The sequence below is a fragment of the Lagopus muta genome, chromosome 3, assembly GCF_023343835.1.
Source record: "Lagopus muta isolate bLagMut1 chromosome 3, bLagMut1 primary, whole genome shotgun sequence".
Classification (NCBI taxonomy): domain Eukaryota; kingdom Metazoa; phylum Chordata; class Aves; order Galliformes; family Phasianidae; genus Lagopus; species Lagopus muta.
The window spans coordinates 29,021,354-29,093,442 of record NC_064435.1 but is presented as its reverse complement, the minus strand read 5'-3'; the positions used below and the strand labels follow the sequence as shown (position 1 = coordinate 29,093,442).

Here is a 72,089-nt window from a genome sequence, read left to right as displayed (position 1 = left end):
CTCACAATGACAGGGATGGTGTGAGTTTGGATGTGTTTTCATTTATTTTCCAAGTTCTGCATTCATTTATTTTGATTCTCTCTTCAAGAAAATGCTTATTTCTACTTTGAAATAGTGAAAATGAAGAAGGAGGTTGGATACAGCAGATGTTACAATCTTCATTTTTGCCACCAAAGGATATCTCTTCTGAACTTGCAAATGCACCAAACCCTGCGGCTTTACTTTTTGATGATAAAAGTGAGAGAAGTTCCAGAAAGATCACATTATTTGCTAGGACAGTGGTGAGGTGCTGGAACAGGCTGCTCAGAGAAGTTGTGGATGCCCCGTCCTTGGAGGCATTTAAGGCCAGGTTGGATGGGGCCCTAGGCAGCCTGGTCTAGTATTAAATGGGGAGGTTGGCAGCCCTGCCTGTGGTGAGGGGGGGATGGGGGGGAGGGGGGGAGCATCACGATCCTTGACGTCCCTTCCAACCCAAGCCATTCTATGATTTTATGATATATCTGTTAATCCATCAGAGTATAAGCAAAGCCCATGAAACAGCTCATGCCAATCTCAAATACAGGTATATTTAATTATGACTGACAAAAGGAATATGAATCAAAAATAAATACAATCAATTGCTTATTAAATTGACTTTATTGGAACATTTATTTAGAATCTCTTCATTTTGCTAGTTCCTGCAATATCATAATTTTTCTTCAAGTTTCTAGCTGATTTATGCTGCTCAGCAGCTATTACAAGTCAAAACCTAACACCTATTTTCAACTCGTATATGGCAGTGATATTTATAGTTCCACCCAGTTTTCCTTACCTGCCTATTTAAATTCACATAATTAATAAAAATAAATGTTTATGTCCATTCTATCAACTAAACTTAAGTGGTCTGTATTACAGCATGACCTGGAAAATGGCCAATCTTCTTTCATTTTTTAAAGTACTCATCCTTATTTCAAGCCATCACTTCATTTTCCTTTGTTGGTAGCATGCAGAAACAAAAGACTGAAACAATTACAGTTTTGCAGTGTATACACTGTAATAGTCAGAGCAAGTCAGCCTAAGGAGGCCTAGCCCCTTAACAAAAATCAACCACGCAGCTTCAGAAAATATCTTCCTTTTGTATTATCCTAAACCTGTACCTGTAATAAAAATCTTTGATGTGGCTTCCTAGTTTGAGACTCTGCCCTAAAGTCCTGTTTCTTTATATTGTAATCATGGAAAGAAAACTGGCATATAAAGAAGAAAATCTGGAAAAGTGAATTAATCATTGTATAAGCAGAAATGATCAATCATACATTTTACTACAAAAGTTTAGTGAATATCTCATAGGGAGTAAAGCTTTGTAGGTTTAAAAGAGTACTCTAGCCTCCTGGGACACTGTCTTTTTCTCAACTACTGAAAAATCAAAGGACTTGAAAACCAGGCTCTGGAACTGGATAAGAGATGGTCTCCCTTTGGGCTCACAACAAAGAGCAGATGCGTGGGGATTTTCAGAAGACAGTTTGAAGGGGAAGACTATTCCCCTCCAACTCTCCACTGCTACAACTGGACAAGAACTGGGCAATCTGGTTAGAGAAGCAAAAAAAGTGGGAATTAATGATGTTGAGGCAGAGGTCCGTCTGAGGTGCTTCATCAAGGCTATAGCAGCTGGTGACTATTTCATTACCCAGACAAGCATGCTGCTTGATATTAAGTGCAATTTGTTCAATATTGAATAACGTGCACACATCTCTAAAAGACTGGAAACCTTACCTTTTTTAAGGACTATAAGGATCTTTTGACAGATACAATTATAATCATCATTGGAAAAAGTTACCTAAAAATACATCTCCAGAATTGCTCTGGCCTGCCTACAAAAGCTGTAGCTGGGATAGCACAGTACATTCAGCCAGTTAGCAAATAAAGATTTTATTTTTTACATTTACTGCATGCTAAATGCTATCTGTTACAAACTATAGCATCTTGAGACTGACAGATAATACTTACTAATTATATATAAATATATTAATTATAGGGATTGGCATGGGAATAATAATTTAAGGTAGAGCCATGCATTATTCATTTTTATTTTGTTAAATTATATCCTCCCATGGATCATGACAGTCTTGGTAAAATGTTACTTGGTTATGCATTACATAAAAGGCATACCTTCAGGAGAGTACATTTAGATCTTTCAGTAATTACAGACTGAGTGGTATGTATGGCTATAGTTTTTGCTAAAATTATGCAGCAGTTTCTCTACTGCTCACAAGGATTGTGTGTAGTAGAACCCCACACGGGCAATGTAAATCCTGCAAATAATTCTAGCATCTAGGAACAAAGCTGTTGATTTTGTGTTTTGTTGCTTATTGCAAATAAACGTGAAAACGCAGAAGCCCACATAGTGGATGCTGCAAAAGCAACAAAGTATACCATCATATCATTTGGAGTTATTTGCATGAATCATCTGATTCCAGCAAGGCTTTCTAAGAGCAGTGATGTCTAAAATACTACCCCTTAGCAAAACAGAGCTTTGTTTATTGTTTTCTCCTTACTAAATAAACAATTAAAAACAGATAGAAAAAATAAAAACACATTTTCCTCTATGGCTATTGGTACTTCAAAGAATAAATACTACCAAAATAATTTCTGATTGTTCTACTTTGGTCATGCTTAGAGAAAAAGAAAACCAACAAATCCACGATCAGATGGATTACTTTCCAAAATAAGCAATGAATCTCTAGCCAGAATTCTGAAATAATAAAAAGTTTACTACACTCAAACGGTCTGAACTTTGACATAGAATTATCATCTCTGGCTTACAGTGAACTTAATGTGAACTTTTCAGGATATCCCTCTGTTTGCAAGTTAACAGAAACTAAAAATGAATGTTCACTTCCAACTATTACTAGTTCAGTTGGAAGGGGCCTACAAGATCATCCAGTTCCACTGCCAAATCTCTTCAGAGCTACCCAAAAGTTAAATCATGTTAATGAGGGCATTATCTAAATGCCTACTGAACACTGACAGCCATGGGGCATCGGCCACCTCAATAGAAAGGCTGTTCCAGTGTTTGACTACCCTCACAGTAAAGAAATTTTTCCTCATGCTCAGTCTGAACCTCCTCTGCTGCAGCTTTGTGCCACTCCTCTATCCTGCCACTGGTGACCAGGAGCAGGGCACAGCATGTCCCTAAATTTACACTACCAACCATGTAAAAATACTTCTCAAATACCTTTTTTTCTCTTTCAGAATTTCAAGATAGTGGAAGCTATGTCAGTTTGTTGCTCTTGGATACCTCAAAATGTTGCATGTGTATCTTCATGTCTATTGCTGAAAAAAAAAAAGTCTTGATTTTATTTGAGTATTGAAACTCACTAATGCTGGGAACAATTTTAAACAGCAATTTGATGCATGTTGACTTGTACATACTGAAGTAAGAAAAAATAGATTTTTTTCCCCCCCATAACAAACTTTTAAATAAAATACATTCTTCACTTTTCCTTGTAGCTCTTTGCTTTATATCCACCTCCCTGGAGTCTCTGAAACCTCCACAAGATCTCTGCGGCTCTGACAGCAATTTCTAACCATGCAGAAATTGATTTTTAGTGTTTTGTGAATTAAGTCAGTCAATGCCTCTTTGCTCCTGCTGCCCTGTAACTCTGCAAAGTTACAGATCAGGAATCTGACTTTAAAATCTTTTTTTCCTCTTTAATAGTAATGTCCACTATCTCACTAGATTATAAGTAATAAGGAAGGACATAAGGAAGAACTTCTTCTACATAAGGAAGAACTTCTTCTCTCAGAGAGAAGTCAGGCACTGGAATGGCCTGCCCAGGGAGGTGGTGGAGTCGCCGTCCCTGGCAGTGTTCAAGAGGCGTCTGGATGACGTGCTGCGCGATATGGTTTAGTGCTAGTGGTGGCAATGGTGATGAGGAGACGGTTGGACTGGATGATCTTATAAGTCGTTTCCAACCTTGTGATTCTTGTGATTGTGATTCTTGTAATAGGGATGAGGAAAAAAAAAAAATACTCTACCACAAAAGACAAGTACATTGCTGCTTTCAGTCAATATAAACCAACCAGAATGACTCCAGTTTTTCCATCAGGTACCATCAGGATCACCTTCCAACTTTGCCACAGTTTTTTGCAACTGCATCAGCTCTTAACAACTGCTTTGGTACTGCTTTTAATGTGACATCAGTACAAAAAGACTATGCACGTTGTACTTTCCTATCTTCAAGAAAATTATACAGATATAATTCCATATGCTTCCATATACCTGGTAGGGATCTCCAGGCTTTCACTTTTCAACAAAGTTGCCGATTATATAGAGAACTTCAAATGTCACTATGGGTTCAGGATCATGTTGAGCATTTATGGATTTGTAAGTTTCATTTTGTTGCTGACATCATCTAGTGAGCATAATAATTTTTTCCAGATTTTTATTCTCTATTTGAATACCAAAGGAGGCAGAGAATTATATCTAGCCATTAGATTTTGAATGATAAAGAGGGAAACCTTCCTAAAAGTGTAAGTTAAGGAATGGGTGGATTCTATCAGCTATAGTCTATACAAAAATCATTTTCACAAGATGTCAACAACACTGTTCCTCGTGCAAAAATTATAATCAAATAGTAACTATTTGTTTTGAGATTCTAGCTAAAGGTTTATTACTTCCTGTTACAGACATACGAGTATATGGACTATGAAGAGGGGGTTGGGCTCGGTCTCTAGAGGTCCCTTCCAATCCTTGCAATTCTGTGACTGTGTGAACATATTAGTGAAGTTAGTGGATAATTTTTTCTTTTTTTTGTTACTGAATAAAAACAATTAGTAATAGGTACATTAATGTTTAACACATTTATAGACTAACCAACAAGAATATTTTGGCATCAGTCCATATTAGTGAATTTTGGCTTTACTGTCTAAGACTTGTACAACATTTATATTTGAAAATATCACACACATATTGACAATGAAGTGATAAAGTACATAAACAGCTCAAGGATTAATGGTGCAAGGCATGTAAACCAGTGCATTATATGTTAAACTAGTTAGTAACTAGTTTACAAATGGATTGATGAATCACATCAGAATACCAATATTTTAAGAGCTTAGTCAAAGAAAGTGATTATAAAAAGGCATATCAAAATATGCCTAACACATCATAAAGACATTTCATGATAGAACAGCTAAAATTTCACTTTGTTAGAAAGCTTCATTTAGTTCAAAAATAAAGTATCTAGTACTTCACATATTTTTGCTTTACTGTGCTAGCAAATACTACTTCCTACAATAACTCAGTAAATTTTCAACAGGGGCAACAGTTACTAAGCAGCAGGTAGCCTATCTCTATGCTGTATTTATTTAACCTACTTAGGAGTGTGTCCTGTTAATTAGACCTAAAAGAAGTAGACATATTTTGGAACTTTCTTCCTCTTCAGAGCTCCTTCATCACTATTTCTCCTAACACTTTGGATATTATAATAAATCTATGTATTTCATTTATAACCTACATTATTTCTTTCTGAGGCAAATGAGCTTTCTAAGTAACATGGACACATTAATCAAATATTACTTATTTTTAAGCCAGTTTTCCAATTGTTTTTTGCTGCTTTGGTCCAATTCCTCACAAAATATCTTCTGAGCTGTAAGATTCTCTTTTGTCTATTGTATACAACTTATGCCAACTCTTGCATTTGATGCAGTTCTTTTTATTTATGCTATCAATTTACAGACATCATTATTGCTCATATTATTTGATGTGATTTGTGCAACAAGACTTTCATGGACTCCAAATCTGAGCTTTGCTTCTTCTTTTTGCTTTGGATTCTCTTCTGTATATTTTTTTAAATGCAGAAAAGTATTCATGCTAGCCAAGAGTGTAACTTTCTTCAGTAAGTTTTCATGTGGGCTGACAAACTTCCTTTGCTTGGCAAATTTTAATTACTTCAACAAAAGTTAGTTCTGTGTATTTGGAATCTGGGACAAGTCACAACCTGATCTTTTATAAATCCCCCAGCATTTTTGCATCATTAGGTCAGTCCTACCCTATTTTTTTCTATCTAGCTTTTTTACATACTTCAAAAGACTTCAGCTTTATGCTTATTGTTTCAGTTTTTCAACTTACTTTCAAAAAGCTCATATAAACTTTTTTGCCATATTCGTATGTGACATTCCTACAGGAATCAACAACTCAGAGTATATTCAAGGTGTAGAAATGTTCCAGATATCACTGTCATACCTCCAAAGTTTTCTCTACTGTTGGCTGCTTATTATACTCTCTCTTACACTGTCAGTAAGATATATTACCAGTGCAAACTTCAATTCTTCTTACTGTACGAGATGTCCCAGAACAAATTCTGTGGACAAAATACAGATAGACAGTGCATGTTGCTACTAGAAAGCAGGGTCTGTCCTTCCTGATTATTTTGATCCTTTTCACTCTGCTTATACACAAAATCAAGCGATGCAACACAGACACTGATGCAAGTGAAACCTTCAGAATGGTAAGACACTGGACCTACAGCATTCAAGGCAGAGACAATGCCTACACTGTAAAAAATATTCATGCAAAGTGTTCAGACAACATGTATATTGTAAATCAAACAAGGGAGGAAAAAAACAGAGCTTCCCAGTCCATTTTAAGAGAAAAAAACATGCCATTGTTTTTCCATGGCATTGTTACAGATAAAGAATGCTGAATAAGTGATAAACTTAGCTTCTGCGTGATTAAGCGCACAACTGTATTTTCAAATTTTTACAGTTAACTAGCTGATTTTCAGTAGCCTTTCTAACTAAACACTTGCCTTATTTTTTCCATGATGCTCTTTCACATGATGTAGATTTGAACAGATACATACAGCAGCTACATTGCCTAGAACAAGAGGTTTTCAACCTCCAAGAGTAAGGTCTTGCACCTGAGTTGTGGCAACCCACACAGTAAATACAAGCTGGAGGACGTACGGATAGAGCAGAGCCCTGCCAAAAGGACTTGGGGTAATAGTGATTGGCAAGCAGGACATGAACCAGCAGCACGCCCTTGCAGCCCAGAAAGTCAGCCATATCCTGGACTGCCTCAAAAGAAGCATGGTCAGCAGGGCAAAGGAAGTGATCTTGCCCCTATACCACCTAAGCGTGGTGAGGTTCCATCTGGAATGGAGTCCTCAGTACAGGACAGACATGGACCTGTTGGGGCATGTCCAGAGGAAGGCCACAAAAATAATCCAATGCCCTCTCCTACAAGGACAGGCTGAGAGAGCTGCAACTGTTCAACCTGGAGAAGAGAAGGCTCCAGGGAGACCTGAGAGCAGACTTTCAGTATCTATAGGGGGCCTGTAAGAAAAAAAGGGAATAGGGCAAGGGGAAATGGTTTTGAACTGAATGAGGGGAGATTTAGATTGCATATAAGAAAGAAGTTTTTCTACAGTAAGGGTAGAGAGGCACTAGAACAGATTGCCCAGAGAGCTGGTGGATGACCCATCCCTGTAGACATTCACGGTTAGGCTGGACCAGGCTCCAAGCAACCTCACCCAACTGCAGATGTCCCTGTTCATTGCAGGGGAGTTGGACTAGTTGACCTTTAAAGGTATTTTAGAAAACTCAAATGATTCTATGATTCTAATCTTATTACTTCAAATCATCATTTAAAATTACAGGAGTCACTGAAAGTACGCTTACATGGTATGACACAATGCAAAACAGCTTTAAAATACCAGTGTTCTGAATCCCCTTATTGTTTGCCACTGGTATCATCAAATGGGGTAATGGGGTCAGGACTAAAGCCAAGTAAAAACACTCTTCCCAAAACGTTATTTCTCTGAATGGTAAATAAAGAGAAAAATGGAAGCAAACAAACCTGGCTACATGGCATTAATAATATGGTCAGGAAGTTATCCCTACACAGAGGTTCCAAGTTATTCACAGATACATGCACACAAATATTGCATAACATGAATTCTATTTTTTTTTTTTTTTAACTTGCTGTATTGTCTGTCACAGAAAAGAAAGAATACTGTAAAGACCCTTGGTAACTTGCAGGTTTGATTTTGGATAAACATCTCTTCTTCAAGGGGAAGAATTGTCACATTTAATTAGTTAAAAGCATTCTGGTTCCAAGGCCCTTTTTTTGCATGCAGGATCAATAGAAAAATCCTTCCACTGTAACCCTCTTATATAAATGTTTCCTTCCCTGAGGCTGCGTTCAATTTAGAACTGGAATAGCGAAGAGTCAATAAAAACTTGACAGGGACAGGCAGACATGAATAATCTTTCAGCCTGTTATTATCTTACTTTTGTGGGTCTTCAAGAAAACCTCAGCGAAATCTTGAAATCAAACTCAATCATTATATCTACCTAGCATTGGAAAGTTGAAGCACATTTCCAGCAGATTTCAAACTTTTAGTGGCTGAGCCCCTTTAAAAAAAAAAAAAAAAAAAAAAAAAAAAAAAAACCACAGAAACAATGTGAGTACAGTTACCTTTAAAAAAAACAAAGATTGATGGGGACTTGTCTCCACTGCCTTTGACAGCTACATAGGAACTGCTGAATCACAACCTGAATCTCTGATGGACCACCTGAGGCAAGCAATGAGTCAGCCACAAGAGCACAGATGAAAGCAATTCACCTGTGCAACCAGAAGGGGTGGAGGATGGCTCCACCTCTCCTAGATCCCATTTAAGTGCTGACTGCCCCTGAGAAAAGATCTCTTCCTGAAGATCACTCCTTTTGGAGAATATTGTATGCCTACAACATTGGTAAGCCTTTTCCATTTATTATCTCCCACCTGCAATGATCTTACTTAGCCTAACTTTCCTGTGTATTTCTTAATTATAACATCTGCATATTCATTGATTATATAACAGCCTAAATACCTAAGTTAATGTTGAAGTGATGCATTTGTTCAAAAAGATCTTCAAATAGCAAAAGAAACTTCAATAGAAAGGACAACCGCTTGGAAGAGTAAAAACATAAAGAGAGGAGTTTTATTCTGATTTGCTGTTCTCTGAGACAACACAATCATACCATGTCTTAGTACAGGTTCATTATACGGCACAAAACAATCCTCAAACAAATAATCCTTAATATATACTGACTAAAATTAAAGCATTATATATTTAATGGAATAATAAAGTGAATAAAATAAAACAGTGTGCCACATACTCAAGTTTGGCTCCATTCACCTTCAAGTTGATGTAAATCTCTTCTGCTATTTTATCATATACTAAAAAAAGTGATCACAGGAAACAATAAAATTGCTTTTCAGGAGAAGAAACAGTTTATAATTCTGCTCTCCTGTAGAGAATTCTACAGGAATTTTAGACATGTGGTCCAATATATTACAAGCTTATTCTGTAAAATCCACCTCCCAAAGCTATGCTCTCTCTCTCAGAATGCTCTTTGAACACCTTTATGTGTCATAAGGAAAAATATATATACAGTAATTCTTTTTGATAACTGCTTTCCATCTGGAAATTAAAATCTGCTCCACAATATTGTCTTTCATCACTGCAAAAAACAGCAGCTGTTGAAAAGCTCAAATTTAAACTGTAACACAAATAGAATTTAGGCTAAAGAACAAAAGTCATCTTCTGATAAGCATTGGAGTGGAGGGGGGAAAAAAAAAACACCATACACTTAATGGAAAATAGAGTGCTCAAGGCACTCAAAATTGTCAGTACAATTTCCAGCTTTGTCACAGACTTCTCATTTGATGTTACTTATTTGCCTTCAATGTACTCCTAGTCTCCATTTGGAAAGCAGAAATTCAAGATTTCCTTTCTTTCTTTCTCTTTTCTCCTGTGCACTGATAATTCAGACTGAGATATGAGGTAAGTATATAGGTACACCACCAATATACCCAATATATATACACTTACCACATTGTACAGCTGCACAACAGGACTGTTAGGACATGCTTTTTAATGATGCCAGAGCCATAAGCATTAGTTAGCTGTTGTCTAGCCTACAGGACAGTTATTGTAATAACTTCAGCAAACAAACACAAATTCTAAAATGAACAGGGCCTCAGCAAAGGCCAAGCCTCTCTATTCTCAGTGAGGGTTGTTCCTCACTTTTCCAGAGCCTAACTTTAAGTATACAAGAAATTCTAAGGATAGTCAAAGAGAAGTTGGTTCCAGAGAGCTATTCCATGCCGGGCTTAAGCAAAATTTAGAGACTGAGATTTATAGTAAGGCAAAACTGAGGTGACTCAAATCTGAGTTTTATTGCCGTGTATATGTGCACTGAGGACACTATAGGGTCCACTCCTCTTCAGAGAGCAGCAATAAAAAAAAAAAAAAATCTCACTACCAAAGATTAGCAGGTTAACTTTGTTTTCTCATCATGAATATGTGTATTTTTTATTGTATACTATTGTATGAAATACAGAGATTTGGTTCCACAGATTTATTAAACACATTGCCTATTCCAAGTTTTTATATAGCATATCAAGGTCTGCCCAACAGAGTTTTCAGTGAATATTGCAATAATCATCACAACTCTCTTGGTATAACAGATTGTCTCTCTTTTAGAATTAAAAGCACAATCAACTAACTACCCTAATGGAGATTGCTATAGCTGTGAAATCAATCTGTGTTTAAAAAATAATAATAAAAAAAAATAGTTACAGGTAACTTCCATTAAATGCTTACAACATGCAGGAATGTTGCTGTTTCTGAAATGATTGTCTTCAATTTCACATTTTTGATAAATTTGACATTACAGAACAAAATATCATAAAAAGCCCATGCCACAAAGATATGTCCATCTTTGGGCACACTTTTCAATTTAGAATGTTTTATAAATAATTAAATGGAAAACTGTAACCCAAAGTGTCTTGGGGATATTCAAAATAACCTAAGCATAAAAGCTGAAAGTCTAATCCCGACCTAATGACAACTTTCAGCTGAAAAGCCATGCTATACATTGGCTGTATATCTGCCAAATCCCCCAAAACTCAAAAATACAGAGCAAGGTTAAAAAAAAAAGACATTATTGCTGTAAGTTTTAATAAACCACAGAATTTTTACAAAAAAAAAAAGTCTATGCTTCTGCTCTGTCCTCTCACCACTCTACCGGAATCCCAGAACCAGTGCTTCCTACTCCTTATTCCTTTCTGACTTTTAACCTACTAACACTGCAATCTCATACTATCTTCTTTTTGTGAAGAAGTGCTCATGGTCTCATTCAATTTCCTTTATGATGATCTTCAAAGTATCTTTCCTAACTTCTGTCTTCAGATTCTAGAATCTGGTCCTTACTCTGTGGTTGGTCTTCTAAGTATTATTATAAATATGTCTCTATATTCTCTCTTCACAACACATACAAAATATGTTTTTGTTCTCCTATTTACCCATGAAATCTCATTCTTATGAATTATCACAACATCCTTTTTGGCTTTGGCAAATGCCCTGCTTGTACAAAGTCAGAATGCTGTTACAATTAACTTTTTAATCTCATCGGCACCAATTGTAGAATTAATTTCTGTGCACTCATATAACACCTTATTTGCATCCAAATCTTCATACAGTTTTGGAATGATCTTCATCAAAAACTGTATATCAGTTGTCATTATGAGGTCTGCTCTCACTCCTGCTATTGCAGTTTTTTTTTTTTTTTTATTTTTTTTTTTTTACAATTTCAGTACAGACAGATTTAAGTTTTCACCTGCGCAGCTTTTAGGCCAGAGAGAAAACACATTGCATCCCATGCTGACATCTCATTGCTAGTTAATATTCCCTTCCTTTTTATGATGCTTTTAAAAAATGGGTACTAAAGCTGCTCCTGTTTCGTGATTCTTGCCTGCTAAAGACCAGGACTGATTTATCCAACTGTTATGCTATCCAGCATCTTAATCCTTTGACCACAAATTACACAAGGAAAGCCTTGTTCTGTGTCCAATTTAGTATTTTTTGTGCCTAGCTTGGAAATGGGCCTATCCTAATTACACTGTGGACTAGGATCAAAGCTTTTTTCATGCTATGGTAATTCAAATCCCATATTTTGTTGATATTTCTAATAAAATTCCAGTCTCAAAAGGGAAGTAGTCTGGATTATGTGTACTGTTTATATTCTATTCAAAGACCGGTGGAAAAAATTCCTTATGAAGCCGAAGTGAAAGAAACTGTAGCTTACAGAATCAGCTTCAGAAATCTGAGTTTGCAAAACTAGAAGTCAGATGCATTTGGCCTACAAATTAAGTTACAAGTCCAGCTACTTACCCACTTACTCTTACTGCCTTGAGATAGACAGCATACACTGCCCATAGGCTGGCTGCAAAAAAAAAAAAAGCTGGCTGCTGCATGCCCTGCTGCTCCACTGTCAAGTTGATACTCCATCTGGAAGGTAATGCCTGTGTGGATTTTCAAGACTCATATATAACTTTATTTGTTTAGTGTTCCTACCTACACAACTACAGTGAAACTCCATCATAAAATCGTAACATCATAAATATTGATGCTCAAGGTATTGTATGGTTTTACTCTATATTCTAGCAACAAGACAAAGGGAAATGGTTTTAAATTGGAAGAGAGTAGATTTAGACAAAATATTAGGAAGAAAGTCTTTATTGTGAGGATAATGAAACACTGGAACTGTTTGCCTGGTGAGCTTGTAAATGCCCTCTCCATGGAAGCATTCAAGGCTGGGCTGGATCAGGCTTTGAGCAACCTGGTCTGGAGGGAGGTGTGCCTGACTATAGTATGGGTTTGGAACTAGATGATCTTAAAGGTTCCTTCCAACTCAAAGCATTCTGTGATTCTCTCATTTGTAACACCTGAGTTCATTCAAACAGTAACTAAATACCTTGCAAATTCATCTCTAGTAATCTTCCCTTTTTGACTGCAAAGAGTGTTTGCAGAAGGATTTTGTGGAAGCTGTATATTCCATTTAGCTCTTTCTGGAATTTGAACTGCTTTTCCGTTTTTCTTCTCATCCTGCACAACAAATAACTTATTAATTTCTTCTTGACTCAATCGTCTCCAAAAAGCTACTGTGTTCTTGTGTCGATTGACACTTTTTGCTACAGGAACAAACAAACACAGGAACACAAATAGACTCAAAGAAATCCTCAATCACAACATAAGATTTTGAAGTGGCATTCCTATAGGCATCATGAGTTTCTGAATAGACAGGCACAAGAAACAGTTACAGAATTTTCCAGTACACATCCAGAAATGAAGCCATACAATTGGAACAAAATAATCACAAGCTATTTACTTTTTATAAAACTCTTTAGGAGGAAAAGATTCACTGGCATTGATACGCAATCACTAAAGCACTTGACTGAGGAGTAATTATTTTTTAAGCAAGAAGTTGCAACACTCCAACTGTGTTAATTAAAATCATTGACTAGCCTTACTTACTGGTATAACAATTGCTGTTTTTCCTGTTGAAGAAGGAAAAACTGAAATACAAACATCTGTACAGCAACTAAGAGGTTCCTTGAGAAATGGCAAATGTCCTAGATGATACAGAAGAAATTCCTAAGGATGAGTATCAGCCACCTCAAACGTCAACAGTCCAATTATTATCTTGACTGCAATACAGCCAGGAAGAACTACGCTTCTGTAGGAAAAGGCAGGACTAAGCAGATAGACCAAAGTTTCAGCAGCTGGCACCAAAAGAAACAATCAAGAATTGCAAGTGTGTTGAAAGCCAGGAAAACTGTGTATTTTTAACTACCACCCACTCACCAGCAACTGAAAAGCTACCAAAAGTTACATTACTTAGAAAATTAAGATTAGCTACCATACAAAATTGAATTTTTTTTTCCTTTGAATTCTGAATTTTGTTGCCAAACAAGCTGAACAGAAAGGAATACAGAAAGCAAAACAGGAGGCAAAGCTAACATGTAGAGTCAACACGTGCTTTTGTCAGTTTTAGAAATAGCTGTAGCCAAAGTTTCAGAGGTGCTGGCATGTGATAATGCCTAATATCCAGATCATAGAATGTGCTAGACTTAGAGTAAGGAATGGTTGTGCTTTTTGATCAAACTGATGGTGTCCTCTCATTTCTTGGCTGATTTCAATAGTTTTGTCAGTGAATATTTGTCAGATAATTTGAGTACACAGAACACTCCGGCACACTTCCACTGTTTGGCAGCTCTCGTGGTCTTTGTTCCTCTCCTCCCTGTGAGGCACTTTAGATGCTGAAGTAATTTTTAATAAATAAAGGTCTTGTGTATGTTGTAGGATTCTCTCAGCAGCTCTGCAAACTGGAGAGACGAGTATGTTCTTTTGGACCAACCAAGTTCTGCTAAGGATCAAACACAGCAATAAACTTCTGCACTCACTAACTCCAGTGTTAAATAGGTTGTTCAGATCACAAACAGTTGTAAAGGAAGGAAGGTGAGAAAAAAGTAAGGATTAAGTGGAAAAGTAAGGATATAATTTTAAATTTGTAGCAGGGCAGTGAAAGAAATAAAGGCTATACATGGCATCCTGAAAATCCCTGCAGGCTGAACTGCTGGGAGGATCAGTGTGTAGGACAGAAAGGAATCAAACTGGAAATGAAGTTGTGGCCACTGCATACATATTTACAGAGAAGAGCCTATCTGGTATAAGTTACTCGCTACTTTGGATTAGATTCCCTTCACTACAATTTCACTTATTTTAATCATTTGACATACAAATTTCAGCATTGTACCAGCTTCAAAGTGTAATGTCACGTCAGTAAGAAAAGGCTTTTTTTTTTCCCCAAAAAAATTGTCATGGTAGATCCTACCAGAATAAAAAGAAATCCAATGACCATTCATTAGTCCACATACTTTGGATGAGGAACTTAGCACATCTGATTTGATTCAAACCTATTCAAATCCTTTACAGTATGAAAACTACATGTGCTCTAGGAGAAGCAGAGAGTTTTTACAAAAAACACTCCTGAGATGCCACTCGTACAAAGCACGCACCAAAATAAAGTCAGTAGAACTTCCCATTAGGTACCCATCCAGGCAACAGTTCTGGAAACCTGAAGATTTCACCAATTTTGTTCTCTGACTGTTAAATTTATCTGGATCCAGACTGTATGGAAAAGGAGGATGCAGAGGAGACATGAGCTGTAAAAAGCTTCTCTTAAAAAGAGGAGTACACTGGCTCAAGCTTTTCAGAAAGAGATGAAGAGGTATGGTGATGAGCCAAAGTGATACTTAGTAGTTGGGAAGACATGAAGAAGCAGCAAAACTTAACTACAGAGCCTCTAATATCTTTGCTCCGCCATAAATTATTTGCAAGTTGAAAATTCCATGATCTGCAGAGGGGCTATTTTGAACTAAGAACAAGTTACATTATGAAAGAGATGAAGGGGAAGGAAGGCAAAATGGAATTCAAGAGGAAAAAAAGAAACAGAAGTAGTAAGATGAAAAGAAAGAATAATCTGAACAAAGAGTAAAATGGAATATAACTTACCAGAGGGTCTGGCAATAGGTGGGAGAATCTGAAAAATGACACTGCAAAAAGAAAGCAATGATTACTAGGCTACAAGTTTGAGATGAAGATTGCTGGTGACTAACATCTGTGGGGACTGGAATGAGAAACCTGAAGGCAGCACTTTTGGTTAGAAGGTTGAGGAGGATGAAAAGATTGAATTAGAAGAAGGCATGAAAAATATATGTTGAGATCTACAATTTTTGCTCTTCCTCTGTTGACAAACAGTTGTGGAATAACCACTACATCTCACATACCCATTCACATAAGCAAGTGTGCTGAAAACCTACGCTGGTATCCAAATTGTCACATGACAGTCTATTTTTCTTTAAGAAGAAAGGATTCCACACACTACATCTAAATATGTGGAAAAGTTAAGCTTAAACAGACAAGCACTGGGAAAACACAACAGTAAATCCAGAATTGAGAAAGTCAGTACTTTAATTTCTCCTCGTATAGCATGTACATTATAACAGCATTATATCATTACAAGCAGTTTTTTCCATTTGGAAATTTTTTCCCACTTTAATGTTACAGTGTTAGTAATGTATGTTTAAGCACAGGAAATGCTACTACAAGACTATTTTTCCTATGAAGTTTAGAAAATGTATAATCAAACAATGAAATTGATGGTGGAAAATGAGAAAAATCAAAGCTGCATTGCTGTCAAAGTGTTAAGAAAATCAGACTCCTTTGTACCCAGAAAAAGCTTGAAGCCCTAAGAGAAGAAAATAGGAGAACACTTCTGTTCCTACTGACCTCAAGAGATTAAGGACCAGGCTGCACCCCTATGCAGGCACAACTTCCATTACTTTCAGCTGAAACAACATGAAACTTAAGGAAGAACTGCATCTTGTGCATAGGCAAGCCATTACATTAGAAGCACATGCAGTATATAGAATCATCAGTGCATTTTGCAAGTACCTAACAATGTTGTACAAACGGAAACACCTATGGTCTCTGCCTTGAAAACCTGACTATCCTGAATACTGAGAAACAGTGATGGAGGCAGTCTGCAATCAAAGTTTGGCTATTCTGTTTAGAGCCAGACTGTTTTACTTTAAATTGCCTTTTGCTGAAGGTTAGAAATTAATCTCTGCTGCAGCATGACTTGTTTTCTTTTTAATTTGTAAGATTGTAAGAGTTAAAGTAATTCAAGCAGAATTTACATAAACAGTTATTCTCTCAAATAGTTTGAAAAATATTGTAGATATATATCACTATTTGGTAACACACTTTATTGGTGATTACTTCCTCTACATTGATAATGTTTCTTTTAATTCATTTCTACTTACTTGCCAAGACCACTGCTGAAAATACTAATAAAACACAAGAATACTCTTTTTGAAATGTTACCATCAACTTTTCTCTAAAATTTCATCTTGCCTTAACTGACAACTTTTTGCCACCCCAAGAGTAAGGCACCACAACTGATTTATAAAACTGTCTTCTGACTTTATAGCCTACTTTTTTAATACATTTAGACATTTACTCCTCTGACTTGAACACACTCTTCTGATTTTATTTTCATAGTGAAAACAGTAACATACACTTTTATGCACTCATTCCCTTCACTCCACCCACCCTTTGTTTCAGCTGCAATTATCAAGAAAGCAAAATGCTCCATTTGAGGGGCAAAGCCTAGGTTTTTCACCCCATCCTCAGTGAAAAAGAACTCAACTTCTTTATTTCAGGATTTCTTTCTTTGTTGTTTTTTTTTTTAAACAACCAATTAACATTTTGCTATTTATTTCAGAAATTATTTTAACAATCTAATTCAATTTGAATGCTGGCAAATCTCACATTTTCCTTGCTATTGCTAACCTTTAAGCCACAAATTTCTCTTCACTTGTTGGTTGAAAACCTACTACTAACATCTTGTTTAAAGTCATCCCCTTTGCAGTTGTTTGGAATTATTCCTTATCATTGTTCTCCCCAAATAATAATAAATAAATAAATCCAATCTCTGCCCACATTGAGCTCCTAAACTAATTTCTTCTTCACTTTCCTGCAGACTATCCTTCTACAGTTGAAATGCTTAGTTTCTGACCATTTATGGATTTGTGTTTTCATTTATTTTGAGTCCATATCAGCAAATCTAATGTTATAATAACATTAGTACATCTAATATTATACTCTCTTAGCAGAAGCTCTCTGAATATTGCTAATAGATGGACACCAACATACTTTTTCAGTAACTCAAATTCTGTAGGTGTTTGCTCTATATGCTTCTGCTTTTCTTGTAACGGTGTAGAAAAGTATTAACGTCCTTGGGCCAAGAGCACTGAAACTTGACTCTGTGATGCAGTGATACCAGAGAAATAGTGATCCTGGAACATCAATCATTTAGGGAATTAGCTGCTGAATCCAGCAGCCCAACAAAAGCAACGCTGCCATGTCTCCACGTTCTGAGGTTCAGCCAGTAGCAAGTATGAGCACGTACTCCAAACTGGCAAAACCAAACGCTTTGTATGTATACACAACTAACTATAAATACACACGTGGCCAGTCTCATAGATAACAGAGACACAAACACTCATGCAAAGATAGATGGCACAAACAGTGTAATCCTGTCCTGCTCTCTGGTTCCAAACACCCAACAACAAACCTCGTACAACCCCAAATACTCTTCCTATGATGCATCCCATAACACACCTTACCCCCTCCCGGCAATAAACCCACCAGCCTGTGAGGTGACCCAGAGAGCTTCTGGCTCGCCTGTGGGACTGGGCATTCCCCCTGGGACAGCCCTGCCTGCCCACGTGCCCCTGGGCTCCTCTGCACCTGATGAGCTTAATCACACAACCCAACAAACTGTAAACAGAGATTAAGCATCGGTGTTGATATGCAGCCAGCTCAGCACGCTTAGATCTGCCACAGCAATCAATGTAATAGTAAGGCAGGGAGTAAACAGGAGCAGCTCTAAATTAGTGCAACTGTGCAACTGCACAGGCACAGGGAATCAAATTAAAGATAATGGCACGCTTTGAAGCCTTTCCATAACCGTGATAAAAATAGACACAAGGAATTTCCAAAGGGGAACTCAGGCTCTTAGTTCTTCTGTTTCACCTGAGAGACAGAGCTGAACGTCCTTACCTTAGCAGGGCTCTTCTCTCCCTCCCTGCTTTCCTCTGCCATTACAGAGGACCTTCCCAGCAGCCCTAGGCTGCTGAATAACTCTTTCAGGAGCTCTGCTCCCTCTTCAGACTTCAGACCACTACGAAACCTGCGGCGTTCCCAACTCGTCCCAACCTCCCGCTCCACAGAACTAAGTGCCCTGGGGCCACTTGTGCTCACAGCGTCGCGTTCCTGGGAGCTGTTCCATCGCAACGTCTCCACGTTGGCTCTGCTTAGGGAACACGAAGAGCTGTGGGACCGGGGTGACTCGGCCACATGCCCGACCCGGGCTGCCCGCTATTATTTGTGCAGCAACACAGCTGCACTCATCCTGTACGGGGGAGAGGGCTGTGACAGGAATCCGGCTTTCCTCACCAACGGGTCGGTCACCCAGCACGCGCACAGCGCTCTATAAATAACAAAAATAGCCTCGCTGCCCACTGGCGGCTCTTAAAAATATCAGGACGCCCCTGCTAGGAAACCGCGCGTCGTGGTGACCTTGACGCACCGCCCTTCTTCCTCCCGCAGCCAGAGAGCGGGAGCCCCCAACATATCAGCCCTCCGTTCCACACAGCCTCATTTGGGGGCACAGCCGCGCGGCGCCTGCGCGCCCCGAGGCGGCGGGAGGAGCGGGGGGAGCCGGGCGCCCACACACAGGCACGAATTACAACGGGATTTCCTTCCGAACGGACGCACGAGCGCATAGCAACGTTCTCCCCGCGGGAGGCCGCCCGTCGGCTCCGGGACCTCGCGTTTCGCTGGTACGGAGCGGGAGCGCCCCGCAGCGCGTCGAGGGACTCCCGCGAGGGGCGGGCGGGAGCGGTGCGGAGCGGCCCATCGCGCGCCGGGCCCAGGTGGGACCCCCGAGCGCATCCCGTCGTTGGCTTGGGGGACGTGCCGCCCTCCCGCGTGCCGCCGGGCATCGCGGAGCTCGCAGCACTGCGGCAGCACCGGCCCTCGGGTGGGAGGGAGCGGAAGGGACCCGCGGGGCGCGGGCGGTGTAACTGGGGGGGCGGCCTCCCCCTCCGCGGCGGGAGCGGAGTGCGGCGGCCCGGGGAGGGGGCGGGGAAGATGACTTCATGCCGCCGGAGCGCCGTGAATTTAGGAGCGGCAGCTGCCGGCGCGATGTGGGGGTGAAGCGTTCGTGGGAGCTGCCGCCGGTTGAGGGAGACGCAGAGTCGGGCACGGTGCCGACGGGCCCGCGGCTCCGGGAGGGGAAGAAGGGCGGGAGGGAGGAAGATGCGCTGAGCCGGCCGCTGGGAAGGTGAGAGGGGACTGCCGGCGCGGGGGCGAGCGCTGCACGGTGGAGCGGCCGCGGTTCGGCACCCGGGCTGCTCCGAGCGCTCGCCTGTGGGGAAAGCCGCCGCTCCTACGGCAGCAGGGCCGTCCGACGGAGCGCTACAGCGCTGCGTTTTATCTTTTGCCGCCGGGACGCGGCTCGGTGCCAGCTCCCTGCCCGCCGCTCGCTCTGCCCTTCGCGCTGCGCGAAAGGCCGTGGGGCTGCGACAGGTGCAGGGCCGCGCTGCGGGCTCGGCGGCGCTCCGCAAGTGGAGGGGAGACGTGTTTGGGAGCAGGAAGGCTCCAGGGTCCATCGTGTCATTGGGCTGCCTGGTTTTGGAGGTCGCTTTACAGGATACTGAAAGGGGCTGGGAGCTGGAGACCCAGACCTTATAGCGAGAAGGTTTATATAGGGTCTTCGGAGGCCTCTGTGCTCTCTGTTTTTCAGTTTCCATCAGCTAGTGTGTGGTTTGAAACAGAAATACCAGTAAATGGTATTGTTTAGTAAATAGAAGAAACAACGGGTTGCTTTGCCATGGTGAGGCCTTACCTCGAGTACTGTGTTGCTGTGGACACCTCAGTACAGAAAGGACATTGAGGTGCTGGAGCAGGTCCAAAGAAGGGCATCACGGCTTGTGAAGAGCTTGGAGAATGCGCCCTACAAGGAGTGACTGAGGGAACTGGGGCCGTTTAGTCTGGGAAAAAGGAGGCTCTTATTGCTCTCTTCCAGTATCTGAAAGGTGCTTACAGCAAAAGTGGGGTTTGTCTCTTTTCACTGGTGACAGGTGAAAGGACGAGGGGAAACGGCCTGAAGTTGCATCAGGGTAAGTTTAGCTTGGATATCAGGAGGCACTTCTTTACAGAAAGGGCTGTTAAGCACTGGAGTAGGCTGGAGGTTGAATCACCATCCCTGGATGTGTTTAAAAACTGTTTGGATGTGGTGCTCGGGGGTATGATGGAGGGTTGTTAAAGCTGGGGTAGTATGGTCAGGTTGCAGTTGGACTCAATGATTTTTAAGGTCTTTTCCAACCTAAGTGATTCTATGATTCTAAGTGAAAAAATGAGAACACTTTAAACCATATAGCTCAGTCAATTGACTTGCACCCTCCTTGTGGAGTGTACACAGCAGTATGTTAAATGAGCACTCCTTCAGAGCAGAGCAGGAATGGAACAGCACTTGCTTGGCCTGAATCTGTTCAGCATTTTTGTTGTGTTATTTTTCTTTTCTTTCTTCTGCTCTGTAAAAGGTTGCTCCGAAGATGGCATGTCAGTATAGGAGGCTGGGGATGGCATGCGTAGGTAGATCATTAGAGTGAGCTCTGTCTGCATGGAGCAGTGGTTTAATAATGGCTGGCTCTGCATGCTTCAGTTTGGAACTGAAAATAGTGATTGTGCTTGTAGTGAGGGAAGGGTAAGGTGTTTTTTTTTTTTTATTTTTCCTTACTGAAAAGTGGAAATGAGATACTAGAACCTGAATGTTATTTTATTGGGTATCTATTTACTTACACGCTTGTTGTAAAGGATACCATTATCCTGTGTGCTTATTGAGCAAGCTCGTGTAATTGCAGTTGTGGTTCCTTGGTTGTGGCTGAAGGCCCTGGGCATGGTGCTGATGATAAAAATAATACGTAAGGAGGTAACTGGCAGTTGCTTGATCTGTTGCCATTATTTCTGGGAAGATGTTTAAATACATCTGTTTGTCTCAGTACTGTTGCTGGGTAGGCAGAAGGCTGATGATTACAGAGACAGGAAATGCATATAAAAGACAATTGAGGCTTCACAAGGAAGAAACAAAGAGTGACTGGTGAATTGCAGTGTCAGAAAATTAGTTCAACAGATGGATTTTTTGTCTGTAGACCAGTCATTAAGAATGGCCCATGCAAGTTATTCTAGCCATTAACTATGGCCCCATATAAACCCTATTTAAGCACTCTGTGGTGTATCCAGTGTATACCTTTCAAACCAGGGAAAGTAATGTCCAGTTCCATCAAATGTGTATCTGTTACCTACCAAACACTTACATTTTTTCTTATAAAACAGTTGGGAGCCTGAATTATCACGCATCTGTTGCTGTTTTTGTTTTGGTTTGTTTGGGTTTTTTTGTTTGTTTGTTTTCTGGCCAGGGAAAGAGTATGACTGTGTGCCTCAGCAATTGCACTATAGCAGTCATTGGTTGATTTCTCCTGTAATTGCCTCTGGTTGGAGAAAGAAATGTATCAGAAAAAAATTGTATGAGTTCAGATACGTGTCATGTTAGTCCACCCATTCCATACTGAGCCCATTCCTTTCTTGAAGAAAACGTCAAGTAATGGTTTCCCATTCTGTTGCTGTAAATGTAGAGTAGTATGAGTTCTTGCTAATGTTGACAAAACATTAGCAGAGTAAGTATAGCTATTTGTGCTTCCTGGCAAATGTAAATAATGATTCAAAAGAATGTTGATGCTTTCTAAAATAATGTGGAGGCAGGGAGGAAGGAATGGTTGATCAAGAGTCGTTACCATAGAACATCTGGTTGGTTTAACACTGAAAACTTGAATTGCTTCTGTTTTTATCTTATGTGTACACCGAAGACAGATGGTGTAATCATGCCAAATGGAAGGGTGCATGTGTCCATAGACAGGGGAAAAAGTTTGTGTATAATGATCAGTGTCAATTTAGTTAATTTAGTTGAACGCTGTCGCTGATGTAAATTCATTTCTCTTTCTGAGCTCCTCTTCCACCTTCTGTTACAATAACTTCCATCCCTCTGCCAAGCAAAGAAAACAATCTGTGTTGCAGTTAATCTGGGGCAGGAACCCTGCTGCCTGGCAGAACAGTCCAGTTGGCCAGCTGGTTGGTGCTGGGCAGACTGAGTAGCAGCTGAGAATTAGTTGCCTTTTTCTCTGAGGGTCTGCTAGTTTAAATTTCTTCATCTAGATTAGTTCTGTGAATTTGTAGGAGTTCAATTATCTTTCAGATTTCTAAGCCACAGCCAGGCCTCTGAACCAGCGTGTTCATTTAACCGAATTTATGAGCAGGGGTCAGGCGGATAGATTTGCATGAAGCTTGTTTCCTTAGGAGAACAATGTGGAAAACCCAGTAACCCTGAATGCAATTGAAAGAACAACAGTTTGATTTTCTTGTGATCCTTTGCGAGGCTGAAATGAAACAGTTCAGCTAATAAATTTGTCTTAATGGGAGAATGTCTGAAGGTGATGTTTCTAAACGCTGTTTGAACCAACCCAAATAACAGCCTTCCTTCCGGAGTAATGTTGTTATTAGGCTTGGAGTTGGTGCATTTTCCCCAAACTAAGAATTCCTTATGGACTAGGATAAAAAGAGACTGCAATAGAATGTGAGAAGGCAGGTATCTTATTTACACTGACATGCATACACTTGACATAAGCAAACAGAATTTTAGCAGTAGTCTCCATAACAAAAAAAAGTTTAAATGCTTTCAAGTCATATGATGCCCTTTATCTAACTGGCACTTCTAGGTGAGGAAAAACTTTCACTTTAGAACTAAATGCCAGCCATCAACTTATATTTCATCACTTACTACCCAGGTGAACCTTCTGTTGGACACTTGAATTGTGGTCAGAACAGAATCTCTAGTCAGTCAAGTGCAGAACTAACAACTGTTAGAAGTAAGTTTTATTCATCCCTAATCTGAAGGCTGCTCCAAAAGTAATGCCTTTTGTTTTACTGTGTTGGCCATGTCATCAGCAGCGGCTCAGTAGAGGCTGAACCTTTCCTCCCGTTACTCTTTGTTGCTGCACGACAGATGGCAGCAGAGGGGCGGTCTGACACAGTGGCATCTGTCATGAAAATGAGTGTGAAACAAAGGGCTGTAATTAAAGTCCTCCATGTACAAAAAATTGCAACCACTGACATTCGTTAACACTTGCTGAATGTTTATGGAGACCAAACAGCGGGTGTGAGTGCAGTGAGGTGGTGGGTGGTGCGTTTCAGCAGTGGTGACAGCAGCGTGAAAGGCAAACCATGTTCCGGATGGCCATGCAGATCTTTGCATAGCTAATGGTGATGGCTGTGATGAAAAGCAGTGTTTTGTAGCTGAGAATTTTTTCTATCCAAATAGCATTATTGTGCTCTTTGTAGCTGTTGTGGTTTCCATGGAAATAAATAGGCGATATTACTTTCATGGCAACCTATGCATATCAGCAGTGGAAAAAAGACAGGCTTTAAATACTTTTGTGTATACACCTAATGTAATAATACATGGGCACTTCACAGCCCGGATACTAAGGACATAGATTTAGTATCTGAAGCATAGAGATACAAGAACAGAGTTCGTGTATGCTTTTGGGGAAGGCAATTTGGTTGAAGTTTCTCTCTCGAAGAGAGACAACACAAGCATGAATTTGTTCATATTAATTTCATGATGCATTGAGAGACTAGTGTCAAGAAAGTCTTCTGGTTTATACTGTTACAGAATTACTCTATTTTCTAAGCATTATTAGAATGAATGTTAAAATTGGCTATTTTAACTGTTCTTTGGCTTCTCAGGTTTCATGGGCAATTTCAGAAATACTTCAGTGGTAGCTAGTTGGTCTTTGAACGTTTGTGCATTGTTTTCTGCATTAGTTCCCCAGTGATTCATCAGAAGTGACAGATAAATAGGTCTAACCCCAACATAACCATCTCAGTTTTTCTTACTTTGACTACTTCTGTGTCACATCTTTGTTCCAGAAACTATCCCAAAAGACTCAAAAATACATTGAAGTTATCCTGGCACCTGTTAGTTAGCCTGTAAAATGTGCTACAGCTTTAATGAGATCATATACATCTTAATATATCTATATAATTATGTATCTATATTTGCTAACTATTCTCTCGTTTGCCTTCTACCTCCTACAGAATTTCCATTTACACATATGGTGAGCACATAACTGCGGTGAAACGATCTCACCACCTGTTGTTTTAAAATAGCACAGATGCTTATTAATGGTCCTTCCACGATACTGTTTATAGTACATGTTAAACCTCACTTAAAATACTGTGGATCATATTGGTAAAGGATATTATTACTTCGGTAGCAGCCTTAAATTGGTTTCTGTTTGGCATCTTCATTCAATCTGTTGATTGTTTGTAGGTAGGAAAGAGGCCATCTTTGTAGGAGAGTCAAAGCTGGGATCTGCAGTGAGAAACGGATCATTGAGTTGTGTGCAAAGTGCTGTGTGAAAATGGCTGTTGCTATGTGGATACCTGATCAACCCAAAGAACTTCAAAACATATGATTACACAGCTTCTCAGTGCTCTGTCTTGACCTCAGTTGCTTTGAACTTCTTTGTGCCAAGACTCAAGAGCAGAGCTATTGCACTTTATGGCAAGGGAAAGAGAATAACCTGAGAAGTTATGCCTTGATCAAGAGCATCTCCTGATGTACTTATCTATTATTCATTTATTTTTTTCATGGAAAAGCCAATTCCAAGCTGACTAAACTAAATTTATCCAGGTACATGTTCCATCAATTCTGTGTTTTCTCTGTCCAATCTAAAGAGTGACCTGGATTCTCAACTTTGCTTTCAAAGACTTCTGCCAAGTATGTAATTCTCCTATAACTTTAGACTTGTGAGATTTTTTTGTTGTTTTTCTGTTTGTTTGTTGTTTTGGTGTTTATTTGTTGTTTGCTTTGATACAACCTGATCAAACTAGAAATTAGAAATGCATTCAATGCATTTTTACTTCAAAATCATCAATCCATGAGAAGGCAAACAAAAATTCTTGATGTTAGAGTGGCAGTTCATTGTCGTTCACACTTCACTGGGATGTAAACTTAAAAAGGTGATCAGAGTAAACAGACTGCAGCTTTTTGAAGTTCTTGCTTAAGGCACGGTACATTCGTGGTGTTTGTATGTTTCTTGTGAATTCCAAGAAAGCACTGCTACGCACTGGAAAAAATACATAGCAGAAAAAGGAATGAAGGATGTGCTTTATAGCTCATAGGATCTCCTGCTCTGAGCAAATAAAGTTATTGTTTGCCCTACGATGTTGCCTATCAGATGTCTGCTCAGGCTGTCTAGGATGAACATAATGTTTCTGAAAGAGATTTTTGTAGCATATCAGTACAAAGCTAACCTGTAATAGCAGAATCTGCTATTGGAATAAGGCTGCTGGCAAGCTTTCAGTAAAGGATAGTTGGAGAGTCATATATTACTTCTCCATTATGTATTAAGTAATCATCTTTTGATGGAGTTTTCATGCACTTGATAGCATTGATGAAGAGTTTTGTGAGCTCTAGTAATATTTGCACAATTTAATTTCAGGGGACATAATGTCCTCGGTGAATGTGTTCAGTTACTCAGATTTACATTCTCAGCCTCCATGCTGTACTTTGGCATCTATGTGGAGTAAGTCTCCATTTTGCCTTAAATTTGTTGCCTGATTGTTTAATTAGGGACCTTTTTAATTGTTCTGATGTGAGAAATGTTAAACAGTTGTCCTTTTCCCTGACTTACCAGGTGATTTCATTAGGTCTATTGCATTGCCTTTTTTTTTTTTTTTTTTTTTTTTTTTTTTTTAGGAGCTGTTTCTTCTTGGTCTGTTTACTCTTTCTGCATCTGTAGGCTGTTCCATATCTGATTCCCCATCACTTTTTAAAAAAATATATTTTCCTTCCTACAAATGTATGTCTGTAAGAGCTTGGGAACTCTGCCTGGTGGTATGGTAATTTCTATTTCTCTTCCATTCCTTTCCTAGACTTCTACTATACTGTTTTTTTTTCCCCCCACAGATGTTAATTCTATGTTTTGTTTGGGCTGGTCTCTGGCACCACTGTGAAGTTCTTTGTAGGATGACTGCCATGAGACTGTGCCGGGTCTCGTGAATGGGTGTCATTAGCAGGAGGTTAGCAGAAATTGATAGCTGGTTATCAGAATGTTCATCTTGCAAATGTGAGAAAATATAAAATGTGTGTGCCTTGAAATGTAAGGAAAAAAAAAACACCAACACATAGTGTGTAGCCTTACAAAGCAAGAGAGATTATACATACCTTCTTTGTTTCATATTTCTTACACTTTGCAATAGTGGGATAATGGCAGGTTATGGAGCTGGGCTAATGTGTGTGAGCAAAGACATGATGATCCAGTGATGAATGAATGAAAAGGCTCCACTAATGTGTATAAGCATGTGGGGAAAAAAGAATCACTCTAAAAGCCAGGCATAATGTGAAATGCTTCATGAATAAAAAAATAAAACAGCCCAAAAATAGGCTTCCATGTTTTAATTAACTGTTATTTATAAAGTCTCATGGTGTTAAAACGTGATAAAAGATGTGAATGGAGCATGCGTGAGCACAGAAGCTGTGTGACTTGAGGAAGAGACTTGGCTTATCAATATTGATTACAGCATGCCTTAAAAGCCTGAGGACATCAGAGCTTTTTGTCAGTGAGATAAGCACATTTCATCATATATTTGCTTATATACAGCCTGCTAATATTTACATTCATTTCTTAGACCAACATCAAAACCTTTTCCAAGCAGAATATTGATACTGAGTAGAGAGTGCCCTGAATTATCTGAACAGCTGGAGGACTTCTTGAATAATTCTTTTGTGTGTAGATTTCTTGGTGAGAAGTGCAAGTGTTGATATGCTGAATGGCAACTACAATATTATAAGGCAGTGAAGATTTTATGTAATGCCAGTGTCATTCACTCTGAGTGACAGCATGCAAAAAGAACACTGCCAACCCTGCATATCCTTTTGGAGTTAAATTGTTGCAGCTATAGCAAGTGTGATGCTATAAGGTCACAAGGCAAGGCAATGGCAGCATTCTGTTGAGTTTCACAGAAGCACGAACACTGATAAATGGTGAAAAAAGATGCAGTCTCCACGGAAAGTACCACACCAACCCTCAACACATACACACAGCAAGGGTATTTATAGAACACAAACATGATAACCACACATCCAGAGGAGCACAGATACTGTGTGTAAGGAATTAAAAGCATGTGACATCACTTCCTCACTAATACTTCTATATTCATTATATATAGATATAGCAATAAGCTTTTAATACACAGGCAGCTAATAATGGGGAATGATTTCATTAGTGCATAAGGAAGGAGCTGCATGAAGATACTTGTGTTACGAACTAATTGTCATTCTAGAAGTGGATCAGTTTTACATTCTTCACATTTCATGATTATCATACAAACCAAAGAGCAAGAATAATTTATTTTACTTTCCCTCTCTCAGATTTTGGAGAATTGTGTTACTTGTGCTGGACTTCTGATCATGAAAGACTTCAAAACACTTAACAGCCCTTCCATTTTCGTTGACACATACGGAATGAAAAGTGTGGTTTAAAGGCTGTTTTTTTCCCCACAGATGTATCGTGAGTAGAACTACAAAGCAGGGAGTTATTTACTCTGAGCTCTAGAAAAAGGGACTGATGTCTGATAGCTGCTGCAGCACGTTGGGCCATACTGTTTCCTTCTAAGCAGAAAATTCTCTTTCCCATCGCTTCTGTGCTTCATGGAAGCAATTTCTGAAGGATGTTTATTCATTACAAGCTGCAGCTATGCTTCTTAAGTACTTGTTTTAGTGGGACAACTCACTACACCAGTGTACTTTGTGTATGTTTGTTAGATTCTCCAAGTCCACTCTTCATTGTACTGTCTGTTATCCCACTATCCTTTCTTTTCCTTTGTCTGGCTAAATCGGACACTGATACTCCTTTTCCAAATCTCCCAAACATATTCTTTACTGATTTATTTATCAATAAGGAAGATTTTTGAGTTTGTAGTTGGGATTGCCCTGGTAGCACATTATTTTGCAAACACTTTTGACTACTATCACAAACTTCTTTTTTTTTTTTTTTTTTTTTTTTTTTTTAAACTAGCAGGTTGTGTACTTGTAAATTTAAAATTTGCATAGGCAAACTACAAGGCAGTGGTTTGATGCCTAGTATGAAGAACTTGTTTTAAATACTGCTCTGAGATCAATATCCAAATGACCACTTGTCTTTCTGTGGTAGGTTGCATTGATTTCCCACTAGAGTGAGAAGAGTGCCACAAATCTGCTAGCCAGGTTGTGCGATCTGAGCCACCCTCTGAGCACCGTGCAGTACTTGAGTACCTCGTTGTGTCTAGGCATCCTTAGGGACAGATATGAGGTTTGGTTGTTCAGTTTTTGTTTGTATGGAGCAGGGGTCAAGCTTGTAATCTTCATTTTAATTTAGGCAGTGTCTGTGAACACTGAACACCAGAACAGTTTCATATTATACTGTTGAACTTTCAGTACATCTTTAGCTTTTGTCAACTCTTTCTCTGAAAAAGAGCCATAGTCAAACATAGACCACTTTCTGTGACTTTTCTGTTTTCTCAAGATCTCCACATATAGCTTAAATACATGCTGGCTTTTGTAGCTGCTTGCTTGGTTTCATGTGGGAGAAGCTGCACGCCACTATACCTAACAGTAACTAGTTACTCATAAAGGATCCTTCATCCTCTGAAAATCTTCACATCTCTGAACACAAGATAAACAAGACTGGCATAAGCTCTGAAATACCCAGCTGAGTGCACTTGAGTCATCTGCAGCACACCTACTTGGACTGTGTGCAAGTAGATGTCGGTTTTTTTTTTTTTTTTTTTTTTTTTTTTTTTTTTTTTTTCCCCTGTGGAAACTGGAATGGTATAGGAGTGCCTAGCTCTCATTCTAAGATTTAATCATAACGAATCTGCAAATACTTGTGGAGTGTGCAACTGTAACATAACTAGAATCTTGCTTATTGTTCTGTAGAGTACTCTGCTACATTTTTCTATGAACAAACTTTCTTTAGGAGTTTCTTGTCATCTCAGAATGACAGAAGTCATACTACCACTACTACTGTACTGAGTAGTACTGCTGCCTTTTAATTTTTCTTTGCTGGAGCATCTGCAGCAGGATCTCTAGTATTCTGATAAAAAAAAAAAAATACCTGTTTTGGCAATATTCCTATTTCCATAATTGCTTTGAAGAGGTTGTGCTTTCTCTTCTATCCTGAGATGAAGATTGCATACTTACACATGTGAGACTTATCTCAAACATCCAAACATTCTGCCAGGTGCTGTGAGGGAGGGAGCTAAAATGGCTTTGCCAACTTGTCATTCATAGTCTTGGCTACTTAAAGTGCCTTTGTGATGCTTTGTATTATCAGCTGAAATAATTTTGACTTTGTCCCCAAGCTGCTTACGCCTTCCCTGCCTGATTTTTGTTCTTTCTATGAACTGGTGAAATACATTTACTTCTGTGGCATCCAATGGAATGGACATTTGTGGCACATTTGCTAGTTGTTTCTTTTTGCTTTGTCTATACAAGCTACCAAACAGAGTAGAATTCACTTTTCCCACATTGTTGAGTACAGCTTACTCAAAAAAAAAAAAAAAAAAAAAAAAAAAACCAACTCAATGACACCAAAATTTAAAAGGAACTGCCCGTCATTCCGTCTTTCATGCTCCTCTGCTCTTCCTTCAAGTGGAGGAACAGTGAAAAAATTACAAGAGTCAAATAAAAGCTTATGTCTTTATTCAAAATGGATAAATATAATAACTTAAAATTACCAAAGTATGTCAGTCTGATGTTACTCCCATGCACAGTAGTATAAAAAGCGATACTCCTTTTACTTAAAGCTTTCAAGGGTAGTAATATAATTAATGCCAATTGCTGCTGATTAACAGAGGAAAAATGAACCCCACAAAAGGGATTGTAACATGCTGGCTGTACGTATTTTTAGAGATTGCAAGTTTGTTTGGCTTCAGGAAGTAAACTTAGTGGTGTATTTCAGAGATGTGAAGTTAATACCACTTTATGTCTACCAACCCAAACACCTCAAGTAAGTTATCTGCCAGGTTTGCTGCTTAGTTCTGAATGCCAGGCAACATGGCGGTCGACAGTTGCAGCAGAGCATGTGGTATGTGACATTCACAGCATATTTTACCCACTGGAACGTTTTTGTACCTGTCACGGAGGTGTGATGAATGTCTTCCAACAAGTATGTGGTGGTGTTTCGGTCAGCACTGACCCAGACTGAGCAGCTGCTTTTGACTTCACTGTAAAAGGATTTCTAAAAATGGATTACTTACAAGAGTTTTTATCTGCTTGTTAAATACCAAAGCAATCTATGTGTTGAATACATACTCAGTAATAAAAGGCATTCCCTTTTTTACTCAGTCCCTGCAATGTTCTGCAGTATTGGTGAGTTTTCCCTTAACTTTTTCTCCTCCATGACCTCCTCCCACCCCACGCCCCCAGCGAGGGAACCTTTTTCTCCATTCAAAGAAATGTGAATTACTTCTTCAAAAGTAGTTTTTGATTACAGTTTACATACAGCCAATTTATTAACAGTACTCTGAATGTCATTTTAGTAGGGTTCACGAAGTATGTTTGCTTGTTAGATGTGTTCAAAGACAGCACAAACAGAGCGACACATTCTCCTCAGCTATCGTAAAGGCTTCTATGACATTGTGGAGATTTTTGTTCTGGGTGTTGTTTTTTTTTCTATGTAATACAGACCACATTTTTTCCAAGTGTTTGTCTATGTGGCAAAGTTAAGAAAAGATCTGAGCAGTCTTCTGGCAGTAATTTTACAGGAGCCCTTGGTTTTATAAAAAGCTAAGAAAGGGCTTTTACGTTAGTGTCCTGACAAAGCTTCTGAAAAACGCATTTTAAAGTTATTTCTTTTTTCCTGTGATGTCTGTGATATTTTTGCAGCTCTTGGTCTCTAAACAACAGGGGGAAAAAAAGTTTAAATTTAGCTTTTGTGAACTTGTTTACAGCCATCTGGCTTTGTCTTCATTGTAGTTTCACATATTAAATAACACTTTCTTGCTAGAAACCTATGAAACTGTTAAAACACTGAAACTGGGCATTTCTTTCTTTCCATATGACTCATCACTTTGCTTGCCTCATTTGAATGTTTTACACTTCATTAATCCCTTGTGGTTACGTTGTATGTCTTGGTTCTTTCTCCTCTGTCTCTGTTGGACAATATGAACTTTGTTTCATTTGTCTTTTTGCATTTTGAACTTTGGTACAGGCTGTTCTCCCCTGCAGCTTCTCTTTCCATCTACAACAGGGTAATATTCTTCCAGACATCAGCGTGTTGCCTAAAGATCAAGAGGGCAGTTTAACATTGCATTACCTTCCCTACTTCTCTTGCAGTAGATGAAATGAAAACTGCTGTGAAAACAGAAGACTACCAGCTGTGCCAGATGCATGCTACCTAGTAGCATGAAGAAAACCTCTTGTATAAGTTGCACCCAGAGGATACTGGCTGGGTCTTTCAAATTAATTATTGAAAATGGCATGAGAAACACAAGATGAAGAAACGAGGAAAAAACGTCAGCAATTAAAATGAGTAAACTCTCACAAAGAGTCTCTGAGAAGCAGCTTTTAAAAATACACAACACCAACAAACAAATTTATAAACTATTTGTTTTTCACTGCTGCAGCCAGAACTCGGTATGAGAGGTGCCTTTGTAGACTCCTTTGTCTTTGGCCTCTGGCTGTTCCAGCTCACTCTGTTCTTGTATCCCACCCCTTTCTTCTTTTTTTTTTTTTTTTTCCTTTTTTTTCCCCATAAAGAGCAATGACAAAGATCAGAGTTGTACTCTGGACCCATATGTCTGAGTGATTTGCTTCGTACTATTCCAAGTCTGTCTTAGTTCATAATGTCAGTATACTAGTGAGGAAAAACAAAATGCACTGCAAAAGTGCATTTTTTCAGATGGAAGCAGATGAAATTTTTAATGTTTTTTTTTATTTTACTGTTTCAAAATCTGATTTTAAAACAAGGTTGTTTTTCAGTGCCTTCTCACTTCATGCATTCATAAGACTGTTACTTGTGTGGCAGTTCAGAATGGAGATCATAGTTCTGCCTCCAGTACTATGCTACCCAGGTTGTAGATAAGATGCAAGACATTATTATATAGACTATGCATAAGTGTCAGTAGTAAAATATATAGCAGTGTTCCAGTTATCAAGTTCAGGGCCAAAGTGTGTCTTGCAAATTTAGGAGTGAAAAATGGATATCTTTATCTTCTCTTGAGAAATTAAATATTTTTGATTGTTTGGGTAGAATCTGATGAGGATTTCACTAGTGAAAGTTCCCCAGTAAAGATAATTAAAGCTGGTATCTTGAGAACTCTTTGCATTAATTTTGTATCAGATTATACTTTAATTTCTGCAACCCTAATTAATCGAAGTTTAATAGTTACTCAATCTGTAGCAATGTTTTGGGCTTAAAAATATCAAGGGACATATTCCTAATTGAATATTAGAACCAGTGTCTTCTGCTTCTCTCTTCCAGAAGAGAAATAGACTCATGTAAGCACAGGGGGAAAAGAAAGAGGTAAATGTCAGCTTGTCCTTCAGGACAAGAAATGGCAGCAGAATGAAGACAGTGAAGTAATTAACAGGTCTTTCTGCAGAAGATGAGGTGGCCTTTACTGTGCCTAATTACGCAGACTGTAATTTAATAGATGCTGCCTCTGTCTCCCAGTTGGATCTTTCAGTGGTTGGTTCCTGCAGGCAGTCTGAGTGCTTACATTTCTAGGCCTCTGAGCAGAGATCGAGGTAATGATTGCCTGAGACCACAGGCTGAGAGAACGGATTGCCTTGTGAGAAGTCAGAACTCTCATCCTTTGTGGTTTAGTGTTATAGATTAATCCTTTGTAGATTAGTGGCTTTGGCCTGTAATGTTAGCAGTTTGTATTGTAGCAGGATAGAAAGGAGTATCAACTTCATTCTAAACCTCAGCTGTTATCCTCCAGCAAATAGAGCTATAATCTGGTTTTATAAACCTGTTTAGAGGTGACCAAAAATAAAATGTTTGACTGGTTAAGTATGCATCAGGATCAAGCATCTTTAGAGCACGGCAAACTAATTTCAGGAAATCATCTTAATAAGACTCAGTTATGTGTAAATGGGGGCTTTATTTCATCTATGACATGATGTTGATAATAGTAACAACTTTTTGAAGTCACTCATCATGGATTAAGCAATGTGTATGCAGACCAGTACCCCGTGCTTTTACAGTTCTTTTGTTGAGACTGGGTTCTTGATGATCCTAACAAAGATGATCAGCACCTCCCTTACGAAGACAGGTTGAGGGAGCTGGGCTTGCAGGGTGACCTCATTGCAGCCTTTCAGTACCTGAAGGGAGCCTACAAACAAGAGGGGAATCAACTCTTTGAAAGGGTAGATAACAGCAAGACAAGGGGAAATGGTTTTAAGTTGAGGGAGGGAAGATTTAGGTTGGATGTCAGGGGGAAGTTCTTTAAGAGAGAGTGATGAGATGCTGGAACAGGCTGCCCAGAGAGGCTGTGGATGCCCCATCCCTGGAGGTGTTCAAGGCCAGGTTGGATGGGGCCCTGGGCAGCCTGGTCTTGTATTAAATGGGGAGGTTGGTGGCCCTGCATGTGGCAGGGGGGTTGGAGATTCATGATCCCTTCCAACCCTGGCTATTCTGTGATTCTGTGATTGATCCAAGAAAACATTTTCAAACTGTATGTAGCTCTATGATAAGAGTAAGTGAACAATGATAGGAGTTGTCCATAATCACTGTGGGACCTGGCTGTACATGTATGTCCCTGGTTGACTTGTGAAGTGAAATTTCCACTAAGACAATGAGCAGCAAACTAACTAACCTTTCCCAAATTTATGCGTTATTGAGTTTGTAATTATTTAACATATCTTATTCTAATGCAGAAAAATACAAATAGGTATGTGCCAACAAGAACTGCAAGCTAAACTTGCTCTTCTGTCAAACCCACCCACATAGAATATATTCAAGAAAAGCTCTATCACATGCTGTAATCTGAAGACTGAAGCAATCTTGAGATCTAAATTTGAGTACACTTAATAACTGTTTATAATTCAGCATTCAAACTGTGCTGGTGTAGGGCAAGAAACAACAGAAATCAAGCAAGAACTGTAGAACATGGTGGCATTTTATAATTGTGAATGTTGCCAACATTGTTCTGAACTTCATAGTTTCTTTTCCTTAGGGGTATTCACTTTCAACAACTCCTGAAGGCTTTCTGCACAGGCTTGTTAGGGATAGCTAGTGAAAAATTCTGGAAGAATCAGAAAAGAAGATATATTTGCTGGTATTGTCCTTAGCATCAGAATATGAAGAAGTTGCTTTACATAAAGCACAGGTTTCTAGTCTAATTGTCCTGTACTACTGACTTCATACTTTGCTTTTACTTGTTTATAATTCTTCCTTCTTTGTAACAAAGTTACAGGAATATGACTACTTGATTCTGTGCTTATTTATTTGATATTACCTAATCACCCCTGCTTTTGGGGCTCAGTCGTGGCATATAGAAATGGCCTTGCAATATCGTGTTTTTGTCTCTGCTTTAAGGAAAAGTATACTCAGAATAGTCTTCTCAGTGAATTATACAAGCTGAGTAAACGCTACTTATTCTTCTGCACATATCTTAACAGCCTTTGACCTCTAAGACCATTCTCTAGTATCAGGTGTAATTCCGTTTGTAGACCTCCTTTACTCTATTCTTGTTGGTTTAGAGTGCCCAAAGATTAATAGGAAGAAGTGCAGAAGAAAGCCTAATATAAAGCCGAGCAGAGCAAACATTGTCTCGGAGTGGTAAGGATTAGCTCTGCAATACTTGATTGCTCCTGTCATAGCATCTAAAAGATGTGATGCTTTGCAGTTTCATAGAAAGTTTATGCAGTGTTAGTAGAGCTCACGGGAATATTTGATTACATGCTTAATAATCGGACTGAAACAGTTTGCGTTGGCAATGTGATCACCAGCTATATTTGCCTCAAATCAGAGGTGGTAGTATGTTTTCTTTAACTTACAGAAGTTTTTCTGTTATACTCTTATTTTTCCTGTGTGGATTTTTTTATCTTTCAAGTTAGCAGTTAACTAGAAAGTCAATTGCAAGTGTCTCAAATAGGCTTTGTGATGTATTTGTTTGGGATTAGGTAGTATTGAGAATATGAGAATTGCAGTTTGTTTGTTTTCCCTGGGACCACGGTGTGGTTTCTTGTGGTGGTGGTCGTGGTTTTCTGGTTTGTTTTCCAGGGTTTGGGGCTTTGTTTCCTTTTTTTTTTTTTTTTTTTTTAAATAAATTCCCTTCTTTATTGTTATATTCCTAAAGTATGTATGGTGTCTGTTGTATTCTGTGCTGTTTTTTATCCCAGGGATGGCATAGCTCTTCACTTTAATCTTATGTTCTAATAATACCGTCTTCTGATCATTAGACCTGGAGACTGAGCACCTTTACTCTCACTCTCTACAATCTAGTTTTATATTCTTAAAGAAAAGAATTCCATTGTATTTAATTTTTGGTAGGGAAAGTTGGATTGTTTGCTTTCACTTTCTGTTGAACCCGTCAGCATTGATAGCTCCTTAAACAGTATACTGAGGTTTACCAAGCAGGAGAATTATTCACCTGAAAATAGCTTTAACAGACCTCAGAAATCATTGCATTATTTAATGTGGAGTTTTAAGTAAATAGCCAAATTCCCCTTGGGCTTACAGATAAGTTTACTAATATGGCTTGTGAGTCAAATGACTCAAAGATTTGTTGTGCTTCCCCAGAAATGTATTGGCACATGTAGATCACTGTCATTGGGATACAGAGGATTGTTCAAGTGATGATGTCATATAAACTAGCTCTGTGGAAAGGAGTGGACACATGCTGAGGCATGTGGATTCAGCTCTGTTTCGTATAGAAGAGCAGAAGAAGCAGAGATTTCAATTTCGCTCCAGCTTTACAGATTCTTGAATATTTTTCCTGTGTTTCAGGTACTCTTAACAACTCTTAACAAAATACATTTAACAGTTAATAATGGAATTTAATATATTAATTTATGTATATATTCAAGTAGTGATATTTGAATAATCCCTGTAGGGTGCTGAGCAGCAAGAAAGGCAAAATTTAAAAGGGGAAAAATACTGTCTGATTCTGGATGTCAGGCTTAGATATGCACAACAGTGCTTTAACAAAACTGAATAGGAATAGGAGGGATATTTTGGAAATAAATATTTTAGACAGACACTGAGGCTGAGCAGGCTATATCCATGAACTGTCATATGAAGGCAAGACTGGACTGAAAAGCTTTTTCTGAATGAAGACATCTTTCCATTTTCAGTTGACCTCTGATTTTTATCTTGATCTATGCGGAAAGCATAAATACGGATTTCTATGTTGCACGAATGTCTGTGCTGTTTGTGTGGACACATTGGTGCTGTTTCTGTCAGTTCATGAGGAGGCCATAGGTGGGAGGTCTAAGGTTGAGGTGATGGAAATATTTTTTCAAAGTAAGGGTAGAAAAAAAAATCAGTTAAAATTTACTTACGTAAAGGTTGCCTATGAAGCACTTATTCACTGACGTTTTTAATTCAGTGTGGTCAGAAAATGTGGGCATCAATTGCCTCACAGCAGAGAGAAAAATGTCTTTCTCCTTTAATTTTTTAACAGTGTAGGTGAATTTCTGACTCAAGTTACGGAGTTTTCATCAACATCAACACATCTTGAAATTAACCCAGATTTCATGGGTACTGTCCTACATTTCAACGTTACAATAAATTGAATTTTCAAAAGAGATAAAAGATTTGGGTTTGCCATTTTATTTCACTGCTTACTTTAAGATATTTTTGTAAAGGCTGGTTCTTACTCATCTATGAAGCTTGAAATCCTTCGTAATATCTCCTTTTGGCCACATGAAGCTGAAAATGAGCCTCTGCGTACCGGTCATTAACCTGAACTTGGCACACTTCTTGTGTATGGGCAACTGTATTTTTGTTTGTTGTTTTCAGTTGTTACCATGTTAGATTTTTTTTAACTTATTTCACTTGTGGACTATTTGCATTTTAAACAAACTAACCAAAGCTTAGCTTACAAGCCATAATGTCACTCCATGCAGCATGCTTGCATCGTTGGCCCTTCTTGCTCTTCTGACAGAATCCAGCAGAATAATGTGGTGTGATTTTTTTAAAAAAAGAACTCAATTTTGTTACTATAGTGAATGCTTTCTTGGAAGCTGCTTATAGGCTTGAAAAGCTGATATGTACTCCTCCTCCACCTTTCTTCTGGTACAGAAACCTAAAAATGTCAAGACTAATCTTATGTTTAAGTTATTTAAAATAACAGAGAAAAGAGTCCTCATCTTTTCTCATGTAAAAAAAAAATGGGCCTCAGTGTTGGGAAAATCACATTGCTTTTGTTGTTTATAGAAATCACTGCTGCAAGGATCACAGTCACTGAGAACATAGAGAATATCCTGGTCTGTGATGTTACAGACTGCTGTGTAGACGATAACGCCTTATCCACTGCTCATGCTATTAGCATAGTTGACACACAGCCTTCACTTGGAATGAGACTGTCATGTATCAGCTACATGGTATCAGGGACATGTGACAAACGAGGTTATCACGTGCCTGTGATTTCCTAGTCTGAAGAAGAAAGAAAGTGACAGCAGAGCAGTTTCAGCAAGCTGGTAAAGTTTGAAAAATGCACTGAAACAGCTATTAACTGCTTCTCGTGGCCATTTATATCTGCATAGTATCTTGTGATAAACATGAATTCTGCTGATGAGCGTGCTGGTGTCAGAATATTGGCAATAGGGTGGCTGCATTGGTGTCCTGTGAGGAGAGGCTGGGGGCTGCCCAGCGTTGTACAGCCTCGGTGCCAGCTGGCTCCATCTGCTGAACCCACTGACCAAGCTATTGACAGCCACTCCTGGGAAAAGTGGGCATCTCTGGTGCCTGCAGCACAACCTCCCCTTCCTTCTTTGACCTTAGTGTTTCCTCTGCTGTTTCTCTCACTTTTTACTCACACTTCCTCTGCCTTCTTTTTTAAGAAGGGACAAAGTATGTCACACAGGCAATTATTGCTAATTAATAACAGTCTAGAGCAGTGAGAAAACTAAAAGCAAACTGAAAACACCTTCCTTCCATTCACCATCTTTTATCCCCACGCAGACCAGGGCTGCAGTCAGTCCATAGCATTTTGTCTTGGCTGCTCCTGTCACTCTGCTCCACATGGGGTCCCTCCCACAGATGCCATCCTTCCCCAGCTGATCCCATGTGGCCTTCACACAGCCTGCAGCTCTCCAAGCACTGCTCAAACATGGCTTCATACCGTGGGGCCCTCTTTCTGCAGTGACCTTGGTGGCTGCAGAGCTGTTTGTCTCACGTTTCTCACTCCTCTCTTCCTACTGCTGTTGCAAAGCAGATTTCCCCTCTCTTAAATCTGCTCTCCCAGAGCACACCAAGCATCTCTCATGGCTCAGCTCTGGCAGCAGTGGGTCCCTTTGGGAGCAGCTGGAGCTGGCTCTGATCTGACATGGAGCAGCTGCTCATGGAGACTATCCCTACAGATCTCTGCTACCAAAACCTTGCCATATAAACCCTATACATACTTCAAAATATTATATTTGAAGTGCATCTTCCTTTTTTTCTTTCCTCATTACTGCATGGAAAAACAGTTGGACACTGAAGTCCCTCCTAGCCATGGACTGTAGTGTCTGCCAGTCAGAAAGCTGGACATAGGCTGTTGATGTACAGATCAGGGAGAATAGACCAGCATGTGTATAGTTACCCTTTCACTCTTGACAGCAGGTAAAAATCTCCCTATTATCATGTTTCCCTACAGTTTCTTTTCTTACTTTTACTGTAGTGCTGCATAGCTGGGAGGGCTTGGCAGAATTGCCATCACTTGGGGATGACAGCAGTTCCTACGATTTGCCTGCAGTTCAGTCAACTCTTTTAAAGGGCTGTGATGACTCTTGGCTGTGAAGGTGAAAGGAGAGTGAGCACTACAAGCATTGTTATAAGCAAAAAGGGAAACCTACCTTATGTGAACTTCCTAACAGTTAAAGTACAGGAAACAGTTCACTTACGAAACTACTAATACTTGTCCATACTGACACAGAAAAGCTTTGATAATACAATTCAAACTTTGTTTAGGAAATTCTCCTTCTGCTACTTTCCTCTGTTGTTGTAGTACTTCCCATATTCATCTAGTTCTAAAGATGGACACTAAGTTAGGATGAGAGAGGCTCAAGGCTGGTTGTCAGCATCCCAAGGTCTTTACAAAGAGAAATAATGGTTGTAAAAGTTGTCTTTAGTTGCCAAGAGAGACTTCATGTTGATTGTTTCTTCCTGCTCAGTTTTAAAGTCCACTTAGATTTATTTTTATATGCTTCCTTATCACAGTCTGCCTATATGCCCTTTTTCAACATTGGTTCTCATTTTCTCTATTTTATTCTCTTTATTTCTAAATCAGGTCTTTTACAATGTGAGGCAGCTCTTTTGTAGTGACTTTAAGAACTGTATGTGTGTTTCCCTGATGCTTTAGATGTGGAGCAACACCAACTCATACACATAGTTACCTTCTTTCTCTGAAGTTATTCTGGCACCTGATTTTTGATGAAAATATGATGCCCAGAAACTCACACCTGTGGGTGATTCTTATTCTCAGGAGTTCTTTTCCCTTTGCCAGGATTTCAGAACTGGAAGACTTAGAAAATATTCTACCCACACATACATTCTTATTGTAAGAAGACAGCTGGTACTTTTTTCATCATCCACAGTACACAAACAGGTAGATAAAAAGAGGGAGGGCCTTAGGTTTGGTGTGAAAGTATTCATGTGGTCTGACAACATGAATTCCTTCCTTGGGAACTTTGTGAAGCGTGAAGGTCTTTGATCTCTGCTCGCGCCTGCATATGGATGCCTTAGCTCATATCCGGAAAACATGGATTGCAGTTCAGTACATGTTACTGTTTTTATGCATGTATGTAAGAATTACGTGTTCAAATTCTTGTGCTTTTATTTTTTTAACATTTCTTAGTACTCAGCAAGTGCTCTGACTGTGCTGTGAGCTAGAATTGGAGCTTGGATTGCAGAAAATTTGTACTAGGTTGGCTGAAAAACATTTCTTGGCATGAACATAAAGTGTGTATTGTATGACAATGCTTCTTTTAAAAGAAAAAGTCATTTCAAAGACTTTGGATCTTGTGAACAAAATAAAATTGCTGCTATGTTCCCGTTTTCCCTTTAAAAGTGTGTGGGCAGATGTGCTTCTGAGGGGGCCTTAATTCAAGCCTTGTGTCTGCTTTCTCTGGGTCTGGGAAACATCTTTTCTCTTTTTACCTCAGTGCTGGACTGATGCATTGCTCTCTATAGACATAACTGCTGCTGAGCATGCTAAAATGGACAGGAAAAAAAAAGAGGATGACGTAAGATATTTCCTTTCATTAAAATCTCCTTTGTATTACTAGACCTTCCTTTGTCCCTTCTGCCTGGCGCACAGTGAGACATTTGACCCTCTTGGGTTGACTGACTGATGCTTTAACAAGAGCCTTGTGTTTATATTGCTCTACATATTGTTACAGAAATAAATTAACTGAAGCTTCCCAAATGAGCCAGCAATAAGAAAACAAAACACGTTGGTCTGCCCTCGCAGCAGCAGCAGCACTAGAAGGTCATAATGAGAAAATTGCAGTTTGAGGCTGGAAGGACTGAATGTCACAGGACAGCTTCTAAAGGGCAGCACAAAGTTACCTCAAGTTCATGACATCCAGCGTGTGATTTTAAAGATGCGAGGTCTTGCCCTAGGGAATTCTGAAATCCACGTATGTTATAATGAATGGCAACTTGGAATATTTGCATACAGGTTTCTTCTCTTGATTATATTAAATTTAAAGTTTAATTCAGATAAGTGGGGGTTTTTGCAGGGTTGGTTGGTTTGGGGTTTGGTTTTGTTTTGTTAGTTGGTTGGTTGGTTGGTTGTCTTTTGCTTTTCTTTCTGGTGGCTTATTTTAAGTTAAGTAGAGGTTTGTGGTTTTGTTTTTTCCCTTAGTGGTAAAAACTTTCCCCTAGTAAAGAAATACATGACTTTTCTACACCTAGAGAATATCTAGCCAGAATATAGCAGTATTTGAGGTTTATGTCTTCCTGTTTCAGTGCCAGAGGTACATGCAGTGACCTTGTTTTTGTCATCTGGGTACCCAGACTCTCCAGGTGACCGTGGTCTAGTCTTGTGATAATAGTATCGGTGGTCCATTATAATGAAACAGTAAAGTATTCCTGCTGGAAACAAGTCTAAAAAAAGGGCGTTTGAGAGGATTATTTCAGGAAGCCTTAAGTAGGCTATGCTGTTGCATAGCAACAGAGCCAGGCAGTCCTTAGACTCTAAAGCAGTCAGAGTACACATGGGAACGGAATGCAAAAAGGATGGAAACCTTGAAAAAATGTGAGGCTGAGATGAAGACAAACCGAAGTGAAATGATATGCAGTGCAGAATGTGAATTTATCATGTGAGAGATAATAAATTGAACTGCTGTTAAATCCAGAGCTGAAGTGCTGTCAGATAAACTGTGCTTTTTTTTTTTTACTTTTTTTTTTACTTTTTTTTTTCTTTTTTTTTTTTTGTAGCTTCATGGTAGCTATTAAAAGAAAGACAGAAAATCTGGTGGCTGGAAAAACTAATTCAGATGTAAAGTAGATGTTAAATGGCTGCAAAAGAAAACCAAATGCGTGGAGGTGTTGGATTTTTTTATTGATGAGCCAGAATTTGACCAAATATATTATGAATGAAATATTGAGTAAGGTTCTGTGGCACAAAAAGACTGTTATTAAACAGCTACTTGTCTCACATTCACAGATTTCCAAGCTGGCCCATGGTATGTATCTTAGCAAATACTGAGAAGTACAGTGTCATTGGGTGTATTCTTGGCAAACTCTAAGCCTGCATGTAAAATGTGAAATCTCAACAGAAGCACATTGCAACTCTGCTTTTCCCAAGAGATAATTATTTCTTATTAAGAGCAAATAAAGGAGCCAGTATTTAAAATCTGGTAACATGGAGCTGTTCATCATTTTGGTATCCAAAAAGAAGGCTTCCCTTCCTTCCATTGTTACTTTTTCATTGCCCAAGAAGATACAGCAATAAGTTCTTCTGTTCTGGATGCTGCAGTGAATACTTTGATGGTGAATCATGATTTTGAAAAGTAGTCACATGCAGACAGTCAAGCTATTGCAACAGAACCTGCTGAAAAGATTAATGATACAACGTTGCATCTGTCTAGTAGGTTACAATTAAAAAATGGAGAAAAATGCCTTGGAAAGACAGAAAGACAGTTGCCTTCTAAACCCTAAGGAAGAATTTTGAAATAGCTGAACTCTGGAGCTTTTATATACCTTGACTACATGATAGCTAGACTACACACTGTAATGAAACACAGAAGAATCAGAGCAGATAGGTCTGGGAGAAACCTCATGATAGTGCTGATGCACCCCCCTGTCCACAGAGGATCAGTATATAGTAAATGCTATAAATGCTGTAAAATGCTGTAAAAAAGGATCAGTAAATGCTGTCATTATAGTAGTATTTAGGCATTTTCTTTTTGCTGGTCTGTGTACTTTCCTCTTTGAAATTCTTATGTTATCTGCAAGCTGATGTTGTAGATGTTGTATCAATCAAATTGTCAGAATGTGGAATGTGATAGGAGTATTGCCTGGAAATAAATTATAGGCCATAACTATTTTAGAACTTGGCCCAACAGTAAATAGTGGAAACTGTTCTAGAGAAGGAAAATCAAAATAGTCATAGAAGGAGATGAGATTGTTCAAGCAGGACCTCCCTTTAACAAACCTTTGCTGGCTGGGCCTGATTCCCTGGTTGTCCCACACATGCTGTGTGATCGCACCCAAGATGATCTACTCCGTACCTTTCCTAGAACCGAGGTCATGCTGACAGGCCTATAGTTCCTCTGATTCTCCTTTCAACCCTTTTATAGATGGAAGTCATATTAGAAGTCTCCAGTCATCAGGAACCTTCCCATTTGATCAGGACTGCTGTTAGATGGTGCAGAGTAGCTTGGCAATCGTGTTCGACATCCCCCTCAGTATCCTCAGGTGGATCCTGTTTGGCCCCATGGACTTCTGGCAGTCCAGGCAGAGTAGCAAGCTCCTAACTTTTTCCACCTGTATCATGGGGGATTTATTCTGCTCCCCACCCAAGAATTCCACGTCAGGAGTCTGAGTACCCCATGGGTAACTGGTCTGACCATTAAAGCCAAATGTAAGAAGACACTGAGAACTTCAGCCTTTTCCTTATCCCTTATTCTAACCACATCCAGTAAAGAATGGAGATTTTCCTTGGCCTTCCTCTTACTGTTAATATGTTTGTAAAAACATTTTTTTGTTGTCCTCTATCACAGTGGCAGGGTTGAGCTCACAATGGGCTTTAGCTTTTCTGATTTTCTCCCTGTGTATGCTAGCAACTTTGTCCATCAGGACTGATTCCCAAGGGACCTTCCCTATCAGTGTCCTATATAGTCTCCCCTCCAGAAGTCCAAGGTAATAGTTTTGCTGAGCTCCCTCCTAACTTCACTAATGACTGAGAACTGTCCCATTTTGTAGCCTCTCTGCCCAAGACAGCTCATGACCACAACATCTCCCATCTGTCCTCTGTGAACAGCAGATCTAGCAGGGAAGGTCCCCTATTAGGCTGTCTTACTAGCTGCGTCAGGAAGTCATCCTTCACACACTCTGGGAACCTCCTAGACTGCTTCCCCTGGAGTGTATTGTATTTCCAGCATATATCAGGGAAGTTGTTCCATGAGAACCAGGGCTGGTGATTACGTGACTTCTGCTAGTTGCATGTAGAATCTCTTGTCCGTGTCCTCATCCTGTTTTGGTGATCTGTAACAGGATCCCACCAGGATGTCAGTCTTGTTGGCCTTCCTCTGATCCTTATCCACAGCAACTTGGCCTTATTATTCCCAGCCCTGATGCAGAGGTTCGCACTTGTTGACAGAACTGTCTGAGAGAAATAACTTGTTTGCAGCATGAATCCTGAATAAGGAAGACAGGGATACTTCATGAGCAAAACCCATGACTTTGGTTTTTTTTTTTTCCTTTTTACTAAATGTCCTGGTGTACCTACTGTGTTTTTGCAGAAAGGAATATTGAACTAAAATTAAGTGGTAAATGAGAGTCCAAATCTTTGTGGTCAAAAGCATAGTCAATTGTGGTTAAGCATAGTTAGAATATTTAAATCTTTGCCTTTTAGTTCTGTAGATCTCGTTAGTCAGAATATACTAAAACAGCACTTACTTTAGAAGGGAAACATATTAACTATTTTTTGAATGATTTCTTCATAAAAGTGGTGAGCTTATGAATATGTGCCTTCATAATGCTTTTTTAATACAGGTTAAAACAACTTTTCATTTTTTCTGGTTAAAAAAGTCTGGGATGATAATTTTGTTTATTGTGTTTCATGGTTTATCAGTTGAATTACCCAGTAAATTCCAATAAGATATTTTTGTCTTATTGTTCAACTGCGTCTGTACAAAAACAGTACTGTTCCTTAGCATGATAGATACAATCTCTTGTGGAAAAAGCTTACTTTTATCAAGTTGCTGCTCTATTTCATTTGCTTCCAACATAGCAGTCCATGCATTAGATGGAAATCTAAGTGTACGGGTAGCTGTGGAATAGAGCTATCGCCTTCCTGTCCTGTCTCTAAGTTAAGGCTGGATTTGAAACCAAAATTTATCTCACAAGCATAATTATACATATCTAAAACAGACATGTTATTAAATGACAAGTTCTAGTTTTTTTGTTTTTTTGTTTTTTGTTCCTTTATGAAAGCTGAACATAGATAATTTTCTTTAAATAATGTGCTGATTGTGATACAACATTTAGCAGCCAAAGCCTGGGAGAGTTTTACCTAAAAATCCTTTAATTCAACCTCATTATTAAGCATGTGTGAAGAAAGAAGGGAAGTAAACATTGAAGGATTGTGCCTCTTAAACATACACTGCATCTTCACCAAGAAAACTGCAGCTCTCCTTTACTAGCAGGTAGCATATGTCAAATCTTGTAGACAAGCCGTGTATCAAATGCTCATTCTTTCTCTCTGTCATCCGTTTTGAAATAAAACATTGTTGCAAATTGATATTTTTTATTACAGGGTTTTGGAGTTCTTTTAGGTAATTAATCTCTTGAAAACATTAAATTCAACAATTCAGGGTACTTCTAGCCCATGACCTGCAGAGATGCTGATTTTAATTTATGTTGGTATGTCACGAACTTCATGTACTTTCACTTCTGAACTCTTGATAGCAATATCTTTGTGTTAAATTTCTTTCACTGAGTTGTGAAATCTCAGCAAACTGGAATTTCTTTTATGAAAGCCATCACTAAATGTTGGACTTTTACTATTATTTTTCAGTAGAATCCAAGTATGGAGAAGAAGGAAAAGAGTATAAATTTGACAGTTACCTCAAGAAATTGGAGGTGGAAAATTTAACAGAAGTTGTATTGCATAGGCCAAGAAGTATTCAGGGAGCTTTTTAGAAACACCAATGCTGATTCTTTCATACATACTTAATAATGCTGTTCCTGTCATATTTTTCTCCTTCTGAGTTCTCTGAATACTAATTCTAGTCCTCACAATGCTTACAGTACAACTTCAGTTTCATAGGATATAAAAGTAGACCTTTTGCAGGTGTAGCATTATGTGTTATCTGAGATAGTCATTTATAATAACAAAGATGTCATAGTACATGGGCTAAAATCCAAGACTGCAAAGTCTCCTGTGATCATGCTGTATCTGTTTACCTCCCTCCCTATCGTCATCCTCTGTAATTCTTTAAGAGCCTGAAAGTAATTTTGAACACAACCTCCATAGAGAGTAAGGAGTTGAAATGTAAAAGAAATTGAATTCTTTCATGCATTTTGAGAAGTTTAATGAAACTAGGAAGCTGAGGAAAGTGGCTTTATGAAAATCCCCAGTGCTGCAGTTGACGTTCTAACCTTTTATCAAGCAAAATGGCTCTATGCTGGGGATGCCTTCAGATGGCAATCATGCATGTGGCAAGGGGGTTAGAACTAGATGACTGCTGAGATCCTTTCCAACCCAAGCCATTCTACTATTCTGTGGTGAGATGATATCTTACCACTTACCTTGGTATCCAGTTCCGCAGCACCAGGTTTCATTTGTCCTTATTCTGACACAACTGCTTTCTTCTTGTTTCTGCTTCCTCTAGTTTGCTGATTCAGTTGGCAGAAGCAGTGAGGTTTTCAGCCTTCTTTTTTCAGTTTCATAGCGTGTGGGAAAATGCTGGTTTTGTAACTTGAAGTGTGTAAATGGTAGAAAGAAGACTGGGACCACAACATTTTCTGCAAGAGTATCTGTTAATGAAATCAGAAAATTGAAATTATGGTTCACAGAACTATTCTCAAACTCAATTTGTTCCATAAAGAATGAAGAGAAGTGAATGGTAATACCTTAATGACTGATTCGGTGACTTTATTCGAGGCTGATGGGCACTGTGGCAGTCACTGGAAGAGGAGCTCTCAGGTGATGTCAGTGGAGTTCCATATTTATACTGTAATGTCTCAGGATAATGCCAATGCATAACAGAATGGTGTTTGACATTTAAAAGAAGATGCAGACAGGAAAACTTGGAAGTGTTAATAAATGTGTGTTTGGTAACATTCTTTTTCTGTTCTGGGTGTTGCTAGTAATGCCATATTGAGCCCATAGAAAATGAGCCTTTATAATTCTCCGCAAGTACATTTTGGTATGGCTTTATAGCTTGTTTCCTAGTTAAAATTAAGTTAAGCCTGAGAATTCCCTTGGTATTTTCTGTTTTATGGAGTGTTTCATGAAGAAGTGTAATCTGTGGAGTGCAAGTCCAGGGAGTACAGTGCATGCAAGTCCAGGGAGTTGTACTTGGAGTAGAGCAGTCCTCGTTCTGCTAGCCTTATAGACAAATAGCTTGTACCATCTCAGTCATGGACTTCTCTCCTTATTCTATTCCTGATGCACTGATTTGCAGCTTCCAAAGTAATAAAACAATATTCTTCTATGGTGGTTTTGGTTGGTTGGTTTGGTTCTATTTTCTCTTCACCCGCACTAAGCAAAATCAACAGCTTGGCTAGAGTGATACCTATGATGACTTTGGACTGACACTAAACTAGTGACAAAATCCAAGTTGTACATATATTACTTAGATCTTGTACTTTTTCTGCAGGCACAAGCAAACAGTAACTGCAGAAAGTTTCACTTCAGACATTTTGTATTCTGATCTTGCCAGATGATATTTGTCGGTGAACAGGTCTTCACTGTTTCTTTTCACTTTTGCATTTTATATGCTTCATTACCCCATTGTTGAAATATTTGGTACTGAAACAGCTGCACCTCTGGGAAAGAGCAACTGGTAGATTTCTCATTTGCTTCAGTATTCTTGGGGTGCTTCAAGAAGGGAGCACTGCGCAGGGAGAAATGTACATGTGCTCATGAAGGCATTAGTATTAATATAGTACTATTAGTTGATTGTGGGGCACAGCACCATTTATGCGTGTCAGGCAGGCTTTCAGGCACTGCTGACCCCTTCCATTCCTTGGGTGTTTGTTGTTAGGTTTTAAATTTATTATTATTTTTTTTAACTCAGTTTCTTGTTTCATAGTGGTTGTTCATAGGAGTAAAATTACCATGTCAGCCATCTAGCATTTGGCATGAGACACCAAGCTTGATAGCCCTGAACTTTTTCAAATACGTCAGTCTTGCAGTGATACTTGATACAGTTATATTTAGTCTTGATAAAATATGGTTTAGAACCCTCTTTTGGCTTCTCAGGCAACTTACATGTACCCCCCCATACAGCTGGCTGAAGTTGTGGAGGTGAGGGCTGGGATGAAGATGAATGGATGGAATTTGTGAAGATAATTCAGTGTAGGAATGAGTTGGCTCTTGTTTTACATACCTAGAAAGAGTTTATATGAAATGAGTTTTGTTTTCCTTTTACTTAAAGAGATAAAAAACGGAATCTTTTGCTGCTCTTAGTAGGGGCTTCCTCACCATCCAGCAACTGTATATAGTAGGAACTGGTTAAAAGCATTTGTACACTGTGTGCAAATGTAGAGATACAGCTGCTCCAGTAATAACAGCTAAACCTACCTCTTCTGGCCACGTTCTCTCTTTGCAGTACGTAAAGCCCAAGAAGAGCAGCTTAGAACTGAAGGAAGCATATAGCTTTGGGGGTACTGTGGCTGTGTGGTGGTTCCCTAGTGCTGCTTTTCTTCAGAGTACTGCTCTACCAGAAAGCTTCCCTGATCGTCCTCCTACATCTAGACATAAAATGTGAGAGAAGTTACATTTAAAGCGTGTTAATCTGTTGGGGTTTTTTTGTTGTTGTTTGTTTGGGGTTTTTTTGCAGAAAGCCTCAGTACAAATAGAACTACAGTAAAAATGGTATCAGCAAAAGAAAGTTGTAACCCATCAGGTTAAAGCTGTGGCAGACAGTCCAGCAAAAATGCAAATCTTTCTCTTGCTGAGGTTGAAATACAAGTTTCCAAGTTGGCAAACTTTATAGTAAAGTATATCATCTCATGTTCCATAGTGATATGAAAAATAACTTCTTTTACATTGAAAAAGAATTCTGAGCTATATCTAGCTTGCAGATAGCTTTTTAAGTTGTTCATTATAGTTCAGCTCTTGCCCTCTGTTAACTTGACTCCACTCCAGTGACTTTTTGGTAATGCGTTCACCTTGGTGTAGTTTCAGCACCAAAATAAATTAGAAGAGTCCATACACAAAGCCAAAATTAACCATACTAGAAGAAAAGCAAATGCACAAAACATATCAGAGCCTATGCATGAGCACATAGTGTTACCAGTTTGTACTTTCTTAATCCTTGTGCTCTGTTTTTGGTGCAGAAAAGAATTTTGTTCCACGCCCTACCTTCCTCCTACTTTCCAGCTAATATTAAAAGCAGGAACAGCTTTATAAAGAAATTATGTTGCTGAGGTCATTGCTCTTAGAAAGTGCTCAGTAGCACTTCATGAAGTATGGTAAATGAAGTTGTTTAAAATATTGTTGAATACAAATCGCATAAAATCCTCACCATTTTTTTGTTCGTTTGTTTTGTTTTGGGTTTTGGTTTGTGTTTTTGTTTTTGTTTTGCATACCATTGTGTTTCTGCTCTAATTTCTCCAGATTTAAAGATTGAAGTATCTCCTTTAGCTACACACCCAGTTCTCTGCTCAGTGAGAGCCCTTTAGTTCTTCTGTTCTGCTTCCATAGCATTATCTGTTCTACTGGTCTTCTAAGTGTTGGTGTTTTCTCTCACCCAGGTACTGCTATGTGGATATTTGTTAGCAATGACTGATGTGGAATCTACATATGCAGACTTTATTGCTTCAGGAAGAACAGGTAGAAGAAATGCACTACACGACATACTTGTGTCCTCTCCAGGTGGGAACTCTAGTGAACTGGCCTTAAAGCTATCAGAGCTGGATATAAATAAAGCAGGTGAGTGCTTTTTGGTATTTTAACATATGAATTAAAATTTCATAAGAAAAAAAGTCCTTCAGAAACTTTTTTTTCCTGAAACTAGGATAAGCAGATATTGCCTGCAGTAAAAACACAGATTTCATAAAAGGGAAGGATACTTGTTTGCAAATAAGAAAGAACTTTCTGCAGTGAATGCTTGCTAGTTGAAGATTAATTTTTTTATAGTAAAGTATTTATTAAGGACCCAGCTTATTCATAGTATCCTTTAAAACGAATCTCTTCAATCTGTAGCTGGAAGGAGAGACCATATGTCTGCTTAAAAGTTTGTGGAGGTTTAGTTTTGTTTTCAGATACCAGAGGACAGAGAAATAATGATGCATTGTTTCTTTCATTTGAATCTTTGTTTCCAGATGAGTCATCTCTTCCCCTTTCTGATGGTGCTTTCTCCTTCTTTCAAGGTGATTAGCACTAATGCAGTCCTAAACCTTACTCCTGCTGATAATGCTATCCAAAATTTTAGCTGGTTTTGCACCTTCAAGTGAGTGAAAGGAGAGTCAGTGTATACAGTGAAAGGCCTTACATTAAATAAAAACAGTAACATGGTTTATATATTTTTTTTTGGTCACTTAGGTGGGAATTAGTGAATTGATCTTAGTAATATTCAGAAGGCCTTTCTGGGTTTCAGGAAAGGAGATTTATGCTTATTTTAGTAGCAGAAGGAAACAGATGCAGCAAAAAGCAAACTGTTGATAAGCAGCTCTCCTCTTTTGTGAAAATATTTTTCTCAGAGCTAGGCAAGTGCTCAGAGAGACAATTTCTTTACTGGACAATCAGATCTGGCATACAAAATTGCAGTGGTTGTAGTGCTTTTTATTGACTTTCACAAACTAACTTAATCCTAAGTCACTGCTTCTGCCATTGCCACCTTTGGGCATAAGTGGCTTTTAGAAGCATGCACTTCTAATTGCACAGGGCTCTTAATTTTTTTCTGTCAAAAAATAATTATAATACATAAGCATGTGTGTAGGGGTCTATTTATTTTGAAGTGGGGATATGTCTAAAGTGTTGGACAGGTATTTGAAATGCATCGTGCCAGCCTTCCTTCCTGCTTTGTTTCTTCAGTCTCAAATTTACACTGATCTTGTCTGATCTGTCTATTTAGAAAATATACATGATTCCTACCTTTCAGTTAGCTGTTGGAGTGCTTCTAAGCTAGAACTATGTTCTTTTGTGAACTAAAAAAGAGCGTGACTTTGTACTTGTAATGTACGTCAGTGTGCATTTTGCACATGCAGTTAACGCTGTAGCAATGAAAATGGCTTAAATAACCATTCTCCTAAATGTTAATACATAATTCAGGGGTATACAGAGTTGCTTATAAAATTTCCTTAGGTGGTAGACGTACAGAAATGGTAGCATACTTCTTTGGGCATGCAGTTTGAATTAGATACAATGAAAATATACTTTTATTATTAGTTCACTGTGGTGCTGGACAAAAACCTCCAAACCAAAAATACTGGAATATATACTGCATTATCATTCCTATGAGTATTACAGTGTTATCATATCCTGTCTTTACAAACTGAAGAAAAGATAAAAAAATATTTTGCATCCCCATTGTTAGTGTAGAATATGCTGGTGCTCACAGGATGTAGATTTGCAGCATAAATAGAGGTTAAATAGGTTAAATCTAATAGAAAAGCAAATGTTTAGGAGTTACATCTTATTTCTTTGAAGGTTATTTATTCTAAGTAATGCCTAGTTATACAAACACATACACCAAGTTTGTGCTTTTTTTCTTTTTTCTCTTATTACAAAACCATATGCATCTTGCAAAAATGCAAGTACAACTCCTTTTTACAGTATAGAGTAACGGCAAAGTAGGATGATGCAAATAAAGCAAAAAAAGAGTAAAATTATTATCAAATATATGTAAATTAAGCTATCCAAGCATACTTAGTACATTCATTTTGAAAAGCATGTAGACACATTTCTTGCAAAGAACAGGAGCAGCTTTGAACAGCAATAGATGGTGAAGCCTTCTTCCATGACGACAGATTTTCTCTCATGCCCGACTTGATACCTGAAGTGACTGCTGGTTAATCCCCTCATTGATAAGCCAATTGCACATAACCAAGAGTTGACTGCATAATCATGTGTAATATGTGTAGTGACTGTTTAATAGTCCTTTCGAAACTACAGTTACAGTCTTTTTTGTCTATAGTAAGTTAACAACTTTCTAATATTCTTAGCTACCAAAACATATTCAGAGCATATCTAGCATATCAAAACTTATCTACCAAAACATATCTGCCAAAGAATGTACTTCAGTGCAGGAATGAGAAGGAAGCTTCCTTGTAAGAGTTGCATCCAGCTATCTACAAAAATGAAGATAGTGGAGATGTAAAAGTAATACAGAACTGGAATGGAGGACTGACTGTAGAAGTTTGTCTTTAAAAATTACTTTGGATCATGATAGAAATGTTTAAGATGTAGCCACTGTGACCACTAACAGACCCTGAAGAGCCTGTAGTATTCTAAGAGGAAACGTGCGTTAAAAACTGGATATTGGCAAAACTAATAGCTTTTGCTGGCTTAGCTACTGTACTGTGGCTTCAAGGATCATTTTTTATTGAATACTACCTAATTGAATCAAAACACTACATAAAAATTGCAACTCTTAACAGCTTATAGCAATCATGTTGCAGAAGGAATAGCTCCAGAGTATGCTTGGACAAGTTTTGAATTTTCTCAGAACCTGGGCAAAAAATTATTTCCATAAATGTGTTGGAAGGCTTTTGGTAGGGGAAGTCTGTCAGCAGAAGAACAAGTTTGTAGTACCAGAAAAGTGTATTATAGATTAAGCAGATGTAGGCTCATGAGTTTTTCAGTGAGTTTATGAGAGCTCACTTCTGAGCTTTTCTTCACTGAAGAAGTAGTATATTAGAACGTTAATGCTCATTCTCAGTATTCTTGTGCACTACATTTAATGTTTAAATAAAAAAATGTCTGGGGTGAATTTTCTCAAATTTGCAAATAAATACAAATATTTTTCTCATGAGTTTTGTCTTTTTTTAACAAAGAATCCTGTTGTTTTTTTTAATTGTCAGTATGGATATTGGCAAAAAGGGAAAAAAAAGAAACAAAAATGAAATTACACTCGTTTGTTCTTACACAGTATCAGAACAAACGTTGAAAGCTTTGTAGAAAATGCTCAGACAACTCAGGCAAAAGGGATTTCTGTAGAGTAGGAAGTAGCAGCCTATAGATGAACTGTGATGTGGGAAATAAACGTGAAAAATAAGGAGTGTTTTCTGAGAAGGTAGATTGCAAAGCAAATTCTTACTTTTAACTCAGTCTTTGGCAAACAGCAAACATTTTGAGGGTAATCAGCTTTCCATACAACTTTTCATCAGGTTGAATTTCATAATTATCAAAATTCTGAGGCATTTTTTCAGCAGAAATACAGTCCATGCACAAAACACAGCTATCAAACTGAGCACTTTGCAGTGTTCTTTACAGTGCAAAGATTTTTTTTTTCCATTACCACTGTGCTATTTCTCCTATGTAGAAAAGAGAAGGTATTTACAGTGTTTATCTCCATATACAGAAATAAGGCTACAGATGTACAGTGTGGTTTAAAATGAGGTAACAATAAATATCTGCCTTGAGAATTCTGCCTTTATTTTAATGACTTTAAATAGTGGGGTGACCTACAAAATAAGGTATAGACTTAAAACTAGTTCAACTTCTTTGCATCTTAGGCTTTAGAATTGTCTTCTCTTAATTACTGCCAGTCTAAAACAAATGATTCAGAATCCTTACAAGATACAAGGTATGTCCTATGTCCTAACATTATTTCTCTACATAATTAAACCAGCATTCAGGGACTTCTTTCTTATTAGGACTTAGCTTTTAATCATCTGAACCTGTTAGGTCTTTAATCGTTAGGCAGAAGATAGGAAGCAATATAATACTTTGCATATAGGTACTTAAAGACCATTATCAAGGCACCTCTTAGCTTTCTTTAGACAGGCTTTGAGGTGTCTGCTCACTGTGTCATTGTAAGATGCCTTCTATTCTTCAAATGGTTTTGTGGTTTGCAGTGAGACAGCTGGGCTGACAGCCTTGGGACATGGCACTGAAAATGAATGCAAAGAATGAATACAGCTTTAACAAACTACTGCATCTATTGAAGCTGCACCTCTTTTTATTAATCTCTGTTCAGAATTGGTGTGATGAGGTTTTTCTTATCTATTGTCATAGTATCAACAGTAAATTGTCAAAAAAGCACAATTATTTTTAACTTTTGTCATTTATAACTATTTCAGGTGTGTATTTGAAATGATAGTGGCTTATGCAGCAAGGAATTTGTTGCTGATGGTCCTTTGAGACGCAGTCTTGCTGTTTTAGCAATTAAAGGTGTTATATGTAATGCAAGAAATGTGTTCCATTTCAGTTTCTTTTTACTTTGTTCTTGTGATTAGTGGAGGAAGAGTTAGGGTTCTACAAACAAGACTTTTTTGGTCTAAGGTAGATCACTCATTCTTTTGTTGTATCTTACAGAAGGAGAAGGAGATGCACAACGAAATCCAAGTGAGCAAACCGGGGAGGCCCAAGGGGAGGCAGCAAAGCAAGAAAGCTGACATCTGACTTTGACCGACTGGAGCAGCTGCTGGATGTTTTCAGACTACAAGAGCATGCTGGAACAAATTTGTTTCCATGAGCAAGCTGGTGGAAAGGAAAGTGCATGTGTCTTCACTGCTGGAACCCACTCAACGCAATGCTAAAAATGAGGGTACAAGCTGTGGCAGAAGACAGAATTTTCTCTACCTCTGTCATTAGCAATGGTTGAACATGTAATGTTTTGTGGGATAGTGTCATCAGATGGATCCCTTCGTAATGACTACTTGATGGGAACACTTCTAGAAAGTAGAACAAACAGGTTAATCTTGTAGCAAATGGCCTTTGAAACATTAGAGGATCTAATTGTGTATCTTAAGCAAAGGCTTGTGTGATCCTCAGAGTTTAAAGTTCTCTGGCCAAAGTGTTCACCCATTAAAAGAACTGTAAAGAAAGCACTGTTTTTAGAACTTGCATCTGTTTTACAGCTCTGTTACTTACAATGGTTTTTGTATTGTACAACTTAGATGCTCTACACTGCCCCTTCTCAACTGCTTATGAAGAATATTTCTGTTACTGTGAATTTTTCTACCACGCGTTTTGAAAGGGCTGGTTTTTTGCATAATGTGGTGATGTGCACATGATAGTTTTAAAACGTCAACTGCTAAATTGGTTATGCCTAAACCTAAATGACTCAGAAACACTCTAATTTGTTACTAGATGAGCCTTCAAAACGATTCATTAATGTGAATACTTTGGCGTGTTTTGTGTCCTTGGTACATTTTTGCCACTTGCCTGTAGTTAGTTGCATATCAGAGACTCAAAGTGAATCTTTGATGTTGTTCTTTCCCATTTTCTAATTTTTCTCCCCATTTCTTAATCTTTCTCCAAGCTATTTTTTTAAAATGTTAGTCCAAGTATTTTATCGTTATGGTAGTTTTAAGAATACATTTATTACCTTTTATGGGTTAAAATTCAAACAAATTCCATGGTGCTAGAGATTTGTCTGGTTCACATTGTTAAAGATGGGTCTTGTTTACACATGGGAAAATAACTGGCATAGGTAATTGCCAATTATCTATCTAGAGTGATTTTCAGATTGCAGGATAGTCCAAGTAGTGGATCATGAAGTGGATCCAACCAGGAGAAATATTTTATTTCATTTAGACTTTGGCTTTGCCTCAGTTGATCAGGCCATTGAGTTTACACAGCCAGTAGCATGTTTATGATGCACTGGGCACAGCCAAACGCTAAAAGCTGCTGCAGCAGCCTTTTGGAACCTGTGGAAACAGAAGTGAGAGAGCTGTAATCTAGCACCCAAAATACTGGATTTTTTGCATTTCAGCTATTCCAAAATGGCAGTCCAAACTGAACATTCGTTGAAGTACTGGGATAGCTTTTCCATAACCTATTCTGCAGTAGCTGTGTTGATTGGTTTCCTTCCCACATCAGCCCCAGTAGACAAGGCCGTACATGAGGCCGAACAATGCAGGATGGTGCAGTTACACCTCAGTGTGATTAAGGTGAGTAAGGACAATGACTGACTAGTAAACCATGGCAATCACATAAGCACTAATCACAAAGTGGAAAGATCTTTTCTTAATGGGAGGTGATGTCACTTTCTTTATATATATTATATATATTATATATATTTTTGTGTTGTTGTTGGTTTCAAATGTTACGCACTTTTTAATGTTTGTAAACTTTTACTAATGAATAGTGTGATTGCTTCCTGAATATATTAATCATCAGTTAACAAAACATATTTGTGGCCACAGCTGTTTGTTTCTGCCATATGTATCATAGTGTTTGTCACATGAAATTTTTTTGTGACGTGTGTGAACAAAAAAAAAAAAAAAAAAAAAACCAACAAAAAAAAAGAGAAAAAGAAAAAAAAACCCTAAACAAATCAAAAAAAACCCACCACCACCACTTCTGATCAGTATTATGAGCTCATTCATTAATGTTAATAAAAAAACAGCCAGCAGTATGCTTGTGGTTCATCAGTGTAATATAAACTCTCACCTTTTCTTGTTTGAAAGTTGAATGCCTTGCTGTCTTATTAGCTGTCAAATGCTTTATCTTCTTGGTAACAGAAGTTGTCCATTTGCTTTGAAAATACTGTTACCTTGAAACTAATTATTTATTAATTTGTTTATCTTGATGTTCCTGAATTGGGTATTCAAGTTGAGCAAAGAAACTGGTTGCCCTTTTGTCATAAATGACAAGTTAGCACCAATTTAGCACTAACTCCAGAAGGAAATAAGATTCTAGGGATTGATATAGTGTTACTTTATTGATGATCCATGAAACTCCATCGATAAATTGTCACGGGAAAACGTAAGAATAGAATAAGTAATGCAGTATATTAAAGTGTTGGCTTTTTCCTTATTTTACTTCACTGCTTTTTTTTTTATTATTATTTCAGTGCATTTTCCTTCTTCCAAAATCTTCTATGTTATGGGACAAAATAATTTCAGCCATTCCTCTTTATTTTCTATCTATTTCTTCCTTCTATTTCTCATTTTCCTTTGTTTCTAAAGCAAAGATGGAGGCCTTCAATGCATTCGGATACATCTTTCTTTGATGGAAAATGGCACAGAAAATTTTAGTAGAGTAAAAGGCTGTTTGTGTTCTTTATCCCCAAAAGTATAAGTGCTTACTTTTTTACTTGAACTCTGATGGCTCTTTTTACTCATTCTCGTTATTGTTATTGCTTTTTTCCTGTGGCACCTGTAAGCATCCTGTGAACCTGTATGTTTCATGTGAACCAGCTTAAATGTAAAGCAAATACAAACAGCAATATAAAAAGATTAATCACCCTGATAGCTATATACTTCAGCACCATGAGCTTCAAAAAGCTTTTATTGTAAGATACCAGCAAGCACAAACAATGATTTCATCAAGCTATCATTTTAACCAAAAGTTTACCATGATCTTCTATACAACAATTGCTTAATTGTTTTCATAACTTTTGTCATGCTGGTTTCCCCCCCCCCCCCCCCCCCCCCATGTTTTTAAAGTTTCAGGTGGAAGAAGTGTAAGTTGGTATGAGTAGCAGGTCCTGAGGAGTTAGGTTTCATACACATAGCTGATGGAATTTTCTGGTGTCTCAAAGAAGGAAGTGACAACTGAAGTGGTTAAGCTGGAAATTCACTGCATGTATGGCTTCCTCAGCAAAACAGTGAAGATTTCCAGGTGTGCTTTATGTTCATATGCAATGTTTCAGAAACATCTGTGATGTTTTCACAAAGCAAAGACTGAGAGCTGCTGCTGAAACTGAGCACAGTAATACAAGTTGAACTTTGTCTAAGTTTGTCTTGCCTCAGCAGTAGTCTCGTGCTAAACTGCTGTGTGTCTGTGCCCTGACTTGTGTCTTTGTTCTGTTTGTTGCATTTGGATATTTTTCTATTCTTTGCTTCCCTCAAGTAAAACAATATCCTAGAAGTCAATGGACACGGAGTACTGTATTGGATTTTCTGTATATTTAACTTAGAGTCTTGTAGTAGAGTGTTTCTCTTCATCTTCTTGATCAAAGCACAAAGTTCCTAACATAAGATAGAAGCAAAAGAGCCAAAAAGGAAATGTGAAGTCAAGAAGGCCAACAATGTTAGGAGGATATATTCTCTTAAAAGTAAGGCATGTGAAGAAGCAGAAAATAGCTTCCTTCATCATAAGACAGGCAGTCAGCATGTGCTGATCTCCAGCTAAAAGGAAGAAATTACTCAACTTAGGGTGATACTTTGACATCAGAAACAACTCCAGATATTCAACAGTGCTCCAGAAGATTACATAAATCTGTAGCTCACACCACTGAGACGAATGAAAATCAGGTTCTAATGAAAGAGAATGAGATAATATATGGTAGACTCTGAAAGGCAGAAACTATTAACAGCTAGGAAAATTATAGAAATCAAGGTAGTAGCAGGAACCTTCTCACTGTTCTCTGCAGCCTCGTGGGCTGACATTTCTTTCTTGCTTTCTTGTCGTGATTAACAATACTATATGGAATGCCACAGAATGCCTAAGAACAGGGGTGTTTAATATGGATGTTTGGTGCATGTCATTTATGTTACACATTGTTAATATCTTGCAGAGAATAAATAATCAAATGCAGTGATCTGGTCAAATAGTTTAATAGGGTACTGAATCAATTCCTAAGTATATGGAACTAGACTAAGAAGTCTAGTTAACAAGAGTCAACTCTTAAAAGCAGAGAGTAAAGCTAAGCATAAATGCTTAATAAGTGCTGCAATTAAGCAGCATCTTGGGCTTCTGAAATTAGCAGAGCACCATGCTGTACTCTCTTACGCTGACACTTTCATTATGGGTTGGATCTGCTTAGTTTTTCAGATAGAGGCAGGAAAGATGTGTCAACTCACGACGTATATATACAAATGATCACTTGGTGTTTTCAGGCATTATGCTTCAGTAGCCTGGAATGATGTAAAGTAAAAAGACTGATACTGGTAATGTCTAGCCTGCAAGTCCTTAAGTAAATGCACTGATGCAGACTGGCATCAGAATACATACTCAATTCTATTGGCCATTAAGAAATTCTCCATGAGTGTTGTCTAACAGTTACTAGCCTGACACAGACTTGACCAAGGCAGAACCTTGAGTGCTCCCAAAATGTCTGAGGTGCAAACGAATACAAAAATGTATCTCTTAAATAATAAAACTATTGAATGCATGGTTAAACAGGTAATGCTTAATTCTACTTCTGTGGGAAAGAAAAAAAAATATTTCATCTTGAAAAATCAATCACAGTTTGTTAGGAAAGAGGGAAAAAAAAGAAAAAAAAGACAGAGGAAATTAAAAAAAAAAATCAGCTGTAATTTATAGGAAATAGTGACATATTATCTGAGAGATGGAAGTGAGATATTGGCTAGGAGGTCAGATCTTGAGCAGCTCTGCAAACCGGTGTTGGGATTAAAGCTACTTGTCATTCCATCAGCACTAGTGTGACTTGAATAATGCAGGTTTGCAGGTAAGCTGATCTGTTCTACATCTGTGAAGCTGCATTAGCATGTAAATTAAATCTCATTCTGTTGACTAAACATGGACATTATAAACACAACCAGTCATGATTTTTAAGTATAAGCAGATAAATAGTGGCTTCCAAGGCAGCAAAGGGAAAGGCAGATTTTTGCTGTGTAGCATGGTGACGGGTCTGCTTCATTACTGATACAGTACCATTCATATGTCACTTTTTTTTGTTTACTAAGAACAGCATAGATGTAATTGTGCGCACACTATGATGCTGATTTCTTTGCATCAGCAGAACCATGCATTTGTCTCAGCAAAGTTCTGCTATCACTTGGAATGTCAAATGACAAGCATCAAATGAGAAGAGAGGAGATTTAGATTGGATAGAAGGAAAAAGTATTTTAGTATTTTACAGTGAGGATGGTGAGGCACTGAAACACGTTGCCCAGAGAGGTGGTGGATGCCCCATCACTGGAGACATCCAGGGTCTGGCTGGATGAGGCCCTGAGCACCTGATTTAGCTGTGAACGTCTCTGTTTACCGCAGAAGAGTTGGACTAGATAACCATTAGGTGTCCCTTGCAACTCAAAAGGTTCTATGATTCTGTGATTAACTATATCTTGAGTCATGGGATGGGCTGTATCACTTGCTTGCACTGGAATTTCGCTAAATCTACTACTTCAATAACTCACTTGCCTGTAAAGTAATTTCTACTGTCTACATTATTGTCATGTTAGTCATTTAGCTGTCTATTGATTTAAGAACACAGAATGTGAAAGCTAACAGTTTAGAACTGTAGGATCATTGAGGTTGGAAAAGACCTCTAGATCATCTAGTCCAACTGTCACAGAATCATAGAATGGTCCAGATTGAAAGGGATCTCAATGATCGTGAATCTCCAAACCCCCCACAAATGCAGGGCCACCAACTTCCACATTTAATACTAGACCAGGCTGCCCAAGGCCCCATCCAACCTGGCCTTTAACACCTCCAGGGATGGGGCATCCACAACCTCTCTGGGCAGCCTGTTCCAGCACTTCACTCATAGTAAAGAACTTCCCCCTGACATCCAACCTAAATCTTCCCTCCCTCAGCTTAAAACCATTTCCCCTTGTCCTGCTGTTATCTACCCTTACAGAATCAACTCCCCTCCTGTTTGTAGGCTCCTTTAAGTACTGAAATGCTGCAATGAGGTCACCCTGCAGCCTTCTCCAGGCTGAACAAGCCCAGCTCCCTCAGCCTGTCTTTGTAGGGGAGTTGCTCCAGCCCCCTGATCATCTTTGTGAGTCTCTAGACCCTCTCCAATAGCTCTCTGTCTTTCTTGTACTGGTTGCTCCAGACCTGGAGAACTGTCCACCTATCACCAATATTGACTACTAAACCACGTCCTGAAGTATTGCATCCTCACATTTCTTGAACACCTCTGGGGACAGTGACTCCATCACCTCCCTAGGCAGCCTGTTCCAGTGTATTACCACTCTTTTTGAAAAGGAAACCAACCTCCCCTCATGCAACTTAAGGCTATTACCTTTCATCCTATCACTTTTCCTTGGGAGAAGAGACCAACTCCCATCTCACAATCTTCATTCAGAATGTTGCAGAGAGTAATAAGGTCTTCCCTGAGCCTCCCCTTCTCCAGACTGAACAGTCACAGTTCCCTCATCCACTCCTCATAAGACGTGCTCCAGACCCCTCACCAGCTTCATTGTCCTATCTGCTGCATTAATAATTCTCTTTATCAGTCAAACAGCACTGAGGCTGGGAAGTACTCAAAAACTACCTGGAATTTCTATTTCTGGTGGGAATCCACTCCTGGATGAGCCATGATAAGTTTTGGTGGAAGGTGTCACTGTTACAGGCACATAGAAAAGACCTAGAATATAAATAAACTCAGGAAAGGAGGAGTTGGTGGGGAGCTGCAGGGGTTGCTGCTTTATTTGGGGAGCCATATACTCAGTGATATGTTAAGTCGTGGCTAGACCCTATTTTCAAAGGACCCTATCAAATAGATTCGAACCTCTGGCAACAGTATGTCACCATGCATGGCTGATCATATTTTATCAACTAATTATTTTTTACCTATCTCATGCTCAGATGAAAACAGATTTACTATTCACTCTGATGTATGCTTGAGAATGCCCAAATGGTAATAAATGTCAGCATTGCTTTAGGTAAGTGTGTTGTATAAGAAGTCTTGTAGTTATTCGTAAAGTTCTACCAGTCATCATGGATCTCTCCATATTTTATCCCTATATTTACACTGAAAATACACAAGAAATGCTTCAGTTAAATATCACAGACCAAATGGGGGGTGGGGGTGCAAGATAACAATATTGTGATATTTGGCTTTGCATAGTATGCAGTCGTCTTTTTACTTTTAACTTGGAAGTTACACATGAATGCAGATAAGACACAACTTAACATGTTTCCTGGAAAGATCTTCAATTCTACAGCCTCATCTTTGATCCTGCAGTGCAGTCAAAACGCGGGCTGTGTAACATCTCATTACAGTCATCATTTCCCTAGCAACAGAATGATATCCTCAATGCATTACACAGTAAATTTCAGAGAATAGTGCATGCTGTAAGGGAGAAAAGATGGATGACTTACTAGGCATTTTTCATCTATAATTATTCTCATCCAGGGAAAGAATTCAGCACACTCTCCAAACACAGCTATGACATCCTCATTTGTTCAGTAGTGAAACACCAACACTACATAATAATGAAGATTCTATAAACTTCTACCACTGTTCTGTTATTACAGAACCTCCTCCCCAGCAGAATAATCAAAGTGCTCCAGAAAATAACCAGTAAATAGCACACGGACACCTCCTGGTGGCATTGGGTAGTATTTTAAATAGCAGGATTAGAATTTATGCTGACAGAAAGAAATCCAAACAGCCATGCTGGACCTGGGAAGGAGTTGAGAACCTTTTTTTTTTTTTTTTTAATTATGAGAACAAAGTAATAGAAGTGCATCTTCTACATGATTAATTTATAGGCTTGACTTTCATCCTTAATCTCTTAAAACACCCATCATTTTTCAGAGCTTGGTAAGATCTGCATCCCTGCCCCACAAAGAAAATTTCCATAAGTGCTGGAAATAAACCTGGGATTGTACAGCAGGTCCTGCAGCTGATTCCAGCTGATGACCAGAAACCAGAAGTGCAGTATTCTCCTGTCTTTATGCAGCATCTGACTGCTAGAAGGACAGCACACAGAATTTCATTCTGGACTCACCGATCTGAAAGCACCGTCAAAATTTTGTACCCTCCTGGTGACCTTTAACATTAAAAATTAAGAATCTGAGTGTATCAAATAGGCTTGAAATTGAAAGAAGTCCTGACAGCAACAATAGAGAAGTTTCTGGGAAGTAGGTGTTGGAAGCTTTGGGAAAGTCCACAATCTAAAATACTTGTCTTCCTAAAGGCAGAACTTGCCAAACTAAAACTTGGCGATGGCAGAATTGTCCATGCATCTCAACCACATTACATCTGCTGATAACAACATGTAATCAGCATTGCCACAACTCTGGCGAATAAATCCAGTTGCTAACGCTTCCCCTGATGTCTGAAAAAGGAATTCTGCTGCAGTGGGCCCTATGGTAGGAAATGTTAGCACCAGAAATTTCATTCTGACAAATTTCTCACTGCATTTTCTATCATATGTTCCTTCTTCAAAATCAAGTGTTTGGGCCAATAAGTCTTAGTTTTACAAAACAGATCTGTATGAGACAAAGCCACAAAGGGAAGTTACATTTCCTTTGAAGTAGCCCATCTATGGCTATCTATCAGACTGAGGAACTCCCAAACATTGCAATGTGGTTCTTAATAACAGCTGTTTATGTTCTCATATAATGTTAGTCCCAACCATGGCACAATGTTATGCTTCTGTTGCTCAAAGAGTAGCAATTGCTGTTTAGCTGTCCCAAACACAGTTCAGCCACATGCCACAGCTTTCTACAGTAGTGTTATGTGTATGTATATATGCGTGTAGCCACATGTTACCTTATCAATTGTGGATCCTGATCCTTTTTTTTGGGAACACATTCTGCCCCAAACATTTCTTGGTTGCTGTTTTTTGAAAGGTGAAAATGATAAATCTCCCAGATGACAGCTATGTTCTTTCCTGATTTATATACGAGAATACTCAAGGACTGGAAAATATATGTAGACGTGCCTTTCTTCAGTGTTTTGTACTAGTAACTGGCCTGTAAAAGTAAAAGAAAAAACAACTTCCCAGTATTCTTCTACTGAATTTTGAGCATAAAATATCCGACATAATTGTCAGCTGTTTGTATTAGCTGTCTCATAGAATCATAGAATCAAGGAATGGTTTGGGTTGGAAGGGACCTTTAAGATCATCCAGTTCCAACCCCCTGCTATAGCCAGGGATGCCTCCCTCTAGACTAGGTTGCTCAAAGCCCCATCCTGCATGGACTGTATTTCTGTAAAGATATTGTGATTTCGAAAGATGAAATGATTAATTTAATCCATCACAGAGATCTTACTATCATTTATGTTGATGCGAATCTTGAACAAAAGCATCTCAGCATAATATTTCTGTCAGTGTTTGATGGCAGGAGACCTGCTTTCATCTCAGCCACCCATGAGACTAGTCACTGTCTTCCCAGAAGCTCACAAACTCTTGTCCATCCATCCCTGCTGCCCTCCATGAAATATTCAGGCTCTTTTCTTTAAAGCGTTTTTCTGTTTCTCTAAAATACTTCAGTGATTGCTACCCATGGGTTGTGCATTCAGAAAATATTTAAAAGTTACAACTTCTGTCTCCCAGAATTAAGACTATGCAGTAGATATTCCCATTTGCTAAAACAGTTTTGACAGGAATGCTGAGCACGAGTGAATGAGAAGAACTGAGCATCTAACTGCTGGCTAGGAAAGAAGCAAGTAACTACTTTGAATTTTAGCACACTAACAATACAAAAATAATAAGTAACCTATAGAATCACAGAATCATAGAATGGCCTGGGTTGAAAAGCACTTTAAAGATTATCTAGTTTCAACCACCCCCCCTGTTGTGGGCAGTGTTGCCAACCACTAGACCAGGCTACTCAGAGCCACATCCATCTATGCTCGGTATGTTCTGCAAAAATAACTTTTAAGGTCTTTGCAGAATTGGACACTAAATGGTTTACAATGCAGTTGCTGTTGATAAGCACACAGAAAACACTACTCAGTACATAACAACATACTGGGTTGGGAAAAAATAAAAAATAAAAAATAATTTTAAAAAAGTCTTGGAAGATATAATCAAAGCAGAACCCAAAAAGGGCACTCATCTGAGCAGTCACGCAAGGGGCAAAAAAAAAGCACATTGATATCCTTGGTAAGAGGCATCTGGGGCCTGCTCACTGCAGCGTCCTTGTTGCACATAACTACCACTGCCAGCTACGTGCCTCCAGCTGTAATGGGTAGCTACAGGCAGCTACAAGGCTCTGCTTTTAAACCTTCAGTGGTAATGGGTAGGTACTGGAAAATGGAAAGGGTCGTGACAACAGTAGTATATTTCACATTAAATTTCTTTGCATTTCCGTGGTGGAAGGAAGAGGAAGATGTATGTCATCTTGAAACATATTTCCTTCCCATTTACACCATATTCTTTTCTATTTTCAGACTTGTATGGAGCTGCAAAGCTAATGTAACACAAAACTATCATAACTAATTAGATCAGTGGTGGTATTTGGGACTGAACACAGTATTTCGCTTTCAATATAGCTGCATATAATCCAGTCTGTTTTTACCAAAACACATTTTATACGTATTAGTATAACATTAGTCTTTTCTTTCTCTGGTTATCTACCATACATTGCCATTTCTCTCTGCTGTTCCCAGAACCTTCAGAATCATGTTTTTCTCTGTTCTTGCTGTGGCTTATTTAGAACACTGTAACAAACATGAGACATCAAAATGGTTTGTTGTCCTGTAAATTGGCTTCTATTTTCAGTAACTTCTTTTGTTGTTACTTCTATTTTTGTCATGGCAACATCTATATATCTTTATCCAGTTTGATCCCACTGAATTTGTTAAAAGTTTTTTCTCAACAGGATTGATTTTCTGCCACTTTTTCTGCTATTCTTTTCTCTTTTCAAATCACACACCAGTGACTACCAGCCCTACTACACATACTGCATTTCATTTGTAACTTACTTTGTTCTGTACTCACCACGTGAGTTTGCTTTTGTTATGACACATAACTTGGCCACAACCATTTCCATGTTAAGAAAAAACTGAAAGGGGACTTCTAACAAGAATGATCTTACCCCAAGCTAGGATTCATTCTTTAGTTTGCTTTAATCTGAGGACTTAGATACAAGTACCCTTGAAACCCTTACTTATACAGTATATGTTATCTGGTAGGCTGCAATGCTCCTGTTGATGTTTCCAGAGCAGTTTAGCAATTTGTGATAAAATGCTCTATTTTGATTTTCTGGTTTTCGGTTGTTTTTTGTTGTTGTTGTTGTTCTTTTTGTTTTGTTTTGTTCTGCTTTTTGTTTGCTTGTTTGTTTTTTAAGTTAGTGCATCTCTCTTTCAACATTTCATATCCGAACACTTCATCTTTCCCTGAAAACTCCAGATCCAGTCCCATCATCTTCCTTGATGAAGAATTACAAAAGCAGCTCTATAATTACTTCACTATTTCTTTCATTTTCCTTAAGGCCCAGAAGTCCATGAGCTATTGAAATATCTCTAGGTTCTATTCTCTCTTCTTTTTTTACAGTTCAAGTCACCTGGAAATCTGTATTCCAGTTTCATACGTCCCTTAATTTAAAAGATTTCTGTTGGGCTCAGAGATCTCCTGCTCACTTAAGTCTCTAAATAAGAGGAGGGGAAACTGTCGTTTCCCTTCTTGAATATACTGTAGGGTAACTTTGTCAAGTTTGTTTTGCCACTTTATGAAGACTTTAAATACACTGACTTAGAGTTTGAGACACTGATTTAACACTTCAAATACTGGCCAGTTTGTTCCATTTTAGTTACGAAAAAAAAGGCTTTCTCGTACATCTACAATCACATGGCAATTCAAACATTATTTTTTCAATTTCACCAATAGGAAAGGCAGAACTCATTAACGCTTAACTAGTACAGGTAGACTGAGGTTATTTCTGTCTTCATTCAAATAAATAAACAGCTTAATTCAAAGGTGTATGTTTGATGACTTGTCTATTACGGAGATGTAATGGCAAACTAGCACGTACATTGTGACAAAGATATTGCAGGTAAATTAAAGGAAAGTATGTAATTTCGTCTTAAAAGCTTTTGTGTTGTAGTTTGACAGCTTAGGCTTTGAAATCTGTGATTTCTATGTAACAGTCTGTCAGACTGCACCACTAGGAAGTACAAATGCACTCCACATGAATTGAAGGTGTAGCATATGCCTTGAAGCTTGCACATGGAAAAATAAAAGTTAACTCTTCCTCTTAGTCCTTGTCTTTTAGCTATGATCTGATATCCTCCCTCATTCTTAACAGAAGCCTGAAATAAATGTTGGAGGTTCAAGACCAGGTTGGATGGGGCCCTGGTCAAGCTGGTCAAGTACCTGATCCAGAGGTTGGTGGCCCTGCCTGTGGCATGGGGGTTGGGGCTTAATGATCCTTGGAGAACCTTTCAACCCAAGCCATTCTGTGATTCTGTGATTCTGTGAAGGATTCTCCCCAGATATTATTTTTGACAAAGCTCATTTCATGACTCTGAGTATGAACCTACTAAGACACGAACTGACTTCCTAAAACCAGGAAGTTGGGTTCCTTCTCCTTTAAACAACCATCCATCAAAAAGAAAGAAAACAAACAAACAGACAAAAACAAACAAAACAAAAACCTTTTAAAGCCAATAGTCAAAACTCAAAATCTTAAATAAGGCCTCAGACTAAAGACACTGAGTCCCTTTGCTATTGAAGGTATGATCTCTTCTCCTTTCCTGCTGAAAGCCCAGCAGCATTTTGCTCTTTGAAGAAGTAGGGACCAGATAATCGTGACAGTAGAGCATGTGTTAGTCCAGTCGTCAGTAACACTGGCCTTCACAGGAAATCATTTTATCAAAGGTTGTAGTAATAATACTTTTCCCAGTTCCTTTCCCCAACAGTCTGCAGATTAAAGTTTTGACCCCAAAGGTGACATCAAAGGTTCAGAATAAATCCTCTACTTTGAAGAGGCTTTGAATCTCCATCATCTGCTTTCTAGGCAAGAAAATATTCTGGTACACCCAAGTCCTCCTTTTAAAGATTTCCCCACTGCAAAACAAAGAACTGAAAGGCCTTGCCTTCTCCCAGGCGAGTGCCCTAACCACTGGATTACTCAACAATGGGTCCAGAACTACAGTGGTAGTTTTCTTCAAGTTGAAAGTAAAAAGAGCCATGTGGATGATCTCATCTTCAGAGGAAAGTACTGAAAGGGATTTCCATGCTTAATACAGTTAAGTCAAAGAAGAGAACTCAGCCCCAAACCAAAGGGAGAGATATGCATCCCGGACAAGCAGGCCTGAAGCACCCCCTATGCTGCTCCCTGTGAGCTCAGGGAGCTCAGCCCTCAGCACGACTTCTATAGACACTACTTTTGTGCACAAAATCCATAGTTACTCTGGGCATTGTCAGAGGACAGAAAATTGCCATAGCTGTGTCCTCCCTGTAAACAGAGCCAAACATTTATTAACTCTTCAGCTCTCAAAAGGAGAGATTATAAAGCACTACTGACCAGAAGCGTAAATATAATTTGCCCTCCAACAATTGCAATAACAGAAACTCATAAAGTATAACTATCCAACCAACCCCAGAGTCACCTATAAGCAGATTTCATGCTGGCATTAGTATTCCAGGATGATTTTAGGAGAGGTTACCGAAGGACAGCTGCTTTTGAAACTTTTAGTTAACAACTTCCCTATCCCAGGTTATCTTTTTTAAAATAAACATGGCTTTTCATGTATGGTGTTCCTAGTTCATACTAAACCCAAAAAAATCTTCTATCAAGAGAAACATACAACTAGAGGAATACAATGTTGGAATTTTTTTTAAGACAGAGGGAAAAAGTCTACAAAACCACTGGTGTCAGTCCTTTCCTGAGCCAAGGAGTTGCTTTCATGGTATTCTGAACAAATACTTTGCCAAGACTTTCTTCTAAATAAAGATCCATATACTCCCATAAGAGTATAGATTTCAAAGAAACAGCAAAAAGCAACAGAGCTTATAAAGCAGACTGTGTTTAAAGGAAAGGTATGTGTCAACATATGACTATTGATAGAGAAACTGATGAATTTGGACATTGATATTGAATGTCCATTTTACAAAAAAAGGAGAATTACAAGTGGGAATTTTTCCTTGGCTCTATCCCTTTACAATATATTGGCCTTGAGTAGATGTAGGACTGCTGGAGCAAATTCAGTTTTCTCTGTAATGTAATGTAATGTAATTCCAAAGTAATAGTCCTGGAGCATATGTTATACTTACAGAGTTGAAAGTAGGGATCAACCGTACTCTCTAATTTCTGCATCAAGCCCATGCTGTAAATCAGCTTCATATTTTAGTACGATTCAGATCTCTGTATAGATGTATACTCCTAGGGAGCATTCACTGCACAATTGCTGTAGAGATTGTACAATTGTAGAGATACGACAAGGCGGAATGGGTTTAAAGTAAAAGAGGGGAAATTAGATTAGGTTTTAGGAGGAAACTCTTTACTCAGAGAGGGGTGAGGCACTGGCACAGGCTGTCTAGAGAAGCTGGATGTCCCAACCTTAGAGGAGTTCAAGGCCAGGATGGGGCCCTGGGCAGCCTGAGCTGGTGGGTGGCAGCCCTGCCTGTGGCAGAATGTTGGAACTGGGTGATCCTTAAGGTCCCTTTCACACCAAGCCATTCTATGATGATTCTTGTTACAATTAATAACCAACTTGGTATCGTATTATTATTGATTAGTAGTTGTAACTAGCAGTTACAACTAACAGTTGTATACTGTGTTCCTTTTTTCATGTTAATCTATCAGACTTTCTCATAAAATGCTCAGCTGAATAGAGACATTGTGTTATCTCCATAAAGGGAAAAAAAAAAATCACTGTATGAGTTTGTTTAATATATGGTAAGTAATTAAATTAATGTAAGGGTATGTATCAGCACCAGACATCTACATGCCTCCAAGTCTTATTCTTAGGACATACTCAGACTGGTGACTAACAGACCCATGAAACTGAGTGATGCCACCTCTCTACTTCACCTTCACCATTTTTTTTTTAGTGGGAGGAATAAAATGGAAAGTCCTGTGTGCTAATTCCTCAGCCAGAGACATGGTGATTTTTTGAACTCCTAATCAATATTTGCTGAGGTCAAATGGTGTCTTCAGTACATCTAATTTTATTATCATCCAGAAGAGAGGCTTTTCAGAACAGCAAGTGCAATTTCTTTCTAAAGGAAACCACATGGGGAGAGGAGGGGAGAGGAGGGGAGAGGAGAGGAGATGAGAGGAGAGGAGAGGAGAGGAGAGGAGAGGAGAGGAGAGGAGAGGAGAGGAGAGGAGAGGAGAGGAGAGGAGAGGAGAGGAGAGGAGAGGAGAGGAGAGGAGAGGAGAGGAGAGGAGAGGAGAGGAGAGGAGAGGAGAAATGTTCCTGCTTTTGGCAGTCTGTTTAAGAGAAGTGTCATTAAAAATTAGTGGAGAATGAAGTACCTGTCTTTCTGAAAATGAAGTAAAACTATTTCCTTGCCATGTCCTACAATCAGAGCAGCTTGTGTGGTTTCCTACACCTCCAGAAAGCCTTGTTTTGTCAGTATCACTTCCCAAGGAATTGCTGACACCAAGATTAGGATGAGTCATCTGTACCACAGCAGCATATATGTTCAGTCTCTCTGCTGTTTTCTTAGTTCATTACTGATCTTTAAGAGTAACATGGAAGTTTCATAACTGAACAGTGTTTTCTCTTAACTTCTTGTTTCTGCAGACTGAGATTAGTTGGAGTTCTAAAGCTGCAAACACAAACACACATAAAAAGGGTTGTGATGGAACCTGGAAAGAGATACATTCTTTTTATTAATGAAAAATGAGGAGAATTTGCATTGCAGGGTGTGCATATGTCATTTCAAGAGTTATGTGCAGACGCCTGAATTCATATTGCAAATAAGAACAACACAGAGCTCCTGCAAATTCCTGCACAAAGTAGAATGCCTGCTGATATATATACAGGATCCATATCCTCATAGATACCCATCTATCATTATAGCATCCATATAGGTACAAGACAGGGATCTTAGCCTGTATATAGAACTGAGAAATGTTTTATGTACAAAAATAATATACAGTAATTGTATATCAGATAGCACCAACAATAAACAGCCAATTACCTCAAAGAATGTAGTGGCAGCTTTTGGTCCAATTCTTAATGTTTACAGTAAAAAAACAATAATTTTGTTAGCAAGAACAGATGTTTATACAGCAAGCACACTAACTGAATGCTACACACTCAAGTATAGGATAAAATACACAAGAGATGACTGATTAAGATAATGGATGGTTAAACACAGCAGATGGAAATGGCTTTTAAGATTTTTATGGAGGACTTACATAGAAACCGAGGATTGGGAAAAGCTAAAGTAGTAGTTCAAATCCAAGGTCCAAGGATCAAGTTATTGGAAAGTGTTTTTCTGGACTATCACTAGAACACATTTGTGGTCTGAATGTAGGGAAATCTATTCACCCACAAGACACTATAGCTCTGACATGGAAATGCTAGTGCAGGAGTTGTCCAGACTGTGCCCTGGACTTGTTTGTTTGGAACAAGGCGCCAAATTTTGAGATGCCTTGATACTGTAAGACTGACAACTAGGTAAGGACATACCTACACTTAAGTATGAGCTAAAGGAAAAATTCGGCAGGTGTGCAGACTGCTGACTTGTAAGAACACCAACAGAACTCGTTCCACAATGACTAATCCACCATGCCCTAAGCAAAATTCCAAGTGTGTCTGAATGTACCGCATGCACTTTAGAAAGCAATTAGTGCCACAATTATCTGAAGTGCAAATAGCCCTAGCTCCCAAAGCCTGGTTGGACAGCCTCCACGTATCCCAACCACATGCAGCTCTTTTACATCTGACACTGGACAGACACAAGAAGTTGGGTACTCTGAGGTGTAATTTCACACTGGCACTTCACGCAAGTGAAGTGGTCCCAGGAACCAGAGGGAGGCAGCTGGAGCTGCAGGAAAGAGGATACTGCATAGTGAATTTGTCAGGAACTGTAACAAGTTGGCATCCTAGAGCTGTCAAAGATTTGGGCTGGCTTAGCAGCAGACAAAAATCACATTCAAAAATGCAAATTTAGGATTGAAGCTCAGTTTTATTTTTTTGTATGCCTTTTTAACTTTGATCAGAGCTTTCAAAGAATCCATTCTCCAAAAGTCTAGTTTTTAAAG

At 38.7% G+C, this 72,089-nt stretch overlaps 1 protein-coding gene across 3 annotated transcripts; it reads left to right on the top strand.

The window, feature by feature from the left end:
- The first annotated feature begins 19,044 nt into the window (after positions 1-19,044).
- Positions 19,045-57,512, top strand: PKIA (cAMP-dependent protein kinase inhibitor alpha). Of its 3 annotated transcripts, none has more exons than XM_048939515.1 (3): positions 19,045-19,372; positions 49,910-50,087; positions 54,636-57,512. In XM_048939515.1, exons 2-3 carry the CDS (start codon positions 49,937-49,939, stop codon positions 54,713-54,715), a joined length of 231 nt encoding a protein of 76 aa, XP_048795472.1. In that variant the 5' UTR covers positions 19,045-19,372; positions 49,910-49,936; the 3' UTR covers positions 54,716-57,512. The 3 variants fall into 3 exon arrangements, with proteins under 3 accessions (XP_048795472.1, XP_048795471.1, XP_048795469.1); XM_048939514.1 differs by having other exon boundaries at positions 19,175-19,279; XM_048939512.1 differs by lacking the exon at positions 19,045-19,372 and adding an exon at positions 19,600-19,782.
- The last annotated feature ends 14,577 nt before the right edge of the window (positions 57,513-72,089 follow it).

Excerpts from the sequence above, each read along its gene's own strand:
- PKIA (XM_048939515.1), top strand. The coding sequence starts at position 49,937 with ATGACTGATGTGGAATCTACATATGCAGACTTTATTGCTTCAGGAAGA. Across the intron at positions 50,088-54,635 it reads GCTGGATATAAATAAAGCAG|AAGGAGAAGGAGATGCACAA; the intron begins GTGAGTGCTTTT and ends TGTATCTTACAG.